At 34.6% G+C, this 72,089-nt stretch overlaps 1 protein-coding gene across 1 annotated transcript; it reads left to right on the plus strand.

Moving 5' to 3' along the window:
- The first annotated feature begins 31,497 nt into the window (after window positions 1-31,497).
- LOC127103435 (lignin-forming anionic peroxidase) lies at window positions 31,498-33,029 on the plus strand. Its single transcript, XM_051040695.1, has 3 exons — window positions 31,498-31,933; window positions 32,012-32,177; window positions 32,255-33,029. The coding sequence occupies exons 1-3, from the start codon at window positions 31,544-31,546 to the stop codon at window positions 32,650-32,652; spliced, it is 954 nt and encodes a 317-aa protein (XP_050896652.1). The 5' UTR covers window positions 31,498-31,543; the 3' UTR covers window positions 32,653-33,029.
- Window positions 33,030-72,089: the final 39,060 nt, after the last annotated feature.

Consider the following 72,089-nt stretch of genomic DNA (forward strand, 5'->3'; position numbering starts at 1 on the left):
AGTACTGTTTTGGGTGGTGGGCACTCTGGAGGATAGGTGTGGTCCTCTATGTAGACTGTTAGCTAACCAATAATGTCTAGGAATCCCGGGTGTTCGACTGTTGGAATTATAGTAGTGTAGTGAAAAGTGATGGATGATAGAGCTTAATCAAGATTATAGGGATATGAGAGATAATTACTCATAAGAATTGGTGTAAGACAATCTCATGTTAATGGTGTTATCTTATTGGAGTAGTATGAGAGAAGTGAAACAGTAGGAGTAAAGGCTTGCAGCATATAGTATCAGATTAAGTGAAGTTGATGAGATTATCAATAGATGGATTACAAAGTTTATCGCATTTGTTGAAGGAATAATAAAAAAAGAGCAATAAATATTGTGTGTGATCAAGGAATCAATAAGTTTTCTTATGAAGATTAAATGAGTATTTATTACCCAAATCAAGATAAGATGTCGTAATTATGTTTTGTGTCACTTAGTGCAAGGAAGGGAAGTCGTGGTTTCCGGGAGGAAAGTGACCAACTGATGTAGAGCGGTATATCAGATGAATTAAGTGGGAGCAAGTTTAAATGTTAATCCAGTATTGGAATGAGGATATGGTTAAGACCATAAAGTATTGAGAGTTCACATAAGAAAGAAGTTTGCCAAGGAAAATAAGTTGGAAGAATGAATATGTAGGAGGTTTGAAATTGAAGAGAAGTCAAGTGTTGGTCTAAGACGTTTATGCAAGAATTGTTTATTTATCGAGAGGAGGAAATTTGAGGGTGAATTTCAATTTAAGGGGGGAGAATGTAATATCCCATATTCCCTTGAATACTTAATTAGTTATCAGTTAAAACCAATTGAGTTCCTATGTACTCTATCTTTTGTCAGTTGGGACCAATAGAGTAACAAGTGAACTCTGAAGAGATCAATCCTTATTAAAAGAGAAGGACCATTATTAATAAGTACAAGAGGGGACATTTTGATAACATTAATAATTGGTACTAGAAGACAAAATATCAATTGAGATTTTTTTATCACTACTTGATATTATATATTATAGTTATATATTATGTATGTATATTGTGTGGTGGTGATTGAAAAGAAAGAAGAAGTGGATATGAATAAAGATAGAAAGGAAGAGTAGGTATTAGAGATAGAGATATCATAAAGAAAAGAAATAAAGGGGAAAAAGAAGAGAAAAGGAGAAGAGAAAGAGAGAAGAGGAAACTTGGAGGATGAAGAAGTCTTGAAGAAGAAATGGAAAACATCAACCATCAAACCAAATCCTTTCCATCATCTTCATCTTCGAGGTGAGTTCTTAGCTAGTGTAGCATTGGGGGGAAGAAATTTTATAAATTTGGGGTTAGGTTTTGTGTGTAATGCATAACCATGAACTTGATGAATCTATGATGAACTTGTTGTTATTATGATTATGTTTTCATGATCTTGGGTAAATTAAGGAATGATTGTATGATGTAAGGTGAAACTTTGATGAGTATTGTTTTAGGAATCAATTGAATTGTTGTGTTAGAAAAAAAAGGAAGTTTATGCAGGTTTTATTTGATCAATCCATTGACATGAATTAATTCCTTGTTAAATTAAAATATGTCACCAATGGGGGTTGAAGTCGGGACCTCCTTGGTATGAAGCAAGCCTTACCACTAGACTAAGCTCCTGTTGTTGAATATGTGTGCAAGGAACAAGTGTTAACCTATATTCTTGATTAAGTTAGATTGTTAGATTATTTGAGTGTTGTAACTCCATTTTTGACGCGGACGGATGCGTTAGAAAGATAACGTAAAAGACTATTATTCTTGTACCATGTTATAGTATATTATGTGCCTTACAAATGCTACGAATTATATTATGATGAATGCTAAACATTGTTGTTGTGTTGAATGTGAAATAACATGATTTAAAATCCTATGAAGATGAGTGAGGAAACCTAGGAGAATAACTTGATTAACAACTTAGAAGATAATCTAGGTTATGGAAATGGGTATGCGATGATGCTTGGACGCAACAGTACCTACGTGTGTATCATGGACAAGTATTCACCTGATAAATGAATTAATATGCTTTGTATGGAAAATGTGTGACTTTATGTAATAAGAATGGATCATTTTATGATGCCATGAGAATTGATATGATATCATGAGAATTTTTTTGATATTTTGGTGAGGAACTTTTGTTCCAAAAGTCCTAATGTGGTGAGGAGTGTTGCTCCGAAAGTCCTATTGGTTATTGAGAATTAATCACATTATCGAAACTAGTTATGATTATGCACATACCACTTCAAGGGCTTAGGTAAAGCAGTAAGTGGGAATGTGGCACCAATGACTCGTGCCTCAATTAGGTTTGAGCCCCAACCATGGTGGACATGGCGGAAAGGTGGACACCTAAGTGGGTTAGAGTCCCATACAGTGAAAGATACTCAAAGTGGATTCGAGTCCCATACGAGTGATGGTTCTTAAAAGTGGATTCAAGTCCTATAGGGGAACCTGTATCAACCGTGAAAGTTGGACCATACGGGCATGCGTGAACCAAGCCTTGGCCTAGACGTAGGTACGGTTGGGGATCGATATTTCGTGAATCCGAATAGTGATGTTACATGTTTCCATACATTGTGATTATCCCTTAGTTACCTAAGTCCTAGTTACAAGGTGCGAGTGATGATCAAGTAACGGAAGCCTGTAGAGCCGAGTGGACCCATAGGATAGGAGAACTCACTGAGATTATCATCTCATCCCATTATTGTTGTTATTTTTCATGTAGTCCTTGCACGTTGAATTCAAGAGAGGTTGTCTACTGATGTTTCAAGGGATGTTGTTTATCGTGATCTTCCGCTGTGGAGTTGTGTATAATGAAGATATTGTACATAGTTCTTAGATTTTTATTTTTAGGCACTATTGTATAACAAGTCCATTTGATATTTTTAGTTTGGGCATGTGTATATAATGATGTCAATAGGCACTTTACGCGTTACATTCGTCCACTTTAAAAGAAAAAAAAATAGAAGTGTTACATATTACGAAAATTTCTCTAAAAATAATTCTGTCTCAAGATGCTATATGTGAAAGTATGGTTGTCCATGAAATACTTTTTCTACATGTAAATATAAATGTGAAAATATGATAAAATCAATGAAATAAGGTCATCTGAAAAAGAATTCATTGGACACCCGATATAGTCTTCTCCCTCAAGCACTTGCATTCTCTATCTCTCGCATCCATCTTTCATATTTCTTCCTCATACACCTCGTTATTATCCGCTCCTAAAATCCCTAACTTCTAAATGAGATTCCAAAACTTCTTGTCAACTTCGGAATCCACATCTGACTTAAGACGAGAGTTACATCTAACCCAGTCTTATTCATCCAACGATTAACAACACAATATCAAACCACCCGGGAATTAAACTTCCGAAGACTTCGATACCGCATTAATGCCTCACCGTTCAATGGTTCGACACATTTTTATTAAATTCAAAATCGTTATCTTTGGGAAATTCTTTGACAAGCTCATTTAGAACATATGATGCTCACTTATAAACTAATTGAGGCGAAAAGGATATTTAAGTTAAAAGAAACTTGCCTATCTTTAATGAATTTTTACCCATAATAATAAGAAAAAATAATAATATTTAGGTAGTCATTGTGAGAAACTATCAACCAGGGACTTTCCCATAAATTGTTATAAATTATACCAATATTCGATTTTATTTTGTTTGACTGATCATCGGATTTAATAAAATGAGTATTTAAAAAAGTCTCTAAAAAATCAATTTTTTTATTACGCGATACAGTCGTCAACTTTAAAAGAAAAAAATAGAAATGTTACATATTACATCAATTTCTCTAAAAACAATTATGTCTCAAGATGCTATGTGAGAAAGTATGGTTGTCCATGAAATACTTTTTCTACATGTAAATATAAATGTGAAAATATGATAAAATCAATGAAATAAGGTCATCCGGAAAATAACTCATTGGACACCCGATGTAGTCTTCTCCCTCAAGCAGTTGCATTCTCTATCTCTCGTATCCATCTTTCATATTTCTTCCTCATACAACTCATTATCATCCTCTCCTAAAATCCCAAACTTCTAAATGAGCTTTCAAAACTTGGTTTCAACTTCGGAATCCACATCTGACCTGTGACGAGAGTTACATCTGACCCAGTCTGCTTCATCCAATGATTAAAAACACAGTATTAAACCACCTGGGAATTAAATTTCCGAAGACTTCGATACCGCATTAATGCCTCATCGATTAATGGTTCGACACATTTTTATTAAATTCAAAACCGTTGTCTTTGGAAAATTAGTTGAAAGGCTCATTTAGAACCTATGATGCTCACTTATAAACTAATTGAGGCTGAAAGGATATTTAAGCTACAAGAAACATGCTTATCTTTAACGAATTTTTACCCATAATAATAATAAAACAATAATAATATTTGGGCAGTCATTGTGAGAAACTATCAACATAAGACTTTCTCATAAATTGTTATAAATTATATCAATATTCGATTTTCACTTGTACGACTGATCATGGGATTTAATAAAATGAGTTATTTAAAAAGTCTCTAAAAAAATCCATTTTTTTATTACGCAATACAATCGTCCACTTTAAAAGAGAAAAAAAAATAGAAGTGTTAGATATTATTTCAATTTCTATAAAAACAATTCTGTCTCAAGATGCTATATGTGAAAGTATGGTTGTCCATGTAAATATAAATGTGAAAATATTTGAAAATCAATGAAATAAGGTTATCCAAAAAAATAGTTCATTGGACACGCGATATAGTCTTCTCCCTCAAGCACTTGCATTCTCTATCTCCCGCATCCATCTATCATATTTCTTCCTCATACACCTCATTATTATCTGCTCCTAAAATCCCTAACTTCGAAATGAGCTTCCAAAACTTCTTGTCAACTTCGAAATCCACATCTGACTAGAGACGAGAGTTACATCTGACCCAGTTCAATTCATCCAACGATTAACAACACAGTATCAAACCACACGGGAATTAAACTTCCGAAGACTTTCATACCACATTAATGCCTCACCGTTCAATGGTTCGACAAATTTTTATTACATTCAAAATCATTCTCTTTGGAAAATTTGTTGACAAGCTCATTTAGAACCTATAATGCTCACTTATAAACTAATTGAGGCTGAAAGGATATTTAAGATACAAGAAACATGCCCATCTTTAACGAATTTTTACCAATATTTAAGATACGTTTTTTTAAAATTCAAAATCGTTGTCTTTGGAAAATTCGTAGACAAGCTCAGTTAGAACTTATGATGCTCACTTATAAACTAATTGCGACTGAAAGGATATTTAAGTTACAAGAAACTTGCTTATCTTTAAGGAATTTTTACCCATAATAATAAGAAAAAATAATAATATTTGGGCAGTCATTGTGAGAAATTATCAACATAAGACTTTCTCATAAATTGTTATAAATAATACCAATATTTGATTTTAACTTGTTTGACTGATCATCGGATTTAATAAAATGAGTATTTTAAAAAGTCTCTAAATAATCAATTTTTTTATTATGCGATACAGTCATCCACTTTAAAAGAAAAAAAATAGAAGTGTTACTTATTACATCAATTTCTCTAAAAACAGTTCTGTCTTAATATGCTGAATGAGAAAGTATGGTTGTCCAAGAAATACATTTTCTACATGTAAATATAAATGTGAATATATGATAAAATCAATGAAATAAGGTTATCCAAAAAAGAATTCATTGGACACCCGATATTGTCTTCTCCCTCATGCATTTGCATTCTCTATCTCTCGCATCCATCTTACATATTTCTTTCTCATACACCTCATTAGTATCTTCCCCTAAAATACCTAACTTCTAAATGAGCTTCAAAACTTCTTGTCAACTTCGTAATCCACAGCTGACTTGAGACAAGAGTTACATCTAACCCAATCCGATTCATCCAACGATTAACAACACAATTCAAACCACCTTAAAATTAAACATCCGAAGACTTCGATACCACATTAATGCCTCACGGTTCAATGGTTCGACACATTTTTATCAAATTCAAAATCGTTGTCTTTGGAAAATTAGTTGACAAGCTCATTTAGAACCTATGATGCTCACTTGAAAACTAACTGAGATTGGAAGGATATTTAAGATACACGAAACTTGCCTATCTTTAACGGATTTTTACCCATAATAATACGAAAACAATAATAATATTTTGGCAGTCATTGTGAGAAACTATCAAGAGAAGACTTTCTCATAAATTGTTATAAATTATACCAATATTCGATTTTAATTTGTTTGATTGGTCATCGGATTTAATAAAATGAGTATTTAAAAAAGTCTCTAAAAAATCAAATTTTTTATCACGCGATACAGTCGTCTACTTTAAAAGAAAAAAGAAAGAAGTGTTACGTAGTACATCAATTACTCTAAAAACAATTATGTCTCAAGATGCTATATGAGAAAGTATGGTGGTCCATGAAATACTTTTTCTACATGTAAATATAAATGTGAAAATATAATAAAATCAATGAAATAAGGTTATCCGAAAAAGTATTCATTGGAGACTCGATATAGTCTTCTCCCTCAACCACTTGCAATCTCTATCTCTCGCTTCCATCTTTCATATTTCTATCTCATACACCTCATTATTATCAGCTCCTAAAATTCCGAAATTCTAACTGAGCTTCGAAAACTTCTTGTCAACTTCGTAATCCACATCTGACCTGAGACGAGAGTTACACCTGACCCAGTCCGATTCATCCAACGATTAACAACACAGTATCAAACCACATGGGAATTAAACTTCCGAAGACTTCGATACCGCATTAATGCCTCACCGTTCAATGGTTCGACACATTTTTATTAAATTCAAAATCGTTATCTTTGGGAAATTCTTTGACAAGCTCATTTAGAACATATAATGCTCACTTATAAACTAATTGAGGCGAAAAGGATATTTAAGTTAAAAGAAACTTGCCTATCTTTAATGAATTTTTACCCATAATAATAAGAAAAAATAATAATATTTAGGTAGTCATTGTGAGAAACTATCAACCAGGGACTTTCCCATAAATTGTTATAAATTATACCAATATTCGATTTTATTTTGTTTGACTGATCATCGGATTTAATAAAATGAGTATTTAAAAAAGTCTCTAAAAAATCAATTTTTTTATTATGCGATACAGTCGTCAACTTTAACAGAAAAAAATAGAAATGTTACATATTACATCAATTTCTCTAAAAACAATTATGTCTCAAGATGCTATGTGAGAAAGTATGGTTGTCCATGAAATACTTTTTCTACATGTAAATATAAATGTGAAAATATGATAAAATCAATGAAATAAGGTCATCCGGAAAATAACTCATTGGACACCCGATGTAGTCTTCTCCCTCAAGCAGTTGCATTCTCTATCTCTCGTATCCATCTTTCATATTTCTTCCTCATACAACTCATTATCATCCTCTCCTAAAATCCCAAACTTCTAAATGAGCTTTCAAAACTTGGTTTCAACTTCGGAATCCACATCTGACCTGTGACGAGAGTTACATCTGACCCAGTCTGCTTCATCCAATGATTAAAAACACAGTATTAAACCACCTGGGAATTAAACTTCCGAAGACTTCGATACCGCATTAATGCCTCATCGATTAATGGTTCGACACATTTTTATTAAATTCAAAACCGTTGTCTTTGGAAAATTAGTTGAAAGGCTCATTTAGAACCTATGATGCTCACTTATAAACTAATTGAGGCTGAAAGGATATTTAAGCTACAAGAAACATGCTTATCTTTAACGAATTTTTACCCATAATAATAATAAAACAATAATAATATTTGGGCAGTCATTGTGAGAAACTATCAACATAAGACTTTCTCATAAATTGTTATAAATTATATCAATATTCGATTTTCACTTGTACGACTGATCATGGGATTTAATAAAATGAGTTCTTTAAAAAGTCTCTAAAAAAATCCATTTTTTTATTACGCAATACAATCGTCCACTTTAAAAGAGAAAAAAAAATAGAAGTGTTAGATATTATATCAATTTCTATAAAAACAATTATGTCTCAAGATGCTATATGTGAAAGTATGGTTGTCCATGTAAATATAAATGTGAAAATATTTGAAAATCAATGAATTAAGGTTATCCAAAAAAATAATTCATTGGACACGCGATATAGTCTTCTCCCTCAAGCACTTGCATTCTCTATCTCCCGCATCCATCTATCATATTTCTTCCTCATACACCTCATTATTATCTGCTCCTAAAATCCCTAACTTCGAAATGAGCTTCCAAAACTTCTTGTCAACTTCGAAATCCACATCTGACTAGAGACGAGAGTTACATCTGACCCAGTTCAATTCATCCAACGATTAACAACACAGTATCAAACCACACGGGAATTAAACTTCCGAAGACTTTCATACCACATTAATGCCTCACCGTTCAATGGTTCGACAAATTTTTATTACATTCAAAATCATTCTCTTTGGAAAATTTGTTGACAAGCTCATTTAGAACCTATAATGCTCACTTATAAACTAATTGAGGCTGAAAGGATATTTAAGATACAAGAAACATGCCCATCTTTAACGAATTTTTACCAATATTTAAGATACGTTTTTTTAAAATTCAAAATCGTTGTCTTTGGAAAATTCGTAGACAAGCTCAGTTAGAACTTATGATGCTCACTTATAAACTAATTGCGACTGAAAGGATATTTAAGTTACAAGAAACTTGCCTATCTTTAAGGAATTTTTACCCATAATAATAAGAAAAAATAATAATATTTGGGGAGTCATTGTGAGAAATTATCAACATAAGACTTTCTCATAAATTGTTATAAATAATACCAATATTTGATTTTAACTTGTTTGACTGATCATCGGATTTAATAAAATGAGTATTTTAAAAAGTCTCTAAATAATCAATTTTTTTATTATGCGATACAGTCATCCACTTTAAAAGAAAAAAAATAGAAGTGTTACTTATTACATCAATTTCTCTAAAAACAGTTCTGTCTTAATATGCTGAATGAGAAAGTATGGTTGTCCAAGAAATACATTTTCTACATGTAAATATAAATGTGAATATATGATAAAATCAATGAAATAAGGTTATACAAAAAAGAATTCATTGGACACCCGATATTGTCTTCTCCCTCATGCATTTGCATTCTCTATCTCTCGCATCCATCTTTCATATTTCTTTCTCATACACCTCATTAGTATCTTCCCCTAAAATACCTAACTTCTAAATGAGCTTCAATACTTCTTGTCAACTTCGTAATCCACATCTGACCTGAGACAAGAGTTACATCTAACCCAATCCGATTCATCCAACGATTAACAACACAATTCAAACCACCTTAAAATTAAACTTCCGAAGACTTCGATACCACATTAATGCCTCACGGTCCAATGGTTCGACACATTTTTATCAAATTCAAAATCGTTGTCTTTGGAAAATTAGTTGACAAGCTCATTTAGAACCTATGATGCTCACTTGAAAACTAACTGAGACTGGAAGGATATTTAAGATACACGAAACTTGCCTATCTTTAACGGATTTTTACCCATAATAATACGAAAACAATAATAATATTTTGGCAGTCATTGTGAGAAACTATCAAGAGAAGACTTTCTCATAAATTGTTATAAATTATACCAATATTCGATTTTAATTTGTTTGATTGGTCATCGGATTTAATAAAATGAGTATTTAAAAAAGTCTCTAAAAAATCAAATTTTTTATCACGCGATACAGTCGTCTACTTTAAAAGAAAAAAGAAAGAAGTGTTACGTAGTACATCAATTACTCTAAAAACAATTATGTCTCAAGATGCTATATGAGAAAGTATGGTGGTCCATGAAATACTTTTTCTACATGTAAATATAAATGTGAAAATATAATAAAATCAATGAAATAAGGTTATCCGAAAAAGTATTCAGTGGAGACCCGATATAGTCTTCTCCCTCAACCACTTGCAATCTCTATCTCTCGCGTCCATCTTTCATATTTCTATCTCATACACCTCATTATTATCAGCTCCTAAAATTCCGAAATTCTAACTGAGCTTCGAAAACTTCTTGTCAACTTCGTAATCCACATCTGACCTGAGACGAGAGTTACACCTGACCCAGTTCGATTCATCCAACGATTAACAACACAGTATCAAACCACATGGGAATTAAACTTCCGAAGACTTCGATACCGCATTAATGCCTCACCGTTCAATGGTTCGACACATTTTTATTAAATTCAAAATCATTATCTTTGGGAAATTCTTTGACAAGCTCATTTAGAACATATGATGCTCACTTATAAACTAATTGAGGCGAAAAGGATATTTAAGTTAAAAGAAACTTGCCTATCTTTAATGAATTTTTACCCATAATAATAAGAAAAAATAATATTTGGGTAGTCATTGTGAGAAACTATCAACCTAGGACTTTCCCATAAATTGTTATAAATTATACCAATATTCGATTTTATTTTGTTTGACTGATCAACGGATTTAATAAAATGAGTATTTAAAAAAGTCTCTAAAAAATCAATTTTTTTATTACGCGATTTAGTCGTCAACTTTAAAAGAAAAAAATAGAAATGTTACATATTACATCAATTTGTCTAAAAACAATTATGTCTCAAGATGCTATGTGAGAAAGTATGGTTGTCCATGAAATACTTTTTCTACATGTAAATATAAATGTGAAAATATGATAAAATCAATGAAATAAGGTCATCCGGAAAATAACTCATTGGACACCCGATGTAGTCTTCTCCCTCAAGCAGTTGCATTCTCTATCTCTCGTATCCATCTTTCATATTTCTTCCTCATACAACTCATTATCATCCTCTCCTAAAATCCTTAACTTCTAAATGAGCTTTCAAAACTTGGTTTCAACTTCGGAATCCACATCTGACCTGTGACGAGAGTTACATCTGACCCAGTCTGCTTCATCCAATGATTAAAAACACAGTATTAAACCACCTGGGAATTAAACTTCCGAAGACTTGGATACCGCATTAATGCCTCATCGATTAATGGTTCGACACATTTTTATTAAATTCAAAACCGTTGTCTTTGGAAAATTAGTTGAAAGGCTCATTTAGAACCTATGATGCTCACTTATAAACTAATTGAGGCTGAAAGGATATTTAAGCTACAAGAAACATGCTTATCTTTAACGAATTTTTACCCATAATAATAATAAAACAATAATAATATTTGGGCAGTCATTGTGAGAAACTATCAACATAAGACTTTCTCATAAATTGTTATAAATTATATCAATATTCGATTTTCACTTGTTCGACTGATCATGGGATTTAATAAAATGAGTTATTTAAAAAGTCTCTAAAAAAATCCATTTTTTTATTACGCAATACAATCGTCCACTTTAAAAGAGAAAAAAAAATAGAAGTGTTACATATTATATCAATTTCTATAAAAACAATTTTGTCTCAAGATGCTATATGTGAAAGTATGGTTGTCCATGTAAATATAAATGTGAAAATATTTGAAAATCAATGAAATAAGGTTATCCAAAAAATAATTCATTGGACACGCGATATAGTCTTCTCCCTCAAGCACTTGCATTCTCTATCTCCCGCATCCATTTTTCATATTTCTTCCTCATACACCTCATTATTATCTGCTCCTAAAATCCCTAACTTCGAAATGAGCTTCCAAAACTTCTTGTCAACTTCGAAATCCACATCTGACTAGAGACGAGAGTTACATCTGACCCAGTTCAATTCATCCAACGATTAACAACACAGTATTAAACCACACGGGAATTAAACTTCCGAAGACTTTCATACCACATTAATGCCTCACCGTTCAATGGTTCGACAAATTTTTATTACATTCAAAATCATTCTCTTTGGAAAATTTGTTGACAAGCTCATTTAGAACCTATAATGCTCACTTATAAACTAATTGAGGCTGAAAGGATATTTAAGATACAAGAAACATGCCCATCTTTAACGAATTTTTACCAATATTTAAGATACGTTTTTTTAAAATTCAAAATCGTTGTCTTTGGAAAATTCGTAGACAAGCTCAGTTAGAACTTATGATGCTCACTTATAAACTAATTGCGACTGAAAGGATATTTAAGTTACAAGAAACTTGCCTATCTTTAAGGAATTTTTACCCATAATAATAAGAAAAAATAATAATATTTAGGCAGTCATTGTGAGAAATTATCAACATAAGACTTTCTCAAAATATGATATAAATAATACCAATATTTGATTTTAACTTGTTTGACTGATCATCGGATTTAATAAAATGAGTATTTTAAAAAGTCTCTAAATAATCAATTTTTTTATTATGCGATACAGTCATCCACTTTAAAAGAAAAAAATAGAAGTGTTACTTATTACATCAATTTCTCTAAAAACAGTTATGTCTTAATATGCTGAATGAGAAAGTATGGTTGTCCAAGAAATACATTTTCTACATGTAAATATAAATGTGAATATATGATAAAATCAATGAAATAAGGTTATACAAAAAAGAATTCATTGGACACCCGATATTGTCTTCTCCCTCATGCATTTGCATTCTCTATCTCTCGCATCCATCTTTCATATTTCTTTCTCATACACCTCATTAGTATCTTCCCCTAAAATACCTAATTTCTAAATGAGCTTCAATACTTCTTGTCAACTTCGTAATCCACATCTGACCTGAGACAAGAGTTACATCTAACCCAATCCGATTCATCCAACGATTAACAACACAATTCAAACCACCTTAAAATTAAACTTCCGAAGACTTCGATACCACATTAATGCCTCACGGTCCAATGGTTCGACACATTTTTATCAAATTCAAAATCGTTGTCTTTGGAAAATTAGTTGACAAGCTCATTTAGAACCTATGATGCTCACTTGAAAACTAACTGAGACTGGAAGGATATTTAAGATACACGAAACTTGCCTATCTTTAACGGATTTTTACCCATAATAATACGAAAACAATAATAATATTTTGGCAGTCATTGTGAGAAACTATCAAGAGAAGACTTTCTCATAAATTGTTATAAATTATACCAATATTCGATTTTAATTTGTTTGATTGGTCATCGGATTTAATAAAATGAGTATTTAAAAAAGTCTCTAAAAAATCAAATTTTTTATCACGCGATACAGTCGTCTACTTTAAAAGAAAAAAGAAAGAAGTGTTACGTAGTACATCAATTACTCTAAAAACAATTATGTCTCAAGATGCTATATGAGAAAGTATGGTGGTCCATGAAATACTTTTTCTACATGTAAATATAAATGTGAAAATATAATAAAATCAATGAAATAAGGTTATCCGAAAAAGTATTCATTGGAGACCCGATATAGTCTTCTCCCTCAACCACTTGCAATCTCTATCTCTCGCGTCCATCTTTCATATTTCTATCTCATACACCTCATTATTATCAGCTCCTAAAATTCCGAAATTCTAACTGAGCTTCGAAAACTTCTTGTCAACTTCGTAATCCACATCTGACCTGAGACGAGAGTTACACCTGACCCAGTCCGATTCATCCAACGATTAACAACACAGTATCAAACCACATGGGAATTAAACTTCCGAAGACTTCGATACCGCATTAATGCCTCACCGTTCAATGGTTCGACCCATTTTTATTAAATTCAAAATCGTTATCTTTGGGAAACTATCAACATAGGACTTTCCCATAAATTGTTATAAATTATACCAATATTCGATTTTATTTTGTTTGACTGATCAACGGATTTAATAAAATGAGTATTTAAAAAAGTCTCTAAAAAATCATTTTTTTATTACGCGATACAGTCGTCAACTTTAAAAGAAAAAAATAGAAATGTTACATATTACATCAATTTCTCTAAAAACAATTATGTCTCAAGATGCTATGTGAGAAAGTATGGTTGTCCATGAAATACCTTTTCTTCATGTAAATATAAATGTGAAAATATGATAAAATCAATGAAATAAGGTCATCCGGAAAATAACTCATTGGACACCCGATGTAGTCTTCTCCCTCAAGCAGTTGCATTCTCTATCTCTCGTATCCATCTTTCATATTTCTTCCTCATACAACTCATTATCATCCTCTCCTAAAATCCCAAACTTCTAAATGAGCTTTCAAAACTTGGTTTCAACTTCGGAATCCACATCTGACCTGTGACGAGAGTTACATCTGACCCAGTCTGCTTCATCCAATGATTAAAAACACAGTATTAAACCACCTGGGAATTAAACTTCCGAAGACTTCGATACCGCATTAATGCCTCATCGATTAATGGTTCGACACATTTTTATTAAATTCAAAACCGTTGTCTTTGGAAAATTAGTTGAAAGGCTCATTTAGAACCTATGATGCTCACTTATAAACTAATTGAGGCTGAAAGGATATTTAAGCTACAAGAAACATGCTTATCTTTAACGAATTTTTACCCATAATAATAATAAAACAATAATAATATTTGGGCAGTCATTGTGAGAAACTATCAACATAAGACTTTCTCATAAATTGTTATAAATTATATCAATATTCGATTTTCACTTGTACGACTGATCATGGGATTTAATAAAATGAGTATTTTAAAAAGTCTCTAAAAAAATCCATTTTTTTATTACGCAATACAATCGTCCACTTTAAAAGAGAAAAAAAAATAGAAGTGTTACATATTATATCAATTTCTATAAAAACAATTCTGTCTCAAGATGCTATATGTGAAAGTATGGTTGTCCATGTAAATATTCCTAAATTCTAACTGAGCTTCCAAAACTTCTTGTCAACTTCGTAATCCACATCTGACCTGAGACGAGAGTTACATCTGACCCAGTCCGATTCATCCAACGATTAACAACACAGTATCAAACCACCTGGGAATTAAACTTCCGAAGACTTCGATACCGCATTAATGCCTCACCGTTCAATGGTTCGACACATTTTTATTAAATTCAAAATCGTTATCTTTGGGAAATTCTTTGACAAGCTCATTTAGAACTTATGATGCTCACTTATAAACTAATTGAGGCGAAAAGGATATTTAAGTTAAAAGAAACTTGCCTATCTTTAATGAATTTTTACCCATAATAATAAGAAAAAATAATAATATTTGGGTAGTCATTGTGAGAGACTATCAACATAGGACTTTCCCATAAATTGTTATAAATTATACCAATATTCGATTTTATTTTGTTTGACTGATCAACGGATTTAATAAAATGAGTATTTAAAAAAGTCTCTAAAAAATCAATTTTTTATTACGCGATACAGTCATCCACTTTAACTTGAAAAAAAATAGAAGTGTTACATATTACATCAATTTCTCTAAAAACAATTATTTCTCAATATGTTGAATTAGAAAGTATGGTTGTCCAAGAAATACATTTTCTACATGTAAATATAAATGTGAAAATATGATAAAATCAGTGAAATAAGGTTATCCGAAAAAGAATTCATTGGACACCCGATATAGTCTTCTCCCTCATGCACTTGCATTTTCTATCTCTCCCATCTATCTTTCATCTTTCTTCCTCATACACCTCATTATTATCTGCTCCTAATATCCCTAACTTCTAAATGAGCTTCCAAAACTTCTTGTCAACTTCGGAATCCACATCTGACTTGAGACGAGAGTTACATCTGACCCAGTCCGATTCATCCAACGATTAACAACACAATTTCAAACCACCTTAGAATTAAACTTCTGAAGACTTCAATAGCACATTGATGCCTCACCCTTCAATGATTCAACACATTTATTAAATTCAACATCATTATCCTTGGAAAATTTGTTGACAAGCTCATTTAGAAAAAGAATTCATTAGACACCCGATATAGTCTTCTCCCTCAACCACTTGCAATCTCTATCTCTCGCGTCCATCTTTCATATTTCTTCCTTAAACACCATGTTATTATCCGCTCCTAAAATCCCTAAATTCTAAACGAGCTTCAAAAACTTCTTGTTAACTTCGGAATCCACATCTGACCTGAGATGAGAGTCACATCTGACCCAGTCCGAATCATCCAACGATTAACATCACAGTATCAAACCACCTAGGAATTAAACTTCCGATGACTTCGATACCGCATTAATGCCTCACCGTTCAATGGTTTAACACATTTTTATTAAATTCAAAATTGTTGTCTTTGCAAAATTCTTTGACAAGCTCATTTAGAACATATAATGCACACTTATAAACTAATTGAGGCTGAAATGATATTTAAGTTACAAGAAACTTGCCTATCTTTAATGAATTTTAACCCATAATAATAAGAAAACAATAATAATATTTGGACAACCATTGTGAGAAATTATATACATAAGACCTTCTCATAAATTGTTATAAATTATACCAATATTCGATTTTAACTCGTTTGACTGATCACCGGATTTAATAAAATGAGTATTTTAAAAAGTGTCTAAAAAATAAATTTTTTTATTACGCGATACAGTCGTCCACTTTAAAAGAAAAAATAAATATAAGTGTTACATATTACATCAATTTCTCTAAAAAAAAGGTTATGTCTCAAGATGCTATATGAGAAAGTATGGTTGTCCAAGAAATACTTTTTCTAGATGTAAATATAAATGTGAAAATATGATAAAATCAATGAAATAAGGTTACCGAAAAAGAATTCATTGGACACCCAATATAGTCTTCTCGCTCAAGCACTTGCATTCTCTATCTCTCGCATCCACCTTTCATATTTCTTCCTCAAACACCTCGTTATTATCCGCCCTTAAAATCCCTAACTTCTAAATAAGCTTCCAAAACTTCTTGTCAACTTCAGAATCCATATCTGACCTGAGACGAGAGTTACATCTGACCCAGTCCGATTCATCCAACGATTTATAACACACAATAAAACCACCTCGGAATTAAAGTTCTGAACACTTCGATACCGCATTAATGCCTCACCATCCAATGGTTCAACACATTTTAATTAAATTCAAAATCGTTGTCTTTGGAAAATTCTTTGACAAGCTCATTTAGAACTTATGATGCTCACTTATAAACTAATTGAGGTTGAAAGGATATTTAAGTTACAAGAAACTTGCCTATCTTTAACGAATTTTTACCCATAATAATAAGAAATCAATAATAATATTTGGCAGTCATTGTCTGAAACTATCAACGTAAGACTTTCTAATAAATTGTTATAAATTTTACCAATATTCGATTTTAACTTGTTTGACTGATCATCAGATTTAATAAAATGAGTATTTAAAAAAGTCTCTAAAAAACATTTTTTTATTACACGATACAGTCGTCCACTTCATAAGAAAAAAAATAGAAGTGTTACATATTACATCAATTTCTCTAAAAACAATTATGTCTCAAGATGCTATATGTGAAAGTATGGTTGTTCATGAAATACTTTTTCTGCATGTAAATATAAATTTTAAAATATGATCAAATCAATGAAATAAGGTTTGTAAGACCCCAATTTTAACCCTAAGATCCCTCATGCTATCTCATCATATGCATTGGCATTGGGATCACATCTTGGATCCTCCTTACCCCTCATTCATTGGGTTTGCATTGGGAAAGATCACCAAGCATATTTGATTGTATTATACTTTGTATTTTATCATCTTTACTAACCAAAATACCAAAAATATGTCTTTGTATAAACTAACTCTATTGTAGGTAGGGCATGTGCTCACCATTGATCTCAGGCTCACATCTAGGGTTTAAAAAATGCATAACTCCTTCATATTAAATCCAAATGAGGTCAAGTTTGTAACCATTTTGAATTACTTTCAGATAGATACAATTTTGATGAAGGAACCTTTTTCATTTGAAGCTCACATAAAAAGTTAGCCAAGTTGGAATAAGTGAACATATGGCTTGACACTTAGATTTTTTTTTTGACATGTTTGATTTTCCCAACTTCCACCTCAAAATTAATCATTATCCAAGCTTCAAATTAAAAAGTGTCCAACATAAAAGTTGTTCCTATTGATCTAACCTTTCCAAAAAGTCCCATTTCATCCCATTTGGACAAAGTATGAGTGACTTGCGCATGGCTTGAACATGGACGACCATTTGGCACAAGTGAACTTGAAACTTTCATACACAATTGCATGGCTTACCAATGTGACTTCAACAATGTTTGTACTTGTTTTTGGACCTTAAGAGATGATTACATGGGCCTATCACACGCCCATGCACCCATGCAATGTACATTTCTATTTTTGGAGCTTTGATTTCAAGTGTGCATTTAGCAATCATATGGCTATAAATAGAGACCCTTGTGATCAAAATTAAGGACCATGTGCGCCAAATTTGAATCCCAATCTCCAAAACCCTTTCATTCAAAGGATAACCTTGAGAATTTCCTTTGGAAATTGAGTTTGAATCTCACTGTTTTGAGATTCAAATCTCCAAGAGTCCTGTACCTTTTATTGATTCATTTCCATTCCTCCAAGTGTCCTGAGCAAGATCAAGAGAAAGTGGAAGCAAGATCGAGTCTATACAGACCTGCATTGATGGTGTTTTCCAGAAATTTTCATCTCTTCGATTCTCACTCAATTCTCCATAATTCTTCTTGATCTTTGGTTGTCTGAAGTCCTACCAATATAGGCAACAAGACCGAGTTGCTTTGAGGTCAATTCGAAGCAACTCAGATCGAGTTGCTTTGAGGTCAAATCAAACCCAAAAAGGTATTAATTTTTTGATCCAAAAAATAAGAAAATGTTTGTCACTATGGATGTTACATTCTTTGAAAATAAATCTTTTTTTGATGACACTCATCTTCAACGGGGGGAGATAAACGAAGACTCGTTTTAATTTAGGGCATGGGATTTTAAATAACTTATCTTACCCAACATCACAAAATTCTGAGATTTTTACTCCTGCACCAGTAGAAAATGGCCATGATTCTTTATCTGATTCTACTCCTGTTATGAGTAAGGAACCTTGTGAATCCGAGCCTACATTTTCTCCTGTAGAAAACAATGAGAATCCTGAAAACGATGATAATGATGATCTAATTGAAATGCCACAAAATAATGAGTCATTTCACCAAAACAAATTTGAATTAGGAAACAGGACTTGGAAAGGAAAGATTTTTATGAAAAAGCACCATAAAGGAAATGACCAATCCACATCTCAACACTACCGGGAATCTGAATCGGGGAATGATCAACTTCCTAACAAAAGGGAAGGTAAGTCTATCTTTGTTTTTTAGATTCGTATTTTGTATCCGGATATAGATGATCATGTTTCCATTAGAAAACCTGTCAGATCTTGCACTAAACATCCCATGTCCAATTTTATATCATATTCAAATTTGTTTTCATTTATGTATGCCTTCACTTCAAAATTGTCTAGTGTAGAAATTCCAAAAAGTATACACACTACGCCAAATAAGGGAAAAGAGGGCGCTTTTTTGGCCTATAACAGCGCTTTAAAGCGCCCTCTAATCTGGCGCTTGCATAGGTAAAGAGAGCGCTTTTTTTCCTAGTGAAAGCGCTGTCTAAAGTGGCTCTTTAAGCCCTTTAAGGGCCACTTTAGAGGGCGCTTTTTAAAGAAAGCGCCCTCTAAAGTGGAAACATTTAAGGGTTTAGAGGGCGCTTTTCCTGGAAAGCGCCCTCTAAAGTGGAAACTTTTAAGGGTTTAGAGGGCGCTTTTATTGGAAAGCGCCCTCTAAAGTGGAAATTTAAAGGGTTTAGAGGGCGCTTATTTTGGGAAGCGCCCTCTAAAGTGGGTGGTTATTTAAAATTTTTTTTTTAAAAAGCGCTATATTTTTTTATTTATTTTAGACAACCTGTATATTGAAGCAGTACACCCAAAACTGTATAATTTGAAGCCCTTTTTCACACATTGCATTGAACAAGCCTTATATACAACAATCCATACATATACAACAATCCACTGATATATAATCGTTTAACTTCTAAAGATTCTAAATATACAACCAATTCATAACTTAAAAAGAAATAAAACTAAGTAGCAAAAGCATCTCTGAGATGTATGTTTTTTTTGCTAGCAGCAGTCTTCTTAGCAACAACCTCTTTTTGTTATCAATAGCATGAACCTAAAATATCATAAAATTAGTTAGGTGAAGTATAAGATCAAGAATTAACATTTTCTATGCATAAATATCATATAATTGTGTTTATACCTTTTTTTTTATGCAACTGACTCGATTTGCTGCGTAATCCCCTTATTTTTTTGGTCCCTTATCTTTTGAAGATAGAGTTGATATTTGTTTAGATGGACATGTTTCATTGTCGTAGAGGGATACTTTCAAATATCCAGCATCATCATCTACGCGAATGAGGCTTGACGACAATGGAACATCTCCATCTAAACAAATATCAATTGATACTTTCAAGTATCCCTTGCCCCTTGCACGAATGATTGACTTCATAATAGCCATTTTACCTGTAATAAAGAAAACAATTAAAATCAGATGACAAGTGTAAAAACAATTAAAATCATAAAAGTCATTTTACCTGTAATAAAGAAAATAATTAAAATCATTTGACCTGTACCTTTTTCACTAAGTTCTCTTTCTTTTCTTGGTTGGAATATGTTCTACATGTCTCTTAACAACACGGACGGTTGGATTGATCCAAATACCCTCATTATGATCATTTCTAATATATGAATCATTTGATATAATATTCTCATCTTGATCATTTCTGGTAAACGATTCAATCTCAACATCAATATCCCCTTGATCTCCAGTGTTTTCATCAATTACTTTGTTGGAAAAAAGAACTATAGACCATTTCGTACTTTTCGGATCATTGACATAGAACACTTGTCTAGCTTGAGAGGCTAGAATAAAAGACTCATCTTTGTATCCCACCCTATTAAGATCCACTTGCAAAAATCCTGACTTATCCATTCGAATGCCGTTATTATTTTCAACCCACTTGCAACCAAATATAGGAATCTGAAACTTCTCATAATCAAACACCCAAATGCGCTCGATAACACCAAAATACGACAGATTTGCAAATTTGGGGTTTAAGTCCTTCACACTTGATATGTGCATTGCTTCAGCTACCACGGTGACACCACTATTCTGCATAGTAGTTTTATCATCTTGTTCTTTGGTATAAAATGTGTATCCATTAATCGCGTATGCGCTATAAGAAAAAACATGGAAACTTGGACCATATGCTAAGCATCTCAACCTTTCTGTTATTGAAGCGGGATCTGAATAATACTTTGAATAAATATGATCCTTAAACCAAGGTATAAAACATCGATTGTGCTCTCGTACTATCCAATTTTCATTTCTATTGGGATTTAAACCTCGGAGAATATCCTTGTGAATTTCAACATACGGCTCAACCTCATTCTCATTGTGCAGAACATACAAATGCACTTGATCCCGTTCGACCCTTGATACTGCCACGATTTTATTTCCAATTAGATTTTTTCCTTCTTTCTTTTCGACAAGCTGAGACTTGGGGAGTCCGATTGACTGAACATTAGACAAATATTCAGTACAAAACTCAATCGCTTCTTCAACAATGTATCTTTCAACCATACAATCTTCTGGTCGACTTCGGTTCTTCACGTACCCTTTTAATATTTTCATATAACGTTCAACAGGGTACATCCATCTCATATAAGCTGGTCCACACAATTGTGTCTCTTTCACAAGATGAACAACTAGATATACCATTATGTCAAAAAATGATGGAGGAAAAAACATTTCAAGCTCACACAAAGTAATAACGATTTCTTTTTGCAACATTGGTAAGATCGCAGGATTGATCACCTTACTGCAAATTGACTTGAAGAAAGAACACAACTTAGTTATAGAGCTTCTTACTTTTTCTGGAAGAATAGAACGTATACCTATTGGGAGAAAATGTTCCATTATAACATGGCAATCATGGGTCTTTAAACTCTTTAACTTGAGGTCTTTCATAGACACAAGTCTTCTAATATCTGAAGAGTACCCTTCTGGAACTTTAACTTCACTTAGAAACTTACACAATGTTTTTTTCTCCTTTCTAGATAGAGTATAAGCAGCAGGCGGTAGATATGTTCGTTTTCCTTTCTTCAAGGGTCCTAATTCAGTTCTTATTCCCATCGCTATCAAGTCCTTTCTTGCCTTAAGGCCATCCTTAGACTTTCCTTGTATATTGAGTAACGTGCCAATAACACTTTCAAATACATTTTTTTCAATATGCATAACATCAAGAAAATGTCTCACATACAAGGACTTCCAATACGGCAATTCAAAAAAAACTGACCTCTTCTTCCACCCACTTTTGACAAGTGTGTGGGCAAAAGGCTTGCCAAACTGAGTATCCAAATCTTTCACCTTTTTAAAAATTTGATCACCCGTCAATATAGGTGGAGCTCTGCCTTGTTCTGTCTCTCCATTGAACGCCTTTCTCCATCCACGGTAGTGATGATTTGAATTTAAGAATCTCCGATGACCGAGAAAGACATTCTTCTGACCAAACTCCAAGCGCTTCCAATCTGTTTTATCTTCACAAATAGGACACGCACATTGACCTTTTATGCTATACCCTGATAGATTTCCGTATGCTGGAAAATCATTAATTGTGCCAAACAACATCGCCCTCAAGTTGAAACTTTCTTTCCTATATCCATCATAAACCTCCACACCGGTCTCCCACAAAATCTTTAAATCTTCGATTAAGGGCTTCAAGTACACGTCTATGTCATTCCCTGGTTGTTTAGGTCCAGAAATCAACATAGACAACATCATGTACTTACGCTTCATACATAGCCATGGAGGTAGGTTATAAATCATAATAATCACAGGCCATGTACTGTGTGAGATACTCTGGATACCGTGTGGGTTCATTCCATCAGTAGATAATGCCAAGCGAAGGTTTCTTGATTCTTCTCCAAATTCAGGATAATCATTATCAATTTTCAACCACTGTGGTGAATCTGCCGGATGTCGATACTTTCCATCTATAATTCTTTCATCTGCATGCCAGGTCAAGTGTCTTGAATCGGTTTCACTACGAAACATGCGTCTAAATCTCGGAATAACAGGAAATTACCACAAGACTTTTGCTGGAGACAACTTGTTCTTATATCGCGAGACACCGCATTTAGGACACTTATTTAACGATGCATACTCATTTCGAAACAAAACGCAATCGTTTGGACATGCATGTATCTTATCATAGCTCATGCCAATAGAGCACAACATCTTTTTGGTCTCATATGTTCGATTGGGAAGAACATTATCCTCAGGAAGCATATCTTTCAAAAGGGCTAATAACTCTGTGAAACTTTTATCCGACCATCCATTGCCCGCCTTTAAGTTGTACAACTTTAATACCGCAGACAATCTTGTGAATTTAGTGCAACCATCATACAAAGGTTTCTCTGCATCACTTACCAACCTCTCAAACATTTCGGGACAATCCTTAAGATCTCCTTCAAGTGCTTCTGCAATATCTTCAACTCGATCACAATCGTATGTATCTGCGCCACTATAGTTTGAGGCATAGGTCGTACTATCCCCCGGTTCAACATTCTCGTTACTTTTCTCACCATGCAAATTCCAACATGTATAACTTCGATCAATTCCATGCCTCATTAGATGCGATGTCAACTGAACTGCGTCAACCCGTTTCCCATAACAACAACCCAAGCAAGGACATATCATTCTACTGGGGTCTTCAGCGTGCGCAACGGCAAACTTAACGAATTCTGATACCCCATTCTCGTACTCTCTCGACAATCGATTGGAAGACATCCATGTATTATCCATTACTAATTAGAATAAACAAAAAACAATTTCAGAAGAGAAACCAATTTCAGAAGATACTCTGTGCAGGGCATTCATGTCTCCATTTACTCTATCAAATAACATCCATACCTAAACTTCTTAAGTTACTAGCTACGCTATGTACGCTAAGTTACTAGAATCAAAGGTTTCTACTGTCTCTATAATGCAACCATAGCCGAACCCTAACAACAGTCTTTGAATGTGATTCATAGCGATATCAAATTCAGCAATTTAAAAACCAACCGTCAATTGCCTAATAAACCCAAACTATTTAAATGACTATGAATATTGAAACTTTACAGGTCGAAACAAACGTAGCATAGACAACAATAACATAAAACTGAAACGGGGCAAAGCTAAAACAAAGCAATAGTGCAAGTAATAATGTATGCATCGTGTACCTTTGATTGGTAGAAGGAGGAAACGTCGTAGATCTAACAGAGGTGGAAGGAGAACGCCTTAGAACCCTAACGTGAAAAAGAACGAAAATAACAGAGAGTGAAATAACAAAACGCGCAGTATGTTATAATTTTAATGTTTACTAAAGGGGACCTTAGAGGGCGCTTGTGGAAAAAAAGCGCCCTCTAAAGGGGGCCTAAGACGGCGCTTATGGAAGCGCTCTCTAAGGCTTTCCAGAAGCGCTTTATAAACTGGAAATGCACATGGACTTATAACAGCGCTTTATTAAAAGCGCCCTCTAAGGGTAACCTTAGAGGGCGCTTTCTAAAAAGCGCCATGTATTGTTGTCCCTCTATCTCCTCCTTATTTTTTCGCTTCACCTTAGAGGGCGCTTTATTACAAAAGCGCCCTCTAAAGTGCGCTGTCTATTGCTCCTTATTTTTTCGCTTCACTTTAGAGAGCGCTTTTGTAATAAAGCGCCCTCTAAGGTGCGCTGTCTATTCCAGTTTTTGGCGTAGTGACAGGTTGCTCTAGAAATTCCAAAGTGGATGGAAGTTGTACTTGAGGAGATGAAAGCTCTTGAAAAGAATAAAACTTGAAGTGTTATGTCATTACCAGATGGCAAGAAGAGAGTTGGATGTAAATGGGTGTTTATTGTGAATTATAATTTAGATGGGTCAATTAAAAGGTACAAGTCTCGCTTGGTGGCTAAAGGCTTTACTCAGACCTACGGTATTGATTACTCAGAGACATTTTCTCCTATTGCAAAATTGAACACTGTCAGAATTCTTTTGTCTCTTGCTGCTAACATGGATTGGCCTTTGCATCAGTTAGATGTTAAAAATGCCTTTCTTAATGGCGATCTAGAAGAAGAAGTTTATATGGACATTCCTCCTGGCTTTGAAAATAAATTTGGATCAAATGTGTGCAAACTAAATACGTCTTTGTATGGATTAAAGCAGTCCCCTAGAGCTTGGTTTGAAAAATTCACTCAATCCATGAAGAAACAAGGGTACATCCAAGGACAGGCTGACCACACCTTGTTCACAAAGTTCTCCCACGATGGGAAAGTTGTTGTCTTGATTGTTTATGTTTATAATATTGCCCTTACTGGAGACGATACAGTGGACATGGCAAGCTTAAAAGAGAAATTGGCAGTAGACTTTGAAATCAAGGACTTGGGATTCATGAGATATTTTCTAGGTATGGAGGTTGCTCGGTCAAAGATGGTATTGTGGTTTCACAGCAGAAATACATTCTAAACTTGTTGAAAGAAACATGAATGAGTGGATGTCGTCCTGCAGATACCCCTATGGATCCTAATGCTAAACTTTGGGGAGAAGGTAATGTTTCTGTTGATACTGGGAGATATCAAAGTCTGGTTCGGAAACTGATCTATTTATCACACATGCAACCTGATATTGCTTTCTCAGTTAGTGTAGTGAGTCAATTTAGGCATTCTCCTTTCGAGGAACATCTTGAGGCAGTCTATAGGATACTGAGATATTTGAAAGGAAATCATGGAAAGGGTTTATTTTTTAAGACTAGTGAAAGAAATGTGTCTATCTTCATCGATGTCGATTGGGAAGGTTCAGTCACAGATAAAAGATCAACCTCTAAATATTGTGCATATGTTTGGGGTAATCTTGTGACATGGAGGAGCAAGAAACAAGGAGTTGTAGCAAGGAGTAGTGCAGAGGTCGAGTTTAGAGATATGTATCAAGGTATTTGTGAAGGATTATGGATCCTTAGAGTCCTAGAAGAACTTAAGATGAAAATTGAGCTTCCATTGAAATTATACTTTAATAGTAAAGATGTTATTAGCATAGCTCATAATCCAGTTCAACATGACAGAACAAAGCATATCGATATTGATCGACACTTCATAAAGGAGAAGTTAGATGTGGGAATCATATGTCTACCCTTCGTGATTTCAAGTTAGAAAACTGCAGATATCCTGATAAAAAGTTTGGCAAGACCTACTTTTGAGTATTTGATAGACAAGTTAGGCATGATAGATATCTATGCACCAACTTGAGGGGGGTGTTGGAAAATATATTATTTCCGGTTTTATTATTGCCTTTAATACTACTTTTATTTTTCTTAATTCTCCATTAAGGAGAAAATCAATTGTAATAATTGTATCTTCACTATATAAATCAGCCTAAGACTGACGAATAAGATATAACAATCTTCGATTTTAACTTGTTTAACTGATCATCACATTTTATAAAATGAGTATTTAATAAATTTTCTAAAAAATCAATTTATTTAATTACGCAATACCCTCGTTCACTTTAAGTTGCTTCACGAAAAGAATCGTCATCCAACTAAAAACAACACACGGATAACCAAAAGTCGACACTCTCAACGGTGCCCCGAACAAAGTTTATCATGGAGATTATTAGGATTATGTATTGGTGAATTTCATGGAGGAAGAAGAAGGAAAAAGGCGTGGGGAATGGTGTGAGTGTGAGAGGAAATTCATCATTCACAAAATATAAATGAAAAAAATTAAAAAAGAAATTAATATTTTTTTAAAACTTAAAAATAAAATAAAATAAAATCCATGTGGATTATAAAATAATAATAAAAATTAAATTAAATAAGTTATGACATTCCCTTATATATTACAAGGAGAATACACATTCGAAAGAAGTAGTTCTGGCCTTTACAATCTACATTGACTCCAACAAACCCCTCGCCCCTGAAGCTAAACTTCATGTTTAAAAGACGAAAATTTTACCTCATACCCCATAAATAGGTTATATTTCTGAAAAAAATTGGTTTTTACTTCATTTTCGCTTCAAGACTTTCAGAACAACATTTTTACCATTGTAAATCGGAACTCATAGAGTAAGTCTTCCGGTTCACAAACAACATACTAGAACTCTTTGTACAAGACTTACGATTTTGAACATTAATCGGAAAAATGTGCTTTAATTGAGTAATATTTGAATATTTTATATTGTGTTTTATAACATGTGTTTTAATTGTTTTCAGGAGATAGGTCCGAAGAAAGATTTGAAGGTTGTTGGACACGGACTTAAGTTGACATCGAGGGTTCCACTAGCTCTTCCACAACAGATGGACAGTTGGGTTTCTAGGTCTGGGTTATATTCACTCCAAAGAACTAGTTTAACGAAGATAGACACAAACTTTATATCCGCATTTGGGGAGAGATGGAATCTAGAGACGTCTTCATTTCACATGTCGTTTGGTGAGATGAGCATTACTTTGGATGATGTCTCTTGTCTGCTTCACTTGCCCATCAGGGGTGTGTTATGGAGTCCTCAAGATGTCACTGAAGAAGTTGTTGTTGAACTTGTTGTTGACTACTTAGGAGTGTCACAGAGTGAGGCACATGGACATGTTCGTAGCTGCATGAGTTCTTATTATAATGTGGAGTTGTTATACGATTTATTCGTACATCATAAAGCTGCTTCTAGATGGACATATGCGACTAGAGCATATTTGTTGATGTTGGTGGGTTCCGTAATTTTTGCCGACAAGACTTTTACACTTGTCGAGGCACGATATCTCTTACTGATTACGAACTTAGATAGATGTCCGGGATACAGTTGGGGAGCAACTGCATTAGTTACCTTTGGAGATACGTCCATGTTCAGTTGCAAGAAGCTCGGTGGATATCCTACTCTCCTACATGTATTTAATTTAATTTTGTTTATTATGTGTTAATTAATTTTATAAAGTATGTTAATTTAATTTATTTTGTTTATTATATTTTTATATTATAACAGTGTTGGATTCACGAGTACTTTCCAACTGTTGGAAAAAGAGGAGAGAATTAGAAATCAGTTGATAATTATGGTCTTCCTCGAGGGATGAGATGATCATATAAGCAAGGAGTCCTGAAGGTGGATGACTTGTGAACTATTTTGGACGAGCTGACACCTATCGACATCATATGGCGTCCATTTGAGGATCATAGAGGATGAAGTCAGTTTGATGAGTTATGTCTGTACAGGGGGTGTTTGAAGTGGGGTGACACAGTTGTTCCATACTTTCCTGACAGATGTATACGTTAGTCCGGGTACAGACAGTATGTTCCATCCCCACCTCCTGATTGTATGATGACTAATGATATTGATGTTGATTGGATTGGTTACCATCAAAGCGTTGTTGTTGTGATCCGTCCAATAACATTGACCACCACTCCATCTGATATAGAAGATGGATACCTATAGTGGTATTATTGTGTTTCGCATCCTCGTTTGGTCCCGCCCCATCATGATGGACCAACACAGGTGACAGTTCATGTTTACGAAGCAGGACCACCTGGTCCTAATTGGGCTCGTGTTTCTACATTGATTCATCGTTATTTGAGACAAGTTAATGCCGAAGAGGAAGATCTGTAGTTTGTTGATTTATTTGAAGCTTTGAATATTTCTTGTTCACATTGATTTATGTATTAACTTTTAGAACTGAATGTATTAAAACTGACATAATATTCATAATATAATATTTATAATATAATATTCATGTTTTGATTACAGATTCATGCTAATATAGGCCTAAGTAATTTCCAATGTTGTAGACGTTTTGCAAATCCTAACATCCAAGTCGTTGCTGCTGGACAACGAAACTTCTTCCAATCTAATGTGACCGGTGGCAACGAAAACCCCTCTTTCATGTTTACCTGATAACAATAATTACAACATATATTTAATAAAGTGAACTAAGTTAAATAATTAAAATAGTAAGTCATTTAAAATAAAATATGTACCTGAACCCAATGATTTTGGTTAAGAAAACCAGTGCAATAAATGGAGACATTTGGTGATTGTGAACTTGTCAAAGAAAAGAAAGTCATGCATGGATTGACACAGTCTGCATCCTTAATAAGCTTAAACAAATTATGTATATCACTTATAGGACCTCTTATCTCTTTTTCTATCATACTCTTATGCTTGTATATTTGCGTAATCCGAGTGACATTCTCTAGATCTCTTGCAAGCAATATGTGTCTAGGTGGTACATGTCTCTTTGTCAAATCAACGATATGATGCTTCTCATTTGTGGTCAACCTACCAACAAAGGAATGACCTTCTAATCTATCAAGTAAACTATGATTATGGACCCAATATTTTACATCAATCTTCCAACCAGACTCATTTTTCGCCGGAGTCGGCCTGATTTTAAATGGGCATCCGTATTTTTTGGACGCATTTTGGGTTCCACTATCAGTATCCTTGTACTTCCCACATTTATCACAACCAAATATTAATTTGTTACTTCTCTCTCTCTCTTGTCTGTTTCAGTATCTGAACGAGTGATGATCATAGTTACTTTATTATGGATTTGAACCTTTTTCAGTGTCTGTTTCAAATCTTTGAGTGGTTAAAAAGCATCAGAAGTACCTACACATATTTGGGAAAGAATTTACATACATGTACAATAAAAAATATTTAAAAAAAAGTCAAAATTTTTTTAAAAATGTAAACCGGAAGTCTGCAAGGAAGAGTTCCAGATCATACAAATAACATACCGGAAGTATTTGTGAAAGACTTTAAGTGTATGTGACTTTATTAACCGTAACACATATGATAAGTGTTCTGAAACGTTGTTTTTTCAAAACTGAACTGGAACTCTTCAAGTAAGTCTTCCGGAACACGTTATGCAATAAACTAAATGTCTTTAATGAAGTCTTCCGATTTGGAAAAAAACATACCGGAAATCTTTTCCAATGAGTTCCGGTATGAGGGTGAATAGTGTAATTTTCGAAAGTCTCAATTGAACGGTTAAAAGTGAAATGGTAAATTGGTTAAAAACAAACAAGGGTAAATTTGGTATTTTTAAAAATATATAGGGGTGTTGGTGTAACTGCATGGATATGAAGTAAATTTTCCTTAAAAGACCCTTCTTCCATAGGATAACCAATCCACCTTCCGCTCCGTTAGCTTCATTAGCATACGACTCAACACAATTTTTACCCCAAAAAGAAGCAGCTAACAAATCATTGAAAATATGTAATTTTGTTTCGTGGAAAAAACAAAAATCAGTGTTACCTTTCTACATTATGTTAGTAATTCTACGTCAGTTCACCTTGTTACCACCTCATCTTATATTGAATGTGAAGCAATTCATTGGACATCCGATATAGTCTTCTTCCTCAAGCACTTACCTTTTCTATCTCTCGCATCCATCTCTATTATCCGCTCCTGAAACTCCCAACTTATAAATGAGTTTCCAAACCTTCTTGTCAACTTCGGAATCTACATATGATCTGAGACGAGAGTTACATCTGACCGCGTCCGATTCAGCCAACGATTAACAACACGGTATCAAACCACCTGGGAATTAAACTTCTGAAGACTTCGATACCGCATTAATGCCTCACCGTTCAATGGTTCGACACATTTTTATTGAATTCAAAATCGTTGTCTTTGGAAAATTCGTTGACAAACTCATTTAGAACCTATGATGCTCACTTATAAACAAATTGAGATCGAAAGGATATTTAAATTACAAGAAACTTGTCTATCTTTAACGAATTTTTACCCATAATAATAAGAAAACAATAATAATATTTGGGTTGTCATTGTGAGAAACTGTCAACCGAAGACTTTCTCATAAATTGTTAGAAATTATACCAATCTTAGATTTTAACTTGTTTGACTTATCATCAGATTTAATAAAATGAGTATTTAATATAGTCTCTAAAAAATCAATTTTGTCTCAAGGTGCTATATGTGAAAGTATGGTTGTCGATAAAATCAATTTTGTCTCAAGGTGATATAGATTTTGACTCTTAAGAAAAAATATAATATTGCATTATTAAGACATACAATTCAAAGGTATGCAGGTAGAGATGACAAGGCAAGAAACGTTTTTTTTTCAAAACTGAACCGGAACTCTTGAAGTAAATCATTAGGAGTTTAATATACATTTCTCTAAAAACAATTCCGTTTCAAGGTGCTATATGTGAAAGTATGATTGTCCATAAAATACTGAAATAAGGTTATCCGAAAAAGAAAATAGAACCGTTAGGGGATAGTGTTTATAATAAATAATAGATTTTGACTATTAAGACATACAAATCAAAGGAAAATATTGAAAAGTATGTACGTAGAGATGATGAAGTGGCAAGAAACAATACTATTTGTCAACCAACCAACCAAGGGAGAATTGGTCAGAATTGTGAATATGGAAAAGGTTGAGGAGCGAATTAGCAAACCTTTGCAGTGCAACGCGTTGAAGGTAGCGGACATGAGTGACCATGAAACATTCTCTCGCAGTTTCTATTACACACACTATATATATATATATATGCATGATCGATCATTTCATAATCATCTTGCTAACATTCATATATTATTTTCTGAAATTCAATCATCAATCAACACTTACATGGCTTATAGAATTGTTGTTACAATATTGGTGCTGCTAGCCACAATATGTGATGCACAGTTGTCTTCTACATTTTACGACACTACATGCCCCGATGCACTAACCACCATTAGAACTGCCATTCGTACAGCTGTCTCTAAAGAGCGTCGCATGGCTGCATCTCTCATTCGCCTTCATTTTCATGACTGCTTTGTGCAGGGCTGTGATGCATCCATTTTGCTAGATGACAGTACCACAATCGAGAGCGAAAAGACTGCACTTCCAAATCTTAACTCAGCAAGAGGATTTCAAGTCATTGATAATGCAAAATCACAGGTAGAGAAAGTATGTCCCGGAGTTGTGTCTTGTGCAGACATAGTAGCTGTAGCCGCACGTGATGCATCATTCGCTGTAAGTTTACAATTTGCATTGCATGCTTATTAATAATTTCATGACTATATATTAATAATTTCATATTTACAATTACAGGTAGGTGGTCCATCATGGACAGTGAAACTTGGAAGAAGAGATTCTACTACGGCAAGCAAAAGTTTGGCCAATACGGACCTTCCATTCTTTACCGACGATCTTCAAACTCTTATATCTAAATTTACTATTAAAGGTCTCACTGCCAAAGACATGGTTGCTCTATCTGGTAAATTTATTACTAGTTTCAAACATCCATATTTTCATATTTGCTTATATTAATCAATTTCATTTTAACTAACTTAGGTGCCCACACAATCGGACAAGCTCAATGCTTTACATTTCGTGATAGGATATACAACAATGCAAGTGACATAGATGCTGGATTCGCTACCACTCGCCAACGTGGTTGTCCATCTTCCAGTTCCACTTCAAACAATCAGAAGTTGGCAGCACTCGACTTGGTCACACCAAATTCTTTTGACAACAACTACTTTAAGAATTTAATTCAAAAGAAGGGTCTTCTACAATCAGACCAAGTTCTTTTCAGCGGTGGATCTACGGATTCTATCGTTTCTCAATACAGCCAAAATCCTACCGCTTTTAAATCTGATTTTGCAGCTTCTATGATAAACATGGGAGATATTCAACCATTAAGAGGATCCGCCGGAATCATTAGACGTATCTGCAGTGCTGCCAACTAATTCTACACATTCTTTCTTTCTTTATCACAAACAATCCATTGATATTCATTAAATGGTCTGTTTCAATATTTTATAATTAAATTAATTATTTTATTTATTTTTGTTCTTGTGTAATCAATTGTAAAGTGTTAAATGATTATCTTTTGTTATAATTTTATTATATACAAATGTATTTCTAGATGATCAAAAGGATTTTCATATCTCATATGATGAATGGGTCTAAATGGAGAAACTCAACATATATTGAGAGATGTTCTAAAGAGTCATTGTTTCAAATATGCAATTTTTATATTTATCAGAATGATTAATTTGCAAACATCTATGTATAAGAAAAATTAATATTGATCAATTTGATTTTAACTTAAGTTAGCCCAAAACAGAACAAGTTCAATGCTTTACATTTCGTGACATAGTATATAACGCAAGTGATACAGATGTTGGATTTGCTAACACTCTTATGTGAAAGCTTGAATTTTGATCTCAAAGTTGAAAGTGTGAAATCTTGCTCTATAAAACAAATGAGAATTTGTTATTAGTCTCAAATATTGTTCTTTGTATGATTTAAATGGATGCTTTTTATGTGCATAACTCTTTCATAAATTTTACATATTTGGGAACCTGCTTAATAACATCAAGAAGCGATTCAAAGAGATCAAACACATTACATGCATAATACTGCATAATTCTGACAAAACACTTCTCACAACCACTCCATCAAACACATTACATGCATCCTTCATTCTCCTAATTTTCCCATACATACCCACCAATTCATTCACCACAATGATATCTTATTTCAACATTAGACAATTTCTACATTTTCATAAGAAAATGCATTCATCTCCACGGTTCTTCCATAAGCGATTCAAAGAGATCAAAACTAATAGGAACGAAAGAAATCCAAAGACTTCCAACTTGGAAGAAGGCTGCTTCACGGAAAGAATCGTCATACAACCAAAAACAACACACGGATAATCAACAACCATTACTCTCAGCAGCGCCCCAAGCGAAGTTTATCATGGAGGTTATTAGGATTATGTAGGGGTGAATTCCATGAAGGAATAAGAAGGGAAAGAGGTGTGATAGGAAATTCGTTATTCACAAAATATAAATGGAAAAAAATTAAAATATTTTAATTCATTTTTGTAATTTTTTTTTTAAAAAAAAATATAAATTAAATATAAAAAAATCCACATGGATTTTTAAAAAATAATAAAAATTATATTAAATGAGTTATGGTCTTCCCTTCTATATTACAAGGAGAGTACACATTTAGAAAGAAATAGTTCTGGCCTTTACAATCTGCGTTGACTCCAACAAACCCCTTGCCCTTGAAGCTAAAGTTCAAGTTTAAAAGACCCTTCTTCCAGAAGATAACCAGACCATCCGCCGCTCCGTTAGCTCCATTAGAAGACACTCAACACAATTGTTACCCCAAAAAAAAGCAACTAAAAAATAATTGAAAATAGGTAATTTTATTTCTTGGAGAAAACAAAAACCAGCATTACCTTTCTATACTATGTTGCTAATTCTACATTTGTTCACCTTGTTACCACCTCATCTAATGTTAAATGTGAAGCAATTTATTGGACATCCAATATAGTCTTCTCCTTCAAGAACTTGCCTTCTTTATCTCTCACATACATCTTTCGTATTTCTTCCTCATACACCTTGTTATTCTCCACAATTCAAAATCATTGTTTTTGGAAAATTCGTTGACAATCTCATTTAGGACCTATGATGCTCACATATAAATAATTGAGACCAAAAGGATATTTAAGTTACAAGAATATTGTCTATCTTTAAGGAATTAATAGATTTTTTTACCAAAATAATCCAATTTTTCAAGGAAATTCCCAAAATACCCCTGATTTAAAAAAAAATCCCAAACTACCCCACTTTTAGGACGAGACGCCAATTCAATTGGCGACTCCTTTTAAAGTTTGAATGGAGGTGCCAATTGGATTGGCTAGAGCATGTGCCCTAGCCAATCTAATTGGCGCCCATGTGTATTTTTACAAAGGAGGCGCCAATTGGATTGGCACCTCAGTCTAAAATGCAATTTTTTTGTTATAAATAGATGTGTTGTGTGAGTCATTGTTCCACGTCTCAATTAATCATTTGGCAATCATGTTTGGTGTTCGTTGACGATACAAAAAGGTGATTTATGCGAGAGACAAACCTCAGATGCTGATGCTATTCTGGAATATCACTACGTTCAAGCAACTGAAGAGAGAGTTGGTTCGTTGGTTAGATGGGAAAATACTATAAGGGGAAAAACTTAGAAGTATTAGAAGACTCGACAATATCTTTGGTTGGGTGCGGATGAAGACTGATAAGGATGCTAGGGAAATGGTGTTCGGTCGAGATGACATCAATTTGATTGTTGTAATCAGTTAGAAATATTTCTGTTTTCAGTTAGCTTATTTTGTATTGATGTTTGTTGTGAACCTCGTTGTAACAAAAACTTTATGATATATAATGATTGAAGCTTACAGAAATACAATGTTACAAAAATCTTATGACTCAAATGATGCTCCTCGATTGGGACAGTTGTTCTTGTTGTGTCCTGGTTAATGACAGATACTACATAATCTTATCATTTTATCTGTCGAATCCATTTATGTCTTGATACGTGTGCTATTTGGCCTTCCTTTTTTATTTCTACACATCATGTCGTTGTGCCAAACTATATCACCTTCATATGGAGGCCAATATTCCGTCATTGGTAGTACCGAGAAGCTTTTATTATATACATTCATGACGGTTACGGCCTTGTACACATTAGATAAATGGTTGTAAGCGTCTTGACGAGTGTTAAGAATGTGTGATTTGGGCCTAACTCAAACCTACAAAACCGGTTGGTAGAGTGAGGACTGCCCCCACTTATATAAACATGTTCAGGCCATATATTGTCCAATGTGGGACTCTTAACACACCCCCTCACGCCCATGTCTGGACATCTAGAGCATGGAAATAAATGGTGGGTGGCCCGATAGCAGAAACCATAGTAGTTGGTCCACCAGATCTTAAACGAGGCTCTGATACCATGTTAAGAATGTGTGATTGGGCCTAACTCAACCCTACAAAACAGGTTGGTAGAGTGAGGACTGCCCCCACTTATAAACACATTGTCAGACCATATATTGTCTGATGTGGGACTCTTAACACACCCCCTCACGCCCAGGACCGGACATCTGGAGCGTGTAAATAAATGGTGGGTGGCCCGATAGCGGAAACCATAGTAGGTGGCCCACCGGATCTTAAACGAGGCTCTAATACCATGTTAAGAATGTGTGATTTGGCCTAATTCAACCCTACAAAATTGGTTGGTAGAGTGAGGACTGCCCCCACTTATAAACACATGTTCAGACCATATATTGTCTGATGTGGGACTCTTAACAGTGGGACTCTTAACAACGAGTATATGCGCAGCCTGCAATGACATGGGAGAAAGGAATGCAGAAGACCTAGAATTTTCCATAGTCGCACCATCTTCTGTTTAGTCTAACAACATAGGCTAAATTTGGCCTCCCCTCGTTGTGGTCCATTGTTTCCTAGACGCTAGAATTTTGCCTATGACGGTCAAAGACTGTTACAACGTGTGTGCTAGATTTGATGATCTCCTCTTTCATGACTTTCATGCAACACTCACTGAATACTTGACCAGACATTAACACCGCACCCCATCTTTCACCTATGGTTGTGAACGTAGAAGCCAACCTATAATAGGTCGATCTTACCAAGGCGGTTATTGGCAGATTTCTAATTCCTTTGAATACCCCGTTCATGCATTCGACAAGGTTTGTTGTCATGTGGCCCCATCGACAACCTCTGTCAAATGCCCTTGTCCACTGCTCTACTGGTATGTTATTTATCCATCTCCATGCGTCTTCATTAGACAGTCTAATTTCATCACGATAATATTGAAATGACGGTTGAGTTAGAGCATACCCAACATTCACCACCTTCTTGCAAAGATTCTTATCTTTATTGCACGCATGAAGGTTTTGTGGAATATGTCTAATGCAATAGACATGGGTAGAAGGCGGATCATGCCATCCGTTGTCATGGTTGTTGTAGGCACTCTCAATGGCAACATGTCTATCAAAAATAAAATAGATATTAGCTTATGGAGCCACATGCGTTCTGAGATGTCGCAGAAAGAAAACCCATCCACCAGCCGTTTCACCTTCAACCAGAGCAAAGGCAATGGGAAAGACATTGTTGTTGTCGTCTTGTGCAACCGCCATAAGAAAAGTACCCTTGTATTTTCCGTATAACCAAGTGCCATTAATTTGAATAATAGGTTTGTAGAATGCGAAACCTTTGATGCATGGGTCAAACACTCAAAAGAGACGGTGAAAGATTCTATTACCTGTAACACAGGTTCCTTCTGGCATCATTGTCGGAAATGTCTCCATAATTGCCACAGTTCTTGGGACATATGTTTTTAGTGCCCATAAAAATCGTGGCAATTCTTTGTATGAATCCTCTCAATTGTTGAATACCTGTTCAACAGCCTTTGTCCTCGCAATCCAGGCTTTATTGTAAGATGGAGTATAATTATATGTTGTTTTGATATGTGATATAATTATACTCACCTTCACTGATGGGTCTTTATTAACCAACGACAGAATGTCTTGATATATCAATGCAGCGCTTAGTTTACGGTGATCTTGTTCAACGTTAGTTGCAATGCAACTTTGAGGTGGGTTTATTGAAGCGATATCCCAAGAGTCGTTTTTCTTTTTGTAAGACGCAGCCAACCAAAACTTACAAAGGATGTTACGACATTCGATGACATACTTTCTCGAATCAGTGTGTTTCACTGTAAAATTAGCAGAGTTGTTCATGTGGAATTTTTTGATAGCTCGCACATATTCTTCTTTGGTACGAAACATGTCTCCCACCTTAAATTCACCTTCTGATCGTGGATACGGGTTATAGAAAACACTGTCAGATGTTTCATTGTCATACAGATCCATCTTTGTCATATGTTGAGGCGGATTGTAGACATGAGTAAGAGGTATTGCCGGTGGTTGATCATCATCTTTAATATCGTTGTTCAGCATGTGATCAACCTGCATCTCGGTCTCTTCTTCTTCTTCTTCAACGACGTCCACTTCTGCTTCTGCTTCTGGGTTGACGTCATCTGACCATTGTGGGTCAAACTCACCAGATTCATCTTGACTGGTTATTTGAGACTGTTGAGATGGTATAAATGGTTGAAGAGTAATATACAACTCAATACAGTTGCAGCCTGAATGTTCATGACTAACAAACATGTATTCAACATCTTCATCGTCTCGTACCTTAAGCGGGAAAAACTTGCATTGACTGTTCTAAAAAAATATTGGATTTTGATACGTGATCTTTGACACAATACCCGATCCTATACAAGATTGTATTTTTTTTTCAAATGCAAGAAGGTTGCATTTCTCTTTATCGTAAGTCTTATAGTATCAGTGTTTCAAAAACAAAAACCGTATAACTCATACTCGTATGTTTCACTGTTACAGTGAATGTTGACATTGTATTTTGGTGAAGATGACATTGTGCAGATGAAAACTATTTTCTTGATGCAGATGAATTTGGGTTGAGTCTTGGATGTTGATAGTAAGACACTTAAATAGGTGAGTGATGTGTCTCACATGCAAGCTAGTTCGAAGTGATGTGTCGCACATGCAAGCTAGTACGAAATGATGTGTCGCACATGCAAGCTAGTATGAAATGATGTGTCAACCATGCAAGCTACTAAGAAGTGACATGTTCAACATGCAAGAGATAGGACAACCACATGTCATACATGCAGACACACACTCCAATTGAATTGGCGCCCCCATTGTTTCCTTGCACATGGGCTTCAATCCATTTGGAGACACCTTGTGTTTACATGCATGCAGACCTCAAAACCAAAAAATTTGACCTAGGTGTGTCATGCATGTCCCTATGGAGGCGCCAATTTGAATGGCGACACCATGTACAAAATGCACATGGGCGCCAATTCAATTGGAGACCACATGCAAACACAAATTTTCATGCTCCAAGCCATTTGCCTATAAATACATCCACACCATCACTCACTACTTCTTCTAAAATACTTCTTCTACATTTTCATCTACAACAACTTCTTGTAGTTTCATCTGCAACAAAATGTCTATCCTCATAATGGGCGAATCGCATAGAGGAACGGTTGCAAACATAACAACTTATGTAAGCATTTTCTTCTTTTGTTATTTGTTTTAATAGAGTCCCTTTTAATAACATACCAACTTAGTCAAGTTTTTTGTTCTTTCTTTTATAGGATGTTTCAAGGTTCCGGACCCGGGTCCACAAATATGTTCATATGGACCCGATGATTCAACCTTATGTTGAACTCGCCGATTTTGGTCATATAAGCAAGATTTTGTCTTGGTCCGCAGATAACAAATTCATTCTTGCTTAATGCGAAAGATGGCGTCCAGAGACACACACATTTTGGTTCCCAACCGGTGAGTGTATTGTGACGTTAGAAGACATCTACATGCTTTTGGGACTGCCCATTGAAGGTAAGGCTGTTAATGGTAAAACCAACTATGCAAATTCAATTTGCATGGACCTCTTGGAGACTGATTTTTTAGATGATAACTCAAGAGGTCAAGGTATACTTATTTCACGCCTTAAGTCATACTATAATAGTTTATATTTAGATGAGCATTCTACCGAAGATGCTCGAATAATAAAAACTAGGTGTTACATTATGTTTTTAATTGGTTCTTTTTTATTTCCCGAAGGTAGTGGTTCTAGCATGCATATTATGTATTTACCTTTACTTAGACATGTAGATAGAATAGGAAGTTACAGTTGGGGATCTGCTTGTCTAGCCTATCTCTATAGCTCCTTGTGCAAAACCTCACACAAAGATACATCTACATTTTCTGGATGTGCTGTTTTGCTCCAAGCATGGGGTTGGTCAAGACTACCGTCCCTAGCACCCATCATCAACAACCATTTCACTTTCCCGTATGCACAAAAGTAAGTTGTTTAAATTGCTATATATTTACTTACTTCTTTAAAGATTATTATCTCTAACTAATATTTTTACCTTTTGGGTGTAGATGGTTTGCACGTTGTATGAGTTACAACAGATGTCCTAGACACTGTATTACTCAGTATCGTAATCTGTTGGATCACCTTCAAGCGACAGACGTAAGGATAATAACCTCATTATTTCGTTATAATTTGTTAACTTCTTCTACCTAGATTATAATTCTATTTTATTTCATATTTCAGTTCATTTGACGTCCATACCTTAATTTGGATCATAACCATGAGGTCAACGCTGAAGACGTAGCCGTATGGATTGCATGCACACCGATAATACGATTCACAACTGTGGAGATGCACAACAGTGATTGTGTGAAGTTGCAGTTCGGTATGCCCTAAAACATCTCAGATCCCCCAGCAAGCCTAGGAGAATGGCATCTACGCAAAGTTAACGACCAATGGAACTTCAATCCATGGCAAAGCTTCGCAAGATCGAAGTGTCGCAAATGGAAGCACCGCCATGACCATGTCTTAACTGACGCAATCATGCCAAATGAAGAAAAACCAAGTCGTACTTATATGGCTTGGTACAGATTGGTCGGTTTTCAGTTCATCGCCGAGGATATATACCTGTACGACCCATGCCAACAAACTTACACACCTGACACCTCAACATCAAACCCCTAACAACATTGTCAGACTGGATACACACAACCCCATGTCCGTCAAACGTTATGTTCAACCAACACACAAACATACAACCAAAACATCCCATACACAAACCCCAATACTAAGAGCATACCCCATACCACTACCAACAAATTGACCATCAACCTGAGACCCAACATCGCTTCGCACCCACCACATCACCCTACCAAAGCCGCCTTAGCCAGAACACCCAACGATCATTCAACACCAACCGCCCCTCCTCCTACCATAGCCAAGAAGCCCAAACCTCACAAAACCAAAACCTCCAACAATCCTATATATACCAAACACCCCAACAACCTTTCCTCGACGCATCATTCACACCCATGTCTCCCTTCAACCGTCCCGGTCACCCACCAATGAGTCAACCACAACCCAACTACTCTGGCATGGGTCATGAACTCAGGTACGGCGGTACACCCTCGATGCATTCTGAAGACTATGCCGACTTGTCTGACTACCTCAGCAGGCCATCTCTTGTAGTTGGTAGTGACGCTCCTGGGTCCTCAGATGCTCAAACACTAGTAGTGAATCATCAACGTGGGTTAGGGTCACGGGTTAGGGTAGCTAGGGAGTATAGGGCCGGAGGTCGGTTAGGTGATCCCGGTCATCACCATTAGGCTTTTTTATGTAAACGGAAAATTTTATTAATATCAATTGGTCTTATTTCAAAATTATGTATGACATAGACCATTTAGACAAAAAAATTGCATTTTACGCTGAGGTGCCAATCCAATTGGCGTCTCCTTTGTAAAAATACACATGGGCGCCAATTGGATTGGCTAGGGCACATGCCCTAGCCAATCCAATTGGCGCCTCCCTTCAAACTTTACGAGGAGTCGCCAATTGAATTGGCGCCTCCTCCTAAAAGTGGGGTAGTTTGAGATTTTTTTTGAAACCAGGGGTATTTTGGGAATTTCCTTGGAAAATTGGGTTACTTTTGTAAAAAATTCGAATATTTACCCATAATAATAAGAAAACAATAATAATATTTGGGCTGTCATTCTGAGAAATTATCAACACAAGACTTTCTCATAAATTATTATAAATTATACCAATCTTCGATTTTAACCTGTTTGACTGATCATCACATTTAATAAAATGAGTATTTAATAAATTTTCTAAAAAATCAATTTATTTTATTACGCAAGATATTCGTTCACTTAAAAAAAAGGTTGTTTCACGAAAAGAATCGTCATCCAACTAAAAACAACACACAGATAACCAACAATCGTCACTCTCAGCGGACCCCCGAACGGAGTTTATCAGGGCAGTTATTAGGATTATGTATTGGTGAATTCCATGGAGGAAGAAGGGAAAATGCGTGGGGAATGGCGTGAGTGTGAGAGGAAATTCATCATTCACAAAATATAAATGAAAAAAATTTAAAAAGAAATTAATATTTTTTAAAATATAAAAATAAAATACATGTGGATTTTAAAAAATAATAAAAATTAAATTACATGAGTTATGACCTTCATTATATATAGACATTTAATAGAGTTTGCTAGAGCTCTACTTTTTTCAAATAAAGTACCAAATTATTTATGGGGCGAAGCTGTTTTAACAGCTGCATATTTAGTTAACAGAATGCCCTCCAAAATTCTCAATTTTCAAACTCCTATTAATGTCTTCAAAGAATGTTTTCCTAATACTCATATTTTAACTGATTTGACTTTAAAAATCTTTGGTTGCACAATCTTTGTTCATGAACATAAAAATGTTGGAAAACTTGAGCCACGTGTTATAAAATGTGTCTTTGTTGGATACTCTCAAACCCAAAAAGGATCTAAATGTTTTGATCCAAAAAATAAGAAAATGTTTGTCACTATGGATGTTACATTCTTTGAAAATAAATCTTTTTTTGATGACACTCATCTTCAACGGGGGGAGATAAACGAAGACTCGTTTTAAATTGAGGGCATGGGTTTTTTAAATAACTTATCTTTGCCAACATCACAAAATTCTGAGATTTTTACCCCTGCACCAATAGAAAATGGCCATGATTCTTTATCTGATTCTACTCCTGTTATGGGTAAGGAACCTTGTGAATCTGAGCCTACATTTTCTCTTGTAGAAAACAATGAGAATCCTGAAAACGATGATAATGATGATCTAATTGAAATGCTACAAAATAATGAGTCATTTCACCAAAACAAATTTGAATTAGGAAACAGGACTTGGAAAGGAAAGGTTTTTATTAAAAAGCACCATAAAGGAAAGGACCAATCCACATCTCAACACTACCGGGAATCTGAATCGGGGAATGATCAACTTCCTAACAAAAGGAAAGGTAAGTCTATCTTTGTTTTTTAGATTCGTATTTTGTATCCGGATATAGATGATCATGTTGCCATTAGAAAAACTGGCAGATCTTGCACTAAACATCCCATGTCCAATTTTATATCATATTCAAATTTGTTTTCATTTATGTATGCCTTCACTTCAAAATTGTCTAGTGTAGAAATTCCAAAAAGTATACAGGTTGCTCTAGAAATTCCAAAGTGGATGGAAATTGTACTTGAGGAGATGAAAGCTCTTGAAAAGAATAAAACTTGGTGTGTTATGTCATTACCAAATGGCAAGAAGACAGTTGGATGTAAATGGGTGTTTATTATGAATTATAATTTAGATGGGTCAATTAAAAGGTGCAAGTATCGCTTGGTGGCTAAAGGCTTTACTCAGACCTACGGTACTGATTACTCAAAGACATTTTCTCCTATTGCAAAATTGAACACTGTCAGAATTCTTTTGTCTCTTGCTGCTAACATGGATTGGCCTTTGCATCAGTTAGATGTTAAAAATGCCTTTCTTAATGGCGATCTAGAAGAAGAAGTTTATATGGACATTCCTCCTGGCTTTGAAAATAAATTTGGATCAAATGTGTGCAAACTAAATATGTATTTGTATGGATTAAAGCAGTCCCCTAGAGCTTGGTTTGAAAAATTCACTTAATCCATGAAGAAACAAGGGTACATCCAAGGACAGGCTGACCACACCTTGTTCATAAAGTTCTCCCACGATGGGAAGTTGTTGTCCTGATTGTTTATGTTTATGATATTGTCCTTACTGGAGACGATACAGTGGAAATGGCAAACTTAAAAGAGAAATTGGCTGTAGACTTTTAAATCAAGGACTTGGGATTCATGAGATATTTTTTAGGTATGGAGGTTGCTCGGTCAAAGAATGGTATTGTGGTTTCAAAGCAGAAATACAGTCTAAACTTGTTGAAAGAAACATGAATGAGTGGATGTCATCCTGCAGATACCCCTATGGATCCTAATGCTAAACTTTGGGGAGAAGGTAACGTTTCTGTTGATACTGGGAGATATCAGAGACTGGTTGGGAAACTGATTTATTTATCACACACGCAACCTGATATTGCTTTCTCAATTAGTGTAATGAGTCAGTTTATGCATTCTCCTTTCAAGGAACATTTTGAGGTAGTCTATAGGATACTGAGAAATTTGAAAGGAAATCATGGAAAAGGGTTTATTTTTTAAAACTAGTGAAAGAAATGTGTCTATCTTCATCGATGTCGATTGAGCAGGTTTAGTCACAGATAAAAGATCAACCTCTGAATATTGTACATATGTTTGGGGTAATCTTGTGACATGGAGGAGCAAGAAACAAAGAGTTGTAGCAAGGAGTAGTCCAGAGGCCGAGTTTAGAGATATGTATCAAGGTATTTGTGAAGGATTATGGATCCTTAGAGTCCTAGAAGAAGTTAAGATGAAAATTGAGCTTCCATTGAAATTATACTCTAATAGTAAAGATGTTATAAGCATAGCTCATAATCCAGTTCAACATGACAAAACAAAGCATATCGATATTGATCGACACTTCATAAAGGAGAAGTTAGATGTGGGAATCATATGTCTACCCTTCGTGATTTCAATTTAGAAAACTGCAGATATCCTGACAAAAAGTTTGGCAAGACCTACTTTTGAGTATTTGATAGACAAGTTGGGCATGATAGATATCTATGCACCAACTTTAGGGGGGTGTTGGAAAATATATTATTTCCGATTTTATTATTGCCTTTAATACTACTTTTATTTTTCTTAATTCTCCATTAAGGAGAAAATCAATTGTAATAATTGTATGTTCACTATATAAATCAGCCTAAGACTGACGAATAAGATATAACAACTTTTACCTATTTTTTCCAATATATATTATATCAATCTTCAATTTTAACTTGTTTAACTGATCATCACATTTTATAAAATGAGTATTTAATAAATTTTCTAAAAAATCAATTTATTTAATTACGCAATACCCTCGTTCACTTTAAGTTGCTTCATGAAAAGAATCGTCATCCAACTAAAAACAACACACGGATAACCAACAGTCGACACTCTCAGCGGTGCCCCGAACGAAGTTTATCATGGAGATTATTAGGATTATGTATTGGTGAATTTCATGGAGGAATAAGAAGGAAAAATGCGTGGGGAATGGTGTGAGTGTGAGAGGAAATTCATCATTCACAAAATATAAATGAAAAAATTAAAAAAGAAATTAATATTTTTTTAAAAATTTAAAATAAAATAAAATAAAATCCATGTGGATTATAAAAGAATGATAAAAATAAAATTAAATAAGTTATGACATTCCCTTATATATTACAAGGAGAATACACATTCGAAAGAAGTAGTTCTGGCCTTTACAATCTACATTGACTCCAACAAACCCCTCGCCCCTGAAGCTAAACTTCAAGTTTAAAAGACGAAAAGTTTACCTCATACCCCATAAATTATACCCATACCCCTACAATAGAATTTTTTGAACAAAAATGCCCTCATATAAATAGGTTATATTTCTGAAAAAAAATTGGTTTTTACTTCGTTTTCGCTTCAAGACTTTCAGAACAACATTTTTACCATTGTAAATCGGAACTGATAGAGTAAGTCTTCCGGTTCACAAACAACATACTAGAACTCTTTGTGCAAGACTTACGATTCGCTCCAGATTTGAGACGTTGATCTGAAGTCTTTTTGAAAGACTTCCGGTTTTCAGACACGTCTATTTTGGTAAATTACGAGCATCATGTTGCTCGACATTTATGGTTCCCGTTGATTACAACGGACGTGAGGGGTGTTAATACCTTCCCATTGCGTAATCGACTCTCGAACCTTGATTTGGTTGCAACGACCATAATCATTGTCATTCTTTCTTGGGTTTTATCAATATTTTCCATTTCCTTTTTAGAAATAAATAAATTTCGGTTGCGACTCTGTTTAGTCTATCATGCGTGCGTATGATTGCATTTCGCTAAGTCGTGTGCTCATTTTTCGAGGTGCGACAGAGTGGTTTCTATGAGATGTCGATATTTGCGTTCGGCTAACCCATTTTTTTAGGTGTGTGAGGGAAAGATGTTTGATGGAGAATACCTTTGTGTGACATAAAAGTTTGAAATTATCGGGATAAATCTTCACGGGCATTGTCACTTCTTAAGCTACAGACAGACACACCGAATTGAGTTCTTATTTCTTGATAGAATTATTCAAAATTAGAAAATAATTCAGATATATTCTTCATTAAAAATAACCACCTACAACGTAAAAAATCATCAATAAAGGTTACAAAATACCTAGACTCAAGAGTAGAGACAGTACACGAGGGACCCTAAACATCGGTGTAAACTAAAGCAAAACGGGATAGAGCTCGTCTATTGACTAGATTGGGAAACTGCCCACGAGTGTGTTTCCTTAGCTGACATGACTCACAATGTAAATTAGATACCTTCGATAAATTTGGCACCAACTTATGTAGTTTGGAAAGACTGACCATGAGAGATAATAAAGGCCTTGATCTCACATCTGACGCCAATCGTCCCTCCTGAACTCTGATCCTACAAGGTAACATTATTGTTAGTGAAGTTGGCACTAAAATCAAGAGAATGGGTTAAACGACTGACTGAAAGTAAATTAAATGGATAATTAGGTACATATAGAACATAAGTAACAAAGAGAGAAGGTGAAATTTGAACAGTACCAATGCCTTTGGATCGGGTTTGAGAACCATTGAGATAAGTTATAGTAGGTAATAAATCAGAGGTAGAAAGGGAAGATAAAAGATTTTTATTACCGATAACATGTTCAGACGCACCAAAATCAAGCCCCTAAGGTCCAAGAGAAGATGATTGAGAGAGACAAGTAGATAAATTACTGGTGTATGCTACCGAAGCAATATAATCTAATTTCTGATAATTCCGATACCACCTGAGGAAATCATCATAGTTTGGCTTAGAGTTACGAGGAGTATCCATGAGTATTTGAAGAGAGAAAATATCACGCAAACCAGGAACAATAGCGACAACAGCGGATGGCCATAACAGTGTGATGGTGACTGGAGAATTTTCAAAACTGATGCCAGAATGAGTCACAACAATGTATGGAAGGCAGGCCGAAGTTATGACACGATTTTTCAAAAAAAAATCACCAGAAGACAGTGGGTCAACCGGGTAAAGCACGGTGAAGGGTTGTCTCTCAGTAGGCTTTGGATACCACGTTGAAATACAAGAGATTAAGAGACATTTGAATAAACTGTGTGTTTTGAAAAACATTACGAAGACTTTATTATATATAGAGATATTACAACTAATTACATGATATAGTCGGTGTGGGACTACTCGATATACAAATATTCTTAACATTATATTTTCAAATATCAATAGTTTCTAACCTTCATGATTGATGAATCTTTTTTCAACCTTCATGGTTGATAAAGTTTTGTTGTTTCCAATCTTCATGGTTGATGAAACTCTTTTAAACCTTCCTGGTTGATAACCTCTATTGTTTCCAACCTTCATGGTTGATGAATCTTTCTTCAACCTTTATGGTTGATAAAGTTTTATTGTGTCCAATCTTCATGGTTGATGAATCTCTTTTCAACCTTCCTGGTTGATAACCTCTGTTGTTTCCAACCTTCATGGTTAACGAATCTTTTTCAATCTTCACAGTTGATAATCCTTTGTTTCCAACCTTCATGGTTGATAAACCTTTTTTCATTCTTCATGGTTGATAAATTTTTGTTGTTTTCAATCTTCATGGTTGATGAATGTCTCTTCAACCTTACTGGTTGATAACATCTGTTGTTTCCAACCTTCTTGGTTGACGACCCTTGTTCCCAACCATCACGGTTGATGATCCCTTTTACAATCTTCATGGTTGATGAGCCTTAATCTTCTTCCAACCATCATGTTTGATGATCTTTGTTCCCAGCCTTCATGGTTGATTAACTTTTTTCTAAACGTCATGGTTGATGGCCTTGGTTCCAATCTTTGTATTAATGATTTATTCCCAAAAAATTGACATCCCTGTCAGGAAAGATTCAGTTGAAACCTCTGGATTGCAAGGGCATTCTTGAACTTTCATGTTTTAAACTTATGGGCTCCTTGTTCCCATACTAGAGCCAGATCATATCTCTAACCTTTTCTACAAAGCATAAATGGCTTCATGCCTCATAAAAGAATCAAACAATACATATAGCACACGTATCATGTTTCTCCTTTGCGATTCATATATTTCCCCACAGAATATTTTCAATCAACCCCTAGCAGGTGAAAGTCTGCTTGTCATTCCATATACGCTTACTTGTATCACATTACAATCATTCTCAACGGGATTTTTGTGTGGATATTTTGGTATTTAATCTTCTTCCACCTCGAATACCCAAAAAGCTTTCATAGCTCACACATTCAGGTTTAAGATGATTAAATAGGGGAAACTATCGTACCCCAAAATTTTCCCTCCCCTTTCACTTTTCATCTAGCTTATGACTTGAGATTCATCTGTACTCATTCACGCCTCATTTATGTGCATCATTCATTCACGTTACACATGCTAATAATCATCATAGATTCAAATTTTATGGCTAACAAAAGATAAGGTTTGCTTGTGGTCCAATCTCTAGAGGTATGGTATGTCTCATCATATAGGTCATTGGGGTGAAACCCTAGTTTGTTGATCTTTGGGACTTTTACTCAAAGAGGCAACATCATAACATTCATCATGACATCAAAACCCTAATTTTGGACTGTGCTACTAGGGGATCTTATGATTGACATTTTCAGCATTGATTGGATCACTATACCCGAATGGTGGGCCCATGTGTTGGGAGATTGACTATGGAGCTTTATTCTTAGTTTGAAGACCTTGATTGGGAGGTGTGCATTATGAAACCCTAATAAGGGATTCTAGGTACTTGTGTGCCCTTGTGATTTGACTTGTGATCATGGAATTGACTAAAAATCTAGCTCATTGGGAAGAGGTTCTTGATCATCTTGTCATACATCATAAACCTTTAAACTTGCCATTGTGCATGAGATTCATTCATCTAACATATATGTACATATATTTGTGGTTTCATCTGGTTCAAGCTTTTGTTCAAACATTCATGCATATGCATTCTACTTGGTCTTTCTTAATTCATTGATCATGGGCATATGGTGCTTTCAAAATCTGTGGTCCTTGATTAATGGTAATTTCTTCCATCCATATGGTGTTGTCAAGATCATTAGTCCTTGGTCTTTGATTCTTGGGTCATTAGGGAATTGGTCTTTTGGGCATTGGTTTGTATTTGATCCATTGTGATTCAAGGAATTATAAGTCATCATTGTTGGTTCATTTATGCATTTTTGTCCATTAAATCAAGGTTCATTCATATTGCTTATAATTTGACCAAGTCACATAAAATCATTGTTTCATCTTGCAAAGCCCTAGCTTCTAAGCTACAATTGACTTTGGTCAAATGTTTACTTTTTTGTCAACTAGTTAAGAAAATTCAACCATCTTCCCTAACTCACTTCCAAGCCCATTGGTCCATGTCTTGATATCATTTATCATGTTCATTCTCCATTCCACTTGGTTCAATCCATTTCATTATTAACAAGCCATCATAATTCATTTATTGATTGTTCATTACTAACTTTTTAAAATAAACCTAAACCTAACATTGTTCAATTACCTAAACCATTCTATTTAATTCCATAAGACCAAGTCCAATTAGCTTTCCACGTTCAATTTAATCTTACCAATTCAATTAACTTGTCCATGATTAAACTATTCATCAATATACTTTCCATACCAATTCAATTCAATAAACACACATTCAAATTTTCCATATAATAGTCCATACACTTCAATACACATTCGAAGTCTATAAACTTTCATTAATTAATTCATTTCACAATCAACTTTTATTTAATAAAAAAATTTCATTCAAATTTAAATCTTAACATTCAATTATACTTTCCATTAAACCATAATATTCAATACACATTCAATTTTCATCCATAAATAACCTTCCAATACATTCAACTAAATAACATTTATTCAAAACAAAATTCATTACATGATCCCATTCGCACATTAACAAGTCATACATCTAAGTTTCAACCCCATTTTCCAATTTAATTCTATACAGCCCATAAACTCGATTCCAATCCAAATTCACAAGTGCAACCTACAAAGCTATGTTGAACCTACAAACTGACCAACGATCCCTCTAACCAATGCAACCTCCATTCTTGAACAATCCAATTCCTTTAATCATAGCAAGCACCCTGCACCACTACTTCAAGAATCACAACACTTCAAAAATCACAAACTCAAAAATCACTCATCATGCTACCCACTTCACTTATCACACGAACTCAACACTCTTCACTCATTGAAGCATCACCAATCACAATTCTTCACAAATCACTCATCATTTTTCACAACTCAGAGAACTCAACTCTCCGTAGATCACAAACTCAGAGGCACATTCGACTTTATTAACTCACAAAAGAAGAAGAAGATTGGCTCGAGAAGGCCAAGGAAGAATAAGATTCAATACATGTTGATTAGCCAGATAATCATCACGCCGTACTTCAAGTACAATGATCCTTCTTCCATGTTTCTTGACTCAATCACAATCCATGATTCATTGTATGTCGCAATTCCCTCTTATTTGCCAATCGTGATTCCATCTCGATTAATTTCATATGCAAGCGTTGAGGATGATTGATGAACAAAAGATTTTGGTGATTCAATTTTCTGTTTGTATTTTGATTGAATTTTTTAGATGAGAGGGTAAGGATCAGAGGATGCAAACTACCGAGTGTGAAGAATTATATGTTTATATGTTGAAGCGTTCAAGGTTGTTGAGAACATTGTATTTGAACTTGGAGGCTAGGACCTGGAACTTGGTGTGTGTCATACCCCAAAATTTACCCTCCCTTTTTCATAATTCATTTGCATACATTAAATCATATCATGCATGACCATTCCATTTGGTCATGGGATCATAAGCATGACCACTATGTAATTTGTATCTTAACATTAGGGTTTCATCTTGTTTTGCTTAACAAATAACCCTAACTTCCACAAGACATGATACTTGGCTGTTCTTGTCATTCATATAGGTAATCATGCTCCAAATCAACACAAGACAAAGTCCTTTTGATCAAGGGAAATGCAAGTTTGTTCATGATGATTGAAAGTTGGTCCATGTGTTTGTTTCCATGCCACATCAATCAATCTTCATGTTATTCTCATGATTATTCAATACCTAATCAAGTTTTCATTGAGGTGTGCTTGTTCTATCATTATTGTGGCTTAAAATGCAAGAAAACATCAAGTTTGCACAAATGGGTACAAGTTGGTTTGACCTAGTTTGCAAGTATGTGATGCCTTTGGTCCGAACTCCATAACTCTTTCAATTTTTATCCAATTTCCAAGATTATTTCAGCCAAATGTGCCTTTTGTGAGCCTTTACAACTTTTATTCAAGGGTAAAGCATAAATTCATTCATTAAGGACCTCATTTGTGCAAAGGACCAAGTGGCCAAAATGGGCCAAAACCTTGCCATGACCCTTACTTTCCACCCTTGCCATTTTCATCTCAATCGGTCTTTTGATCCCATTCTTTTTGCATATTTTAAAGCTTATAGTAACGATAATTTATCCCAAGTTTGGATCAAAATGCCCGAGGGAATCAAAAGTTATGGGAGCATCAACTTAGGACCTTAAAAGGATCAAACATGTTGCAAAGTGCTTGACCAATTGCCCAACCTAAAAACCAGGTCACGACCTCAACCTCACAAGAATGTAACTCTCACCTATAATCTCCATTGGACTTTGTTATTTTTGCACCAAGTTCTACTCCATGAAGTGATAATTTGGCTCAAAGAAAATCAGAAAACTCACAAGTGGATTGGAATTGGCCTAAGCATGAACATGGCAACATGAACTCTGTTTTGGCACGAACCCAGAAGTTGAAATTACAAGTCAATACTTTTTTGGGGATAACTTGCACATGTGGAAACATTTAGTGATTTCAAAATGCATGCAAACAAGCTAGAAACGACATTATTTCATCAACAAATCACACTTTCCATGTTGCATTTCACACGGATTGCATACTTGAAATCTCAACCCTAATGCACATGAATTGACCTCTAATCCACACATATTTGAATCTATTTTATTCCATATAAATAGGATAGTGATTTAACTTAGTTTACAGTGTTTTAAATCCAAAGAAACTATGAAACCATTGGAGCCCGATACCTCAAATAACCAGTCAACCATTTCCTTGATTTGCGCTCTTTTAACTTCAAATATCCACCCAGAACCCTCCATCTGCACCTTCTGAAGCTAATTGAAGCACTAATTTGACTTGAATATTCTTGAAACCTTGCATCCAAATCCACCATTATTGACTTCTGAAGCTCCAATCAAAAAGGTAGATACGAGTTACAACTTTGAACAAACAAGTTGCCACACTCTTCTCCTTACTCCACTGATCAAAAGCCCTTACTTACTTGGAATTTATTTTCAGTATTCATTATTTAATTTTACTTTGAAGAACTAGGGTTCTTCGACTTCTTGAGCGAATTCTCCCTACTCAGAGAAAATCAATTGCTCTGATGCAGGGAGACATGAACGATGTGATGTTATACAACTGAGTCCATGCTTCATTCATGTTAAAAACAAGAGTTCGTGAAGTTGCAAAGTCAAAATCTGGAGTTTGAAGATGAAGTTGCCTTGCGCACTTTGGAGCCAAATTCAAATATCCTGGCCAATCAGGACGTGCCATATGGCTAGCCGTTGCATTTGAATTGTTTTTATTTTCTTTTTATTTCATTTAATTCCTTTTTCTTTCAAAATTCTTTAAATTAGCTCCTTTATTAGTTTTTAGTCCAACTTTTTTCATAATTTCATAAAAATATTATCTACCACATATAATTTTTCCATATTTTTTTAACTCATTTTTGCATTTAATTCATATTTTCTTTTATTTTACATTTAATTTTCTTTTAACATTTTTATTTTATTCATTTTAAAACATTTTGGATCCACACTTTGGAGGTTAAGTCATTTGTAATATTGTTGACCTTCTCCATTTTTCTTTAACTTCAATTTTGTGTTTTGACCCCTCTTTGACATTTTCTATTTTATTTTCTTTTATTAATCTTTATTAACTTATTTTAATCATTTTTTATTTCTTTTTTATTCTCATTTGATGTTTTAATTTGAGTTGATCACTTGGTTGACGAATTATTCCACATCTCAAATCATTGGTACATTGACTTAGGGTTGATTCAACCTTGTTTGATCAAAAATTGTTGTTAGATGATCATGAATCATCTTCAATACTTTGCATCAATGATAAGTTAACCCTCTATGCGTCATATTTTGAGTCATTTGATTTATGGATAGAATGATCTCTATCTGGTTACCTTCTTCTAATCATTATGTGACATGTCGTAGGGGATTAACTTTGTGTTAATTCTCTAACTTGTTTGATATATACATTGTTATTGACCAACCTATGATAGGTATGACTTCTATATAAGCCTACTTACGACTACTTAACATAGCGTTAAATTGTCCCGACACAATTCATTAATCATTAACTCCTAACATTACTTTGTGTTTTTTATATTACTTCCATTTAATTCTTGCCACTTAAATTCAAGTCATTTACTTTTATGTCATTTACTTAATGCACTTTAATTTCATGTCTCATTAATCACTCCCTTCATACTCTATTCATATTGTCTTATTCATTTGTTGCTTCTTATCTTGTTGATTCATCTGCTTGTTAAATCTTAATGAATCAAAACATGATAAATTGACTTGGACTTAATCTTAAACCTATGCTTGACTTGGAGAGTTGAAAACCTTTTGGACAATGGACTTTGACTTAGGTTTATACCCTTTGCTTGACTTGGAGTGACCTTGGACCCATGGACCTTATGGACACTTTAACTTCCTTTGCTAACTGAATCTGGATGTTGGGTTCGCTAGCACTCGCCAACGTGGTTGTCCATCTTCTTGTTCCACTTCAAACAATGAGAACTTGGCAGCACTCGACTTGGTTACACCAAATTCTTTTGACAACAACTACTCTAAGAATTTAATTTAAAAGGAGGGTTTTCTACGATCATACCAAGTTCTTTTTAGCGGTGGATCTACAGATTCTATCATTTCTCAATACTCCCAAAATCCTACAGCTTTCAAGTCTGATTTTGCAGCTGCTATGATAAACATGGGAGATATTCAACCATTAATCGGATCCGCGGAAATTATAAGAAGTATCGGCAGTGTTGCCAACTAATTCTACATATTCATTCTTGATCACAAACAATCGATTGATATTCATTAAATGGTCTATTTCAACATTTGTTAATTAAATTAATTATTTTTGTTCTTGTGTAATCACTTGTAAACTGTTAAATGATTATGTATTGTTATAATTTTATTATATACTCATGTATTTCTTGATGCTCATTTCATTAAATTTTCAATACTTGTTATGTAAATCAAATGAGTATTCATCTTTATTAGTCTCAAGTTGGAATCTCAACAACACAATGTTTCAAATTAGAATATTTTGTAGAAAATTAGGGAAAATTCCTTAGAATGTTATAAATGGCGTGTTAAAATAATTTAAATCAAAAGAGATAAAAATTTGAGTTGTGTGTGATAGATTATCATATACTTTTTTTTTAAAGTTACACGTGTAAGTTTAAAGATTGAGTGGTCCATACGTTATGACAAAAATATCATTGAAGGTTAACTTACTCTACAAAATTAATGATCAAAAGTATTTTCATATTCCATATGATTAATAGCTCTAAATGGAGAAACTCTTCATATATTCTGAGATATTCTAAAGAGTCATTATTTCAAATATGCAATGTTTATATTTATTAGAATGACTAATTTGCAAACATATATGTATAATAAAATTTAATATTGATTAATTTGATTTTAACTTAAGTTAGCCCACAATGGAACAAGTTCAATGTTTTATATTTCGTGGCATAATATATACGCAAGTGATATAGATGTTGGATTTGCTAACACTCTCATGTTTTCCACAGTAATCCTTCGTGATAAGTCTCATCTAGACATGACCTTAGTAACAACCCTTGAAAGTTAATAACATAAGGACACCATGAATGAAATGAGTTCTAGATAATGGTTCCATGAGTCTTGGAACACAACCAAATCATCAACTTATTGAGGGGCTATCCCTACTATGAAGATATCTTTGGGGGGTTTATTTTGAGTGTAGCTTCCATGTATCTTTGAGATGTGAGATCTCATAGGAAACACTTCATTTCTACTTCTTAACTTAGGGTTTTTCTCTAGCCTGCATTTTAGCTTCACACATATGAAAATCCCAACCAATGACATGCATATATATATATATATATATATATATATATATATATATATATATATATATAAAGATAAAACAAGAAGAAATAAAAATAAACTGAAATTAAAATCAAACAAATAAATAATAAAGAAACAAAATAAATAAAATCATACAAACAAAGAAACACAAAAAAACCCTAAAACTAGAGGTTATGATGGACTATCATTAGGAAAAGTATAAGGACTCCACAGTAGAGTCGACAGATGTCGCGGCTGTAAAATTCACAGAGTCGCCATCATCCTTTTTTTGTTCCTAATGAATAGGGAAATAATGATAAAACCTAAAAGTTAAGGTCAGGTACTAGGGTTTCGGAGTCGGTTAAGTAAGGGGAAGGTATTGGGCCCTCACCTCCATTGTACTCAATGGGATCCTCCTCTATTTCTAGGGTTAATGTGTGTTTCTAAGGAAAGTTTGCCTATGTTATTTATTCTTGCATAATTATGTATTTATCCAAAATTAAGTTATTATTAAGGAAAAATTCTTAATTAAAAAGAAGGATAAAGAAAAAAAATATTATTGTACTCGATAGAGTGTTACAACTCTATACCTACGTACCTTCATGTTTGATGAAGGATCAAAGCATTGTAATTCTTTTAAAAAAAATGTTTGTTTATTTGTTTTATTTTAGATCTTGAAAAATTTCTCAACACATCGAGAGCGGAGAAGGTGTTTGATTTGAAAATGCCTCAATGCAAAAGGGAAGATGACTTATAGTTTGAATGAGTTGGATTGATTTTAGTTAATTTGGTAATTGCAAAATGTTATATTTAATTTAATTAGAAATTAAATTAAAAGTTATATATACATAATTAATTTTTCATTGAGAAAATATTAAGAAAAATAAAATAGCAAAGGAAATATTAGTATTATAATTAAACCCTAATTAACCCTCATTGTCATCATCTTAACCCTAATTATATCTAAAAATCATCCCTAATAATTAATCATTAAAAGCTATCCTAATAAAAAAAACTAATTATAAAATAACATTTTTTTGTATTTTTTGTTTATTGATTGATAATAAAAACAAAACCTTAATTAAGAAATTTTAATTATTGACTAATTTAATAAATTATTAATGTTAATCTAACAATAATTATCCTAATGATATTACTTATTTATTAAGAAAACAAAATAAAGAAAAAAGAAAAAAATGCAAGGGGGTGTAAAACAATTCAAACTAGTAATGCTTCTGATTAGGGGTGCTAATAGCAAAGGAAATAAAGGCCCATTTAATTTGAAGCCCACGCGTTCGAGGGAGTCCATAGATAGAGAGTCAACAATTGACTCTCTTTGGGCCATGAGATCGTGATCAGAGGGATCATGTGGTGTGAAGTCAGGGCCTTCGATATTGATTATTAGTCAAAGTATACGAGATGGATGGTTATGATGTGAAGTCAACAGGAGAACATTGTACCCATGAGCACACAAATATACAAATGAGTCAGCAAAATGAATGGTCCAGGACCAGCCACATAAGCGTGATGTGGATCCACTTGGGAGGGGTATAAATAGAAATCCCCTTCAGAAAATCTCATTTCTTTCCCCCATCTCTCTCTCTTTGCTCCCACTGTCTCTCTTATTCTCTATCTCTCTTCCTCCGGCCAGCCTCCAACCCATAACCCATCATCCTTTCCACCATCCTCTCTAGGTTTCTAGTTGAGCGTCAGCCAGAAGTTGCAAACCTTCAACCGGTGTTCATCCAAATGATGAACACCAACCCAGAAATCCTTTCAAACCCAAAAACCCTAACCTAAAATCCTTAGAACCATAACCCTAACACACTACCCAGATGAACCCTAACCATACGAATCCTAACCTAAAATCTGATGAATCCTAACAACTTTTCTCAACCTAGAACACAAACCTTCATCATGTTCATCTTCAACCTCCCAACCCTAACCCTTAGGATTTTATATATTAAATTAGGTTTATACTTTTAAATTAGATTGATTGTATTAAGAAGCTTAGGATTTATTGCTTATTTGATTGATTATAATTAGAAATTAGGGTTTTTAATCTGATTGTATTGTGTCTGATTTCTTTGTAAGTTGTAATATGTAATGAATTTGAATTATATTAATGGAAGTTTTTTATTCAATTTGAAATTGCAGGCTTTGATCCATTTCTATTTCCAATCGTGTGCCAATTAGGGTTCTGTGAATGAATTGGGGAAGAATTTGGGTCATGGGCTTAACCCGATTCAATGGTGAATTTGGGTCATTCATTTGAACCAACTGAGGTGGGCGGGGGCTTACTCGGTCAACCTTTTGACCAACCCTCAAACAATATAATAATATCCTCAATAAATATGACCAATTAATAATATAATTAACTTAATAATAAAAATTAACCTAATTAACTCATTAACCTAATTAATTATAAAATAATCAAAAATCTAATTAATTTAACTTATAATATCCTATTAACTTAATTATAAACTAATAAAAATCCAATTGGTTTTATTAATAATAATATAAACTAATCAATATCTAATTAACCTAATTAATTCTAAAAACAAAATGTTATTTCAAACTCACTCTGGATGGTCCTTAATTAGCAGTTAATCAAGATTGATCAGAAAAGTCAAAATGATCATCTTTTGACTTTTTAAGTCATTGGGGTTGACCAGATGACTTATACGGGCTCTGGACATGTTAGTGATCTAAATCTAAGGTTAGGAGAAGGGTGGTCAAAATTTGGGGTACGACAACTGCATTATTTAGAAAATTAGAAGAACATGAAATGTAACTTGATCGATTGGAAAATCATGAAGATCGTGATTATAAAGTTAGATCCCTTTCATTAAAGACTAAAGCTAAAGATATGATGTAGAAGATTATGATGAATAAGAATCTCAATCTGATAGTGGAGATGATAAATAAGAAGTAGAAGTACTAGTCAAGAAGTTTGATTTTTTTTTAATAGAGACAATACAATAAAATTTTGTCAAGGAAAGAAGCTTGTAAAAAAAGGAGGAAGCATCAACTTTAAGATAAAAATTCACTTACTTTTAATGTGGAAAACAAAGACATTAAAAGTGATTTTCCTTTTCTCTAAAAGAAGAATGGATCAAAAAACAACATAATTGAATTTGAATACTAAAAACACATTGTGACATACTGTCATCACTCGACATAAATAGTACACATATACAGTCATAATCATCCTCATCTAAATCAATTCCAATTTGAATAGAATAATCTTTTTCTTCATCTCGGGAAAATCCTTCTTGAAGTGACTAGTTTTTCGACAAATAAAACATTTTAACCATAACTCGTAAAAACACCTAGATTTGGACTTCCATCTTCTCCCATTCCCGCTCTTGAGACACTTAAACCTTTACCACCATCATCAACTTTCAAATATCTTGTCAATGAAAATTATTTGGGTCTTACACTCCTATGGACTTCATCTAAATTAACAATACCTTATTTAAAAAAAGTAGAGTTTTGTCCTCATCATCAACTTTTAACTCCATATTCTCCATATCATCAATTATCTTTCAAAGTTTAGTCAATTTCTCCACTATGGATTTATTTATTCAAAATGAGTAAATTTTTTATTTTAGACATGACATGTGAGCCAAAGACTTAAATAATATTTAAGTTACAAGAAGTGTTGTCCATCTTTAACAAATTTGTATCCGTATTATTAAGAAGATTATAATAATATTTGGTCTATCATTGAGAGAAATCGTTATCCTCATAATACTTTTTCATTGTTTTTATAAACCATATCAATCTTTAATTTTAACTCATTTACATAATCATCACATTTAATAAAATGGGTATTTAATAAAGTCTTCTCCTTGAGGAATTTCCTTAGAACTTTATCCCCGAGGAATAGATAATGAAATTCTTGATTTTACCCTCCATCTAGGTTTTGTCTACATGTGTTTAGGTGTGAATGCATTGATGCCTCACCCTACAATGGTTCGACACATTTTTGTTGAATTAAGATTGCTTGCCTCGTCATTTTCTACGATTCAAAATTGTTGTCTTTGGAAAATTTGTTGTTAATCTCATTTAGAACCTATGATGCTCACTCATAAACTAATTGAGACCGAAACGATATTCAAGTTACAAGAAACTAGCTATCTTTAACGAATTTTTACCCATAATAATAAGAAAATAATAATAATATTTGGGTTGTCATTGTGAAAAACTGTTAACAAAAAACCTTCTCATAAATTGTTATAAATTATACCAATATTCGATTTTAACTTGTTTGGCTGATCATCACATTTAGTAAAATGAGTATTTTAAAAAGTCTCTAAAATATTTTTTATTACACGATAGACTCGTCCACTTTAAAAGAAAAAAATATGAGTGTTACATATTACATCAATTTTTCTGAAAATTATTATCTCTCAAGCTACTATATGTGAAAATATGGTTGTCCATGAAATACGTTTTCTATATGTAAATATAAATGTGAAAATATGATAAAATCAATGAAATAAGGTTATCCGAAAAAGAAAATGGAACTTGTCGGATTGTTCTGTTATGGTGGTAGTGTTTATAATACATAATAGATTTTGACTCTTGAGAATATAATATTGCATTATTAAGACATACAATTCAAAGGAAAATATTGAAATTAGTGGTGGACCTCATTATGCAGAAGAATGGTTTTATTCCCTTCATGCTAGATGTATCACTAGTTGGGAAGAGATGGAAACGACTTTTCTTAATGAGTATTTTCCTGCTTCTATTTTTTTGAGGAAAAGATATGATATTATGAATTTTAAACAGAATGAGGGTGAATCAATAGGTGAAGCATACAATAGATTCAAGAGATTATTGGTTGCTTGTTCTACTCACAACTTGGATCAGACTGAACTGATGCAAATGTTTGTTAATGCACTCAGGTTGAAGACTAAACAACTGATTGATACATCTGCCGGTGGCTCATCTAATTTTACAATAGCCACTGGTATCAAGAAGATTATAAAATCCATTGCTGAAAATGAACACTTAGAGTTGTACGATAGGAGTGAGGGCAAACCAGAGGGAAGGATTGATTTGAAACAAGTTGCTCAGAGTATAAAGATAAAAGACCAGGTTGCTGCAGAAGTTGAAAAAAGACTTAAGGAAATGAATATAGGTAATCAACAGGTAGCTCAAGTTCAACCAGTTCAAGCTGTGAGTTGTGAAATTTGTGGTGGGCCTCATTGTGCCATGCATTGTGTTGCAAATGTGCAGCAAATTGAAGTGGTTAATTTTATGAAGCAGAACAAACCCTACTCTAATACTTATAATCCAGGTTGGAAGAATCATCCAAACTTCTCCTGGAAAGACCAGCAGGGGAATGTTTAAAAGCAGGGTCAATTCCAACAATAATATCCGCAACAAGCTTCGACCTCCACAAAACTATCAGAGCTAGTTCCAACAATAATATCCGCAAGAAGCTCCTAAGAAGACAGATTGGGAATTAGCCATTGAAAGGATGGCAACTAAAAACTCCCAATATCAAGAAGAGAAAAGAAATAATCAAAAGAAAACTACACCCTCTATTAAAAATCTAGAAGTTCAAATGGGTCAGATAACACACCTAATAGCAAGTACTCAAGCACAAGGGTATCTTCCTAGTGCGATAGTGACTATTCCAAGATAACATAATAATGTGAGTGGTGTGACGCTTAGGAGTGGTAAGTCAACTGAAATCCCTAAAGAAAAATCAGGGGAAGAAGCCATCTTCTGAAAGTGGACCTAGAAATTAAAGAAAACCAGAAAGTTCCTGAAGAAGAAGTCACACAACGGGTGGCACAGAAAGAAAAACCAAAAGAGTTAAAGCCGACCATCAAACTCCCTCATCCTAACAGAAATAAGAAGAAGGATCAACATGAAAATAATTTTAAGAAGTTCTTAGAGATGTTTAAGAAGCCTAAAATAAATATATCAGTCTCTGAGGAACTTGAGTAGATGCCTATATATGCCAATTTCATGAAAGACATCATCTCCAAGATATGCACCATTGACATTGAACCTATAATTTTTACTGAAACTTGTAGTGCTATTTTGCAGGGTATGAAGATTATAATAAAAAAATATAGGGGTTCGGTCACTATTCCATGCATAATAGGGGAAAGAAAATTCAAGAATGCATTAACATATTTGGGAGCTAGTGTGAGCCTTATGCCTTTGTGCATCTATAGGAAGTTGGGAATATGTACAGTTCAGGATACCAGAATGACACTCCGATTTGCTGATCACTCGGTAAAAAGGCCTTATGGTATAATAGAAGATGTTTTGGTGAAAATATTTAAGTTTGTGTTTGTTGTTGACTTTTTTATTCTTGAGATGCCTGAAGACGAAGAGATACCTCTGATTCTAGGAAAACCTTTCTTAGCAACATGGAGATGCATGATAGACATTGAGGAGGAAACCATGACCCTCAAAGTTTATGATGAAGATCTAAAAATTGTAGTTAGGAATGTTATGAAGTACAAAAATAGTGAGGGGATAAGTACGTCAGTTGAGGTGCTAGACACAATGGTAGCCCAATCAGTTAAGATTCAAATATCCAAATTACCTTTTGAAAGAGTTCTCATTTTTTCAACCCAAGACATATAGGAAAATGAGGATGTAAAAGAGAAATAAGTGTTAATCATGTTGGAAGCACAATCTCAATGGCTGAGATCAAATCCACACCGGTGGGAGGATTTAAGAGTTCCATTGAAAGTTAAGAACAAAAAGGAATATGAGACATGTACAAAATTGAAGCAATTACCTGAGAACCTGAAGTATGTCTATCTAGACTCTGAGAAAAATTATTTGGAAATAATAAGCTTTGGGCTAAAGGAACCAGAAGAAAAGAAATTGGTATAGGTACTGAAGAAATACAAAAGTGCTATCGGATGGACCATTGGAGACTTGAAAGGGATTGGCCTCACAGTATGCATGCATAAGATACTGATGGAGGATGATCACAAAACAGTGGTACAACCCCAAAGAAGACTAAATCCAGCAATGAAAGAGGTAGTAAGAAATGAAGTGGGGAAGTTGCTAGATGCATGTTTGATTTATTCGATTTCTGGCATTTCAAGGGTAAGTCTCGTACATGTGGTTCCAAAAAAAGGAGGAACAACGATGATTCTAAATGAGAAAAATGAATTGATCCCCACTCACACAGTAACTAGTTGGAGGGTGTGTATTGATTACAAGAGGCTTAATACCACAACAAGGAAAGATCATTTTCCTCTCCCTTTTATTGATCAGATGTTAGAGAGACTCGTTGGTCATGAATACTATTGTTTCCTGGATGGATACTCGGGGTACAATCAGATTGTTGTTGCCCCTGAGGATTAACAGAAGACAACATTCACTTGTCCTTATGGTATTTTTGATACAAAAGAATGCAATTTGGATTGTGTAATGCACATACTACTTTTCATAGGTGTATGACATCCATATTCGTTGACATGCTTGAAAACCACATGGAAGTGCTTATGGATGATTTTTCTCTTTTTGGTTCTTCTTTTGATAACTGTTTAACTAACTTGTCTCTTGTTTTAGAAAGGTTCCAGCAAGCTAACTTGATTTTGAATTGGAGAAAATGTCATTTTATGGTATAATAAGGTATAATGCTAGGTCATAAAATTTCCCACCAGGGAATAGAAGTTGACAAGGAAAAAATGGAGGTTATTGCAAACCTCCATCCCCTTGTGAATGAAAAGGGGATAAGGAGTTTCTTAGGACACTCCGGTTTTTATCACAGGTTTATAAGAGATTTTTAAAAAATTGCCAAACCAGTAACTAATTTTCTTGTAAAAGATAAGCCTTTTACTTTTGATAAAGAGTGTAAGGCGGCATTTGTAACTTTGAAGAGTAAGTTAGTTTCTACACCAATTTTAGCGGCTCTAGATTAGTCTCTACCTTTTGAGTTCATGTGTGATGCTAATGATAGAGCAGTGGGGGTTGTGTTAGGACAAAGAAGAGAAAAATTGTTACATGTTATATATTATGCTAGTCATGTTCTTAATCCTGCACAAATGAATTATACAACTACCGAAGAGGAGTTGTTAGTAGTTGTTTATGCTTTTGACAATTTCAGGTCTTATTTTTTAGGGTCAAAAGTTATCGTTATATTGACCATGTTGCTTTAAATTATTTGTTTTCTAAGTAGGAATCGAAGCCAAGACTCTTAAGATAGATACTACTTCTTCAAGAGTTTGATCTTGAAATCTAGGATAAAAAGGAGTGTGAGAACACTGTGGAAGATCACCTATCCTACATATCCCCGATTAAGGAAACATAAGAGACACACCCTATTAAGGATGCCTTTACTGATGAGTGCATCTTGGCTATTATTGGTGTTCCATGGTTTGCAGATTTTGCAAACTATTTGGTAGGTGGAGTTATACCTGATAATTTTGATTCTAACAAAAAGAAAAAGTATGTACATGATTGTAGGTTGTATCTGTGGGACGATCCATTCCTTTATAAAAGGGTAATATACATGTTGATCAGAAGATGTGTTCCCGAAGGAGAGCAGAGGCAAGTTGTCAAGGCTTGTCATAATTTTGAGTATGGAGGACATTTTAGTGGAGATATGACAACATCAAAAGTCCTTGAATATGAGTTAGATTTTCCTACTTTGTTCAAAGATGCTAATTTCATTATACAAGAATCTGATATATTTCAACAGACAGGTAACATTTAAAAGAGAACTCAGATGCCCCAGAATGCTATGTTGGAGGTGGAACTGTTTGATGTATGGGGAATAGATTTTATGGGACCATTTCCATGCTCCTTTGGTAAGAATTGTATTTTGGTGGTGGTTAATTATGTCTCTAAGTGGGTAGATGTTGTGGCATCACCCACAAATGGTGCTAAAGTTCTAACGAAGTTCTTGCAAACGAATATCTTTGCAAGATTTAGGGTTCCAAGACCACTAATAAGTGATGAAGGTACATATTTTCTGAATCGCCTCATGGAAAACTTGTTGAGAAATTATAATGTGAAGCACAAAATTGCCACCCCTACCATCCTCAAACAAGTGGGCAGGTGGAAGTTTTGAATAGACAAATCAAGAAAATTCTAGAAAAGATTATGAGTGGTTCCAAGAAAGATTGGGCAAAAAAGTTGGAGGATGCAGTATGGGCGTACATAACGACGTTCAAAACACTCATATGTATGTCTCCTTATCAATTAGTTTATGAAAAATCTTGTGATTTACCTCTAGAGTTGGAACACAAGGCATTGTGAACCACCAAAGCGGGGGATTCCAGAATTCTTCAGCTCCATGAGTTGGAAGAGTTTAGGAATCGCACTTACGAGAATGCCAAAATGTATAGAGAACAAACAAAAAAATGGCATGATCGGAGGATTCAAAAAAGGGAATTTTGGGAAGGCCAATTGGTTCTCTTGTTTAATTCTAGGTTGAAGTTCTTCTCTAGAAAATTGAAGTCTAGATGGTCTGGTTCATTCACTATAAACAAAGTATTCCCAAATGGGGAAGTTGTGTTGAAGAATAACACTAGTGGGACACCTTAAAGGTCAATGATCAAAGGCTAAAACCTTACTACCAAGGACATGAAATTGGTCTGGTGGAGGAGGCCCAACTCAAAGAACCATAAACTAGTCATACGTCGAGCTATGGACGTAAAAAATGCTGCTTGGGAGGAAACCCAAGGGAGGTAAAAATAGTTAACTTTTAGTTGTGTGTTTTACAATCCAGTGTGCTTACTTTATATATCAAGATTCGTGTGTTGCAGAGCTAAACAGAAAGAAAAAAAATTGCACAACAAAGGCATGAAAAAAGAAAAAAAAATGAAATTTTTCAGCCTTCTGCGCATACGTGTATGGCCTAGCTCATACACATATGGGGTGCCCTATTTTTTCACTTGTTGGCATGATCTCTTCCCATATGTGTATGGGTTGTTCCATACGCCTATAGGGTATGCACATTTTCAAAAAATTCAGGGCCTCTGCCCATCACGTATGAAAGCCCCCATACGTGTTAGCGGTGTATTCGTCGCTATCTGATTTATTGACTAAACCAAAAGCAAAGCATACAAAGAATCGAGTCGCCACCGCACTTTTATTTATCCTAAGGAATGGCTAAAAAGAGAACAAAAGCCTAAGAAGTTTTACACATAGAAAACTAATAAAAAGATCAGAGAATCTGGGTAAGGGGTTAATTACGCAATGGGAAGGTGTTAGGCACCCAAAACGTCCTAGGTACTCCTAGGGAGCCCTTTTCACACTTGTTGTATAAAAAAGTTTATTTGTTTATGACATATTGTGAAAACATGAATGGGAAGATAAGAAAAGAATATACAATTTTATTATTTTTGTGTTTGAACGGATGAACCTGTTGCCTATGTACCTTCCATGAAAGGTAAGGATCAAAACGCCGTAGTTCGGCTAAAAGATTTCCAAAAGTTAGTGAATTCATTTTAAAACAATAGCACTAAGGCTTTTCATTACCAATGGGAGAAAACTCAACCTGAATCAACAATCTCCCATGTGAGGACGGCTTCAACATACTAGTGAGGGGTTAACCCTATAATAAGTATGGAAGACTTACAATCAACTCAACTAAGGATAAGGTAAGATTTACATCAACCACTATGGTAATTGAAACCTGTGGCTAATGCATGAAAACATATCAACAATGGACAAAGCCACAAAACAATTGAATGGATGAAGTTAATTGATTATGAGTATTCACAAAATATGGTCAAGGTATGATTAAGATTCAATTCAAAGAAGTGTTATGAAATGGAGTTTGAAAAGTCAAGGACTTAGGGTCCAGGTTTCTAATTTGAAAAGACATGAAGATGTTTGCACAATAGTATCAAAGTTTTGAAAGCAACATGTGAAAAGGTTTGGGACAAAGAGGGTATGGATAATGGAGTGTAAAACTTCTCAGAAAGGTTCACCTCTTGAGATCATATAGAAGATGATTCAAGTGTGTCCTTAGGAATAGGCAAATGAGCAATAACAAATAAGCAAAACAAATGATACCGGATGCCAATTGCTGGACTTATACCAATCTCACAACAAAGGTGGATACCGGATACCAATCAATGGATTTACACCAGTCTCCTAAAACAAACAGGGATGTCAGATGCCAATAAATGGACTTATTCCAACCTCCTAAAGCAAAACAAAACAAAACATGGATATCAGATGCCAATATATGGGCTTACTCCAATCTCCTCAAAGACAAAACAAAACATGGATGTCAGATGCCAATCTATCTGGACTTATTCTAACCTCCAAAGGATGATCATAGGAATACAAATTCCAACAACATGGTCTTACAATTGCATCCTCACATACAACCAACAAACAGAAGCATTAAGCAAAGAGGACATAAGTGGCCAATGAAATGGTCTTATACTCAATCCCTTCCAAATCATAGGAACAATGGCCAATTAATGGACTTACTGTTGCTTCCTCAATGGGCAAACACAGATGTGTCACAAAGATATGAAATGATGATCATGCAATAATGAACAATTAATGATGATAAGTGCACAAAGGCAAACAAGCAAACATGTACAGATGAACCAAGCAATCAATGATTCAGTTAGCACACACTATATACAAGCAATTAGGCTCAACCAAGGGTTAGACTTTAAAGTCAACTGGAATGGGGTAAATGGTGCTCTTAACCTTAACATTGAGAGTTAAGGTGAAGCAGATGAAAGGATATGAGGGGTGTGCCTCATTGCTCTTATCCCTGGTCAGGGAGAGCTTTGAATATCAGAAGGTGTGGGAGTTCAGAAAGTTGGAACTCTCTCCACAAGTTAATGACTCGATAGATCTTGGGTTAAGATCCACAATGCTACAACATGTAATGTGAGCAAAGGGAAGACACGCAGAATAGTAGGAGATGGACTACACATCTCTTTTGTCTACCAATTGCCTTATCAAAAGGACTTTTCCTGCTTGGGGACAAAGATAAACAATCACAAACATTGCCTCTTAAGGAGGACTTCAGACAGGTGCCTGGCTACATAGCAAGCCAGGTCTTCCAGACTACATGAAGAAGAGATGTTATACCTCAATGCTTAAGCTATCAAGCAAAGCAAAAGCAAGTTCACAATGAACTATAGCAACTAAGGTACCTGTAGAAACATCAAACAAATCAGTATACTATACAGACAATCAACCAACAGTTAATGCAACAGACCACCAATATAGGCAAAGGCATAAGCCACAAGTCAATCCCAATTGAATCAACTTCAACCTACAAAACACACATTAGTAATTAAAAACAAATATCAAATGCTCTCAAGAAAAATCATGTCTGAACAGCACACATCCAATGATTAGCACACCAAAAATAATGGCATTTGGGCAAGTATAAGCATGTCAGAGAAATTCCATAAGTCAATGTATGCATAAACAAGCTCAAAGGAGGCACAAGATGATGCATCAACTTAAGGCAATCCTAAAACAGAGATGACAAGTGATAAATGATTCAAACCAAAGCCAAGACAAACTTCAATGTGTCTAGAAAACATGTACAAAATTTCAGGCTCATATGATAAGGCACAAGAATTTCACAAATCATGAAAGTTCAACATTCATCAAAAGTTGAAACATGACAAGCCAGAAGAGAAAATCTCAAACAAATGGGAAATGGATCCAAAAATTCTACAAAAATTCATGATCAAACTTAACATCCAGAAGTAGCATCATGCAAAAATTCAGATCATTTGGCATTTATATGGCAAGGTAAATAAAATCAGCAAGTTGGACAAGAAATGGTGTGACACACATTGTCACACCTACATTGATCACATCATAACTCAACATCCAGATATGCTAAAAATACAAACTCAAAGCCAAAAGATCAATCAAAGTGTCTAGATTAAGCATGTAAAGTTTCAGCTTCATTGGATTAACCATCATCATTTCACAAACAAAATGGTAAGCAAGGTGCAAGAAGACATAAGCATGAACAAACCCTAGGCAATTTAAAAATCCAACCGAGCACAAATCTTGGAAAAATAACCATAAAATAGAAGACATCATGAAGATCATTGTGCAAAAAATTTCATGTGATTTGGATGTGTATTTTTGGAGTTATGATTTTTTGAATGGAAAGAAAAATTTAAAAAATGCATGATGAAGGCATGTGACATGGATAGCATACAAGAGAAAAATGCAAAAGCCAAAAAATGCAAATGCTGGAACTCGGAATCGAACCGAGTGTGAATTCAAATATGGCACCCTCATAAGTGAAACGCACCGTTTCACTTATGCTTGTGTGGCAGCGCAACTCAATATCAGCCAACCAAAATGCCACGCCTATGCTGATGTGTACCAATGCATGAGTTATAACAGGAAATTACATGCAGCGCGCAAGGAAACGGATCAAACAACAATCTGGGAATAAAACCCTAACATGTTCATGCACCTTCATCGTGTTCATCATCATCAAGATCCAACCAACACAGAAATTCACAAAACATATATCATTGGAATCGTCTTACATCACACAACACGGATCAACAATTATTTCAACCTAATTCTACAAGGATCGAGCAAATCGAGCAAGGAAAGTTTCACATATCAACATTCAAATCCACATAACTACCTCAAAACTCAATGAAAATCCACGATCTAAAGTTCATTACAACCAGCAACAAAGGATCTATAAGATGCATATCATAATTTCATAAATTAGAGCATTCGAATTGTAACCTTGCTGATGATGCAGAGTTGAAATCGTGTGAATCTGGCTTGGAGGAGCTGAAACAGATGCTCTATAGTGCTGAGGAAGATGAATGAATGATGGACAACAGCTCAACAATGCTTAATCTCGATGGAATCTCCAACTGCCATGAAAGTGCTCAAGCTTCAACAGTCACGATTTGGCCTCAATGTTGCAGGATCTTACTTCAATCTTCTTCGATTATGCCTGTAGATGATGAATAGAACAAGAAGCAAGCAAAAGAAATGAAGAAAATCGATGAAAAGTTGAGAGAAAATTTGAGAGCAAAAGTTTAGATCTGAAATTCTGAAGTTGTTGTTATGATTTTCTGTTATGATTAGGAATATATACCCTCTGCTAATGAAGCTCCTTAATCATGATTAGGCTAATGCAAAAGGATTAGTGAAATGGAATGGTTTATGCACTTTGGCCAAAATACCCTCACATGCTCATGTGCCAATGGAACAGTGCGAATTTGGCTTGGAAATGCATTGCAAAATCTGTTTTGATGCATATGAAATTGGTTGGAAGTGGAAATAATGCCCAATTTTCAAATTCACCTTTTCCCTCCAAAATTCAAATTAATTCAAGGGAAAAATGCAATATTTTTGTGATGAGAATTTGTGAAATATTATGCATGATTATGATAGTAGGGATCAAGAGTGAAGTGCTCCAAAAAGAACCACATGATTTGGCCTTTTGGTTCAAAAGTTATGCCTTCTTGAAGTTCAAATTCCATTGACAATGATTTGATCATAACTTGCCAATCACAAATGATAAATGGATGTTCTTGGACTTTTTGGAAAGGTGAGAGAAAGATCTTCAATTGTCATGTTGGACAAAATTTGATTTGAAGCTTGCTTGATGATGTAAATTTGAGGAGAAGACCTTTCCATTTTTGGCAGTTTGAAATTACAGGTCACTTACTATTTTTGGCAACTTTTCATTTGACCTCAAATTCTCCAATGTTGATGTTTGAAATGCCAAGTGAGACTTGTATGGACATGAATGAGGTCTCTCTAACCATCTCCCACCTTCAAATCCATGACTGAATGCACAGTTGACTTGTGTTGACTTTTCTAGGGTTTCAGCTGACCTAGCTATGCTCAGATGAAATTCAAGCCTCTACCACTTGAGATCTTGATTCAAAATGATGTCATAACTCATATGAACTTCTTATGAATGATCATGGTGCCCAAATTCTTCAGAATGGCCACCATCTATAGCTCAATGCTTGCCTTTGACAGGTTTGACCTAATGTAGCTTCATCTGCAAGTAACAAGGTTAGATGACAATACTTTTGTACTTTTGGTTAGTAAACAAATGAAAAGCAATGATATACATATGCAAGCATGCTTGGTGATCAAGAAATCACTCTCAAAAGATAACCCACCCACAAGAAAGGAGGCAAGGTGCACAATGATCCTTGAGGCAATGATATGAAATGATATGATATGATGACATGAGGGATCTTAGGGCCAAAATTGGGGTCTTACAGATGCCCCTATTTAAGGTCATTCTACCCGGAGAAGTGAAGTTTATAAATCTTCATCTCGACGCGGTAGAATGGGCTTAAATAACAGTAATGAGACAAATTTTGATCCCTAAGAGACCTCATGATGCAGATGTCTGCATGTAAAAGACAAACTCTGTGGGGAATATGGTTCACACAGAAAAGACGATCCATTGGAGTAATACACTCACCAGGAACAGAGACTCTAACAGGACTCTTGTGGGGATAATAAGAAAAGAAATGCGTGAGCAGGACACGACTCTGAGTTGGGGGAAAAACTGACACAACGTGAACAAGACACGGCGGGAATAAAGACCTCACTGGGGAGTAAATGACTCTAACTGGGGAAAAGAATATTTCCAAAGGACAAAACATCCATTGGAGAGACACAAGCTGACTCGAACTATCCACAAAGGATACTTCGGATGAAAATCCGGACTCGGACCAGGAAACAGATTCACAAAGAACCTTCCTGCCGGGAGAAGATTGCATATATTGGGAAACACGCCAATACAGCAAAGGGTAAAATCACCACAGGAAACTCCACTGGAGAAGTGTCTAACAAAGAGACTCTCCTGGGGAAAAGCAACAAGATGAGGTGTTACCGGTATAAGGGCAACAAACTCAGGAAGAATGAATATCTAAGACCGGTATAAGGGTGAGAGATATCAATCAACCAACATCTGAGAAAGACCTGAAAAAGGTACATCAACTCAGGAAAATCTGACTCCACAGGGGACCAAGGTCATAATAGGGAGCAGAAAGGAAGGAACACCAGGGATACCGAGGTATATAATAGGTGACCGACCGAAGACGTGAATTGGTATATATGCCAAAACACTCATCATCCAAAACACAAACCGTTAAAGGATGGAATATTCGATTCTACAAAGAATACGAATCTTACTCTGCGGAGAAAACAATCAAAAGATTGACCCAAGAGTGCATGAGACATATTATTCATTACCGTCAGAACATGAATAATATACTCGAAAAGGAAGAGAAACCAGAGATACCGGTTACTGGGTATATAATAGGTGACCTACCAAAACGTGAATTGGTATATATGCCAAGACACTCATCATCCGAAAGGAGGGCTTGAAAAAGCAAATCGACTCACAGGATGGACATTCGAATCCACAACGGGAAAACGAATCTTACTCAACTGGGGACACAAACCCAAAGAGCGCATGAGATATAATATCCATTACCGTCAGAACGTGGATAGAATACTCGCATGAGATATATTATCTATTACCGTCAGAACGTAGATAATACACTCGCATGGAAGGAAACACTAGGGATACCGAGGTATATAATAGGTGTCCTACCGAAAACGTGAATTGGTATATATGCCAAAACACTCATCATCCAAAACACAAACAGGTAAAAGGATGGATATTGATTCTACAAATAATACGAATCTTACTCTACTGGGGGAAAATCAACAAAGGACTCCAACCAAAGAGTGAAAGAGATATATTATTCATTACCGTCAGAACGTGAATAATACACTCGAAAGGAAGAGACACCAGAGATACCGGTTAGGGCATATAATAGGTGACCAACCAAAAAGAGAGACAATCGTTACCAAGCATACGGGTAAACGAAAGACAACTCAAAGGGATAAATTGCAAGCATCCGGCAATTATCCGAAACAAAGAATATTCGATTCCGCAAAAGGAAATACGAATCTTACTCGACTAGGGAAACACAAAAGGCTTCGACTGAAGAGTGCATGAGATATATTATCCATTACATATCTCGCACGGAAGATTATCCACAAC

The sequence above is a fragment of the Lathyrus oleraceus genome, chromosome 7, assembly GCF_024323335.1.
Source record: "Lathyrus oleraceus cultivar Zhongwan6 chromosome 7, CAAS_Psat_ZW6_1.0, whole genome shotgun sequence".
In the NCBI taxonomy this organism is placed as follows: domain Eukaryota; kingdom Viridiplantae; phylum Streptophyta; class Magnoliopsida; order Fabales; family Fabaceae; genus Lathyrus; species Lathyrus oleraceus.

Coding starts and splice junctions, on each gene's coding strand:
- LOC127103435 (XM_051040695.1), top strand. CDS start 31,544: ATGGCTTATAGAATTGTTGTTACAATATTGGTGCTGCTAGCCACAATA. Junction 31,934..32,011: donor CACGTGATGCATCATTCGCT/GTAAGTTTACAA, acceptor TTACAATTACAG/GTAGGTGGTCCATCATGGAC. Junction 32,178..32,254: donor AGACATGGTTGCTCTATCTG/GTAAATTTATTA, acceptor TAACTAACTTAG/GTGCCCACACAATCGGACAA.